At 36.8% G+C, this 59,685-nt stretch overlaps 1 protein-coding gene across 1 annotated transcript; it reads left to right on the forward strand.

Annotated features, from left to right (window-relative positions):
* Window positions 1-31,163: 31,163 nt before the first annotated feature.
* Window positions 31,164-32,388, forward strand: LOC111374276. Its single transcript, XM_022996932.1, has one exon. It carries the CDS (start codon window positions 31,395-31,397, stop codon window positions 32,349-32,351), a length of 957 nt encoding a protein of 318 aa, XP_022852700.1. The 5' UTR covers window positions 31,164-31,394; the 3' UTR covers window positions 32,352-32,388.
* Window positions 32,389-59,685: the final 27,297 nt, after the last annotated feature.

Genomic DNA, 59,685 nt, shown 5'->3' on the forward strand with positions numbered 1-59,685 from the left:
AGTTGAGAGCCGCTACTTATCAGGAGCCTTCTGACCTGCATTTCTTTTGCAAGTCTAAGGCCTACTAGAAGGGCCTCATATTCGTCAGCGTTGTTTAAGGCTTTGAAGCCGAGCCTTACTGTGCAATTTAGCTTGTGTTCTTCTGGGCTTTCCAAGACGATCCTTGCTTCGGAGCCAATTTCTCTTGAAGATCCATCCACGAATAGGTTCCATGTTGAGAGCTCGATTGGTTCCGTTGTCCCCTCCATTTTTGGGACTTTGGCAAATTCAGCCACAAAATCTGCAAGGGCTTGGTCCTTGATGGTATGCCGAAGTCGGAACAGTAGATCGAACTCACTGAGTTCGATCGCCCATTTTAGTAAGCGGCCCGAAGCTTCCGTTCTCTGTAGTACCTACTTTAATGGGAAGTTGGTGAGAACTTGAATTGAATGGGCTTGGAAGTACGGCCTCAGTTTTCTTGATGCTGTGATAAGAACGAGTGCTAGTTTTTCCATGTCTGGGTAGCGTGTTTTTGCTGGGAGTAGAGCTTTGCTGACATAGTATACTAGCAATTGGTGCTCGTTTTCTTCTCTAACTAAGACTGCGCTGACCGTCTCGTCCAAGACCACCAAGTACATCAGTCATGATTCTTGTGGTCCAAGTTTGGATAACAGAGGCGCCTCTCCTAAGTACTTCTTCAGTGCTTGGAAGGCTTCCTCGCACTCATCGGTCCATTGGAACTTCTTTTCTTGATTCAACACTTTGAAGAAGGATAGGCTCTTATCAGTGGCCCTGGAGATGAAGCGACTGAGAGCGACTATCCGACCATTGAGACTCTAAACTTCTTTCGGCTTCTGAGGTGACCTCATTTCCAGTAAGGCCCTTATCTTTACTGGATTTGCTTCAATTCTCCTTTGGTTCACAATGTATCCCAAAAACTTACTCGAAGCCACGCTGAAGGTGCATTTGAGTGGGTTCGACTTCATTTTATATTTTCTAAAAATCTGAAAGGTCTGGTCAAGGTGGCTTACGTGTTCGTTTGCCTGGAAGCTTTTAACTAGCATGTCGTTCACGTAGACTTCCATGATTTTGTCAATGAGTTCGGCAAACATCATATTGACCAGCATCTGATATGTAGCTCCAACATTTTTCAATCTGAAAAGCATGACTTTGTAACAGTACAGTCCTTTGTCTGTGATGAACGATGTGGCCTCCTCATCAGGTAGGAACCTGGGTATCTGGTTGTATCCTGAGTACGTATCCATGAAGCTCAAGAGTTCATGTCCAGTAGTGAAATCCACAAGTTGGTCTATTCTCGGCAGTGGGAAGCTATCTTTAGGGCATGCTTTGTTCAAGTTCGTGAAGTCTACGCACACCCACCATTTCCCGCTAAGCTTCTTCATAAGGACCGGGTTGGATATCCACTTCGGATAGATGGCTTCTCTGATGAAGTCATTGCGGCTAAGCTTGTTGACTTTGTCTTTAGGCCCCTCGTACCACTCTGGGTTGAGGGCTCGTCTTTTTTGTCGATGTGGGCACAGGAGGAATTGATGTTAAGGTCATGGCAAATGACCCTTAGGTCTATTCCCACCATGTCTTCGTACTTCCAAGCAAAGACATCCAAGTTCCTTTTCAGGACGCTTATCATTTCTTCTTTCGCTTCAGGGGACAATGTCTTTCCGATTCGCAGGACCTAACGAGGGTCATCTGGGTTGACGGAGAAAGTTTCAAGTTCTTCCATTGGGGTCGTATTCGGTTCTGAGTCAGTTATTCGGGGGTCTAACTCATTAAGAGGGTGCCCTTCTTCAGGGGCCTCTTCCATGTCGACGTCTTCCTCCTGTTTGGAAGTATGCCCTTGTTCAAGGACCTCGAGCATTTCCACGTCCAAGTCGGCTTTGTTCACAACCTCTGCTATGATCACATTAACAGTGCGAGGCTCTGATTTTCACAGAGAGTTTAGATAACATGCTTTGGAGCTCATCTAGTCACCTCGGACCGTAGCAATTCCATGCTTAGTTGGGAACTTCATACAAAAGTAATGGATGAAGGTGACAGCCCAAAGATCTTTCAAGGCTGGACTGCCCAATACTCGGTGATAGGCTGATCTATGGTCTACTACCAAGAATTTCATGAAATGTTAGGCAATTAGAGGAGCTGAACCCATCTCAACGGGCAAAGTAATTCATCCTCGTAGGACGATGTTGTCTTCAGTAAATCTAAATAGTGGGTCGGTAATGGGGATTAACCCATGTTCAATTTGTATTTTGTCGAAGGTAGAGCCGAACAATATATTCATCGAGCTGCCATTGTCAACGAGCATGCGCTTGAGTCCATTTCTTGCCACCGCGGCTCTTACTAGCAACGCGTCACAATGGGAGTGGTGAACTCCTTGTGCGTCTTCTTGGGAGAAGGTAATAGGGGCCATCATGTTGGCTTCTTAGGACTGGTTGACGATGTAAGTGAGCATTGGTGGATCCTTTGCTTCCCTTGTGTAGTTCCTTTGGGCATTCCTAGTGTTGCCACCAATGTGAGGTCCCCCAATGATCGTGTCGATTTTTCTGATGATTTGGCCTCCAAAAAATGGGGCGTGATCTCTCTGTCTGGATTCTCCTCTGTCCTTCGATTCTCTTCTTTGGGGTGACTGGACTCTATGCCTCCTCTCTTCCCCATTCGGGAAGGCGGATCTGCGAGGATGTTTGTTCCTCTTGGAGGGATGTGGGTTATTCCGATTCGAGCGTCGAGGAGCGTCTCTACATTTGCTAGTGTCGTGTCCATAGAGTTGGTAGAAGGTGCAGAACTTTTCTCTTTCTAAGGGCCTATTTGACCGCTTCTTCTTCTTCTTTCAATTACTGTCAGTACCCCCAGATGGTCCCACCTCGACAGGGATATTCTCATATGCCAATACCGACACTGTATTTAGCGTGGCAGAAGCTAGTGCCTGTCCGAACATAGGAGCTATTGTATACCCTGCTTAGGCCCATTGCTGGGTAACAAGGTGCGATGCTGGTCCTCGACCTACCTGCCTCTGAGCGGAGGGAGTCCTAGCACAGTACGATTTCAATGATTAATCATCTCTTCGCCGACGATTTCAACTCTCGTCATTTCTACCAGTTCGTCATAAGTGGTGGGATTCTTGCTGTGTACATCCCTCCAGAACAAAGTGTTCATGTTGAGGCTGCCTTTCAAGGCTGAAAGGGCTTTTCTGTCAGTAACCTGTTCGCAGTATGTGATTTCGTCCTTAAACCTGGCAAAGTAGCTTTTCAGCGTTTCTCCAGGGGCTTGTCTCATATCTTGTAGGCGTTGCACTGGGGCCTCTCCTTCTCTATGTGAGAGGTACTGATTCAAGAATGCCTTTTTCAGATCTGGCCAACTCCTAATGCTCAGGAGAGGCAGTCTGTTGTACCAAACTTTAGCGGCTCTGGCCAGGGTTAGGTGGAAGGCTCTGCATTTCAAAGTAGGCGAGGCTCCCCTGAGGCTCATCTGTATCATGTACTTGGTGGGATGCTTTTTCGGGTCCCCCTTTCCTTCATACTTGGAGATTTTAGGGGGCATGAAATTCATAGGCATTGAGAAGCTTTGGATCTCCCTTGAGAAAGAGAAGTTATTATCATCATCATCAATTTCATAAGATCGACACGACCCTTCGGAGCCCTCATCATCTTGCATGTCCTGGGGAGGTGGAGGTGCTCCTCCTCGACTACCCCAATCAACTAAGTTCCTTCTCTCCTTTCTATTTCTAGGCGGAAGGGGTGCTTGTTCTTGCTCCTGCTCTTGTCGAATTGATTTTTGCCCTCAGCGAACCTTATTTCTAGGGTCCTACCCTATTCGGTCAAAAACACAAACTAACCTTTGTGCTTCATATTCTGGTGGGAAGTTGTTCCCTAATTGTGATTCTACTGGTTGGCTTCCTTGCACATAGGATGTGACTTTTGTACCTAATTCTCTTTCGAGGAGGCGTTCTCTGGGCTGTCTCATATGGCCTTGGGAACGAGACACAGGGACTTCATGAGCTAGATGAGATCCTTGGGACATTTGGGAGCCCTGATGACCTCAGGCTTGCATGAAGAATTCATGCATCGCCATATTTTGAGCAGCGATATCTCTCATGCCCGCAGCTATCTGAGCCATCCCTTCAGTGAGCATGGCCGTTATTTCACCTCGACGACGCCAGTGATGGGGTCTTTGGTGAGTGACATTGTTTCGAAGCACCTCTTCTTCAGAGGCATCCATCCTAGGGTTTGCGTCTTCAGTATTGGAACTCATCGTATCTACTTCTTTTTCAAGGGTGACAAGAATTTGGATTGTAATTAGACTTTGTTCTTTTTCAAGAACGTGCCCTTTTCAGGGTAAGTCAATGGCTTTCCAGTGGCTTTTTCGGTGGAGAATGTAGAACTTTGGATGGGAAGTTTCCCACAGATGGAGCCAATCTGTTGACCTCGTGAATTGGGCCTCCCACGTAGCTAACCAATAGCTACTCCACGTGATCCTCCCTGCGCAAAATTGACTCACAGTCAGACGTACACGGTCGAAACCAATGAGGATGGTGGTTGCTGCATACACTCTGACGGTCAATTTAGTATCCGGTGATAGGAACAGTGCTCGGGTTGTGCAAGAGAGTGGGGAGGAGAACATATATTTTCTTGTTATGGAGAGCTAAGTTGTAAGAGTTTCATTACCTTTGCCTCTTGTCAAGCCTTTGGTATTTATAGGTGAGGAGAACCGTTGGATGTGGGACACGTGTATGTATCTGACGGTGTGAGGCGTCTGCTCATAGGCGTCACTCAGCTGCATCCATAGAGTGAGCGGGAAATAACTTCTCCTGAGTTGAGTTGACATAAAGTTGATACATCACATCAACTAGACCCATAGAGACGTCAAATCAATTAAGCTTTGGGGATGGAGAGGATCTTGGCACAGATCTCTTTTTGAAAATGAATACACATCTGCTGAAGGAGAACCTCGGAGTGCATTGCGCTTCGGCATCAAGGACACTTCAATTAATTCAATAGAATTGTTTTCTGTCTCGCACCGCGCGGACATTGGTTGTGGAGTCGCTTCGGAACCACTTCGGATTGGTGGTGGACATCTCATATGATGTAGTGGTAGACTTTCCGAGATGGTTCAGATAGGGGCGTAACAGATGGTTTTTTATTTGGACGATGCTAGAATAATTCTTTCTATTTAGTTGTTTGTTAGTTTAATAAATTCGGATTTAATATTATTTTTAAAAGAAATGAGGTACTTGAGAAGCAGTTATGATTAAAGTTACCCATTAGGGTATGTATAACTCGCCACTTTATTTTAGGAGGAAATTACAACCTGCCCGGTATTTCAAGATCCAATTTCATAAACCAAGGATTAAGCTTCATAATACAAAAATCAGGTTTTAATTAATATTTTATTATGCTTTAAATAAATATTTATTCATCTTGAATGCTTCTGCTTTTAACGTTAAAATTACACAGAGAAATTTTTCAAAATAGTAAACTATCTCTTAGAAACTATCTTCGAACATACCCTCTATCAATCAATAAAACCAAATTGGTTTTTACCCAAATTTCACAAATATCTCCTACTTCATTTCAATCGTCAATCGAACCTACTACCCCATTCTCTCATGGTACCTAAGCAAAATCTCTAAAGCCACACAGTTCTGTTTGTTTTTAAGAAGATCGAACACAGAGGGAAGGGTTGGTATCGGGAATCTTGTAAAATGGCCATTATGAAGAGTTGTGACCGAAAATCTCGATCCATTTCCAGCGATACATCTGGAAGTGAACCAAGAAAGAGAAGAAGCCCGAAAGTAAAAAAGAGAGTTTGTGAAAAAAACCCCCAAAACTCCGACTGACTCACGAAAATCGAAATTGAAAACTGTAAGTTGATTTTTTTGTCCTTTGAGATTATGGGTAATCCATTTTTCTAATTAATTTGGGTGAGTATGAATAGCATATTGTTAATTTGTTAGGAAATCTTTCCAGTATTATTTATGTGAACAATGCGCGAAATATGGATTGTGCCCAAGATTATAAACTATCTTCAAATTGTGAGATGTTTTCGTGTGACCACCCTGATTTGTGTGACTAATGCCTGAAATGTTTGTGACCAAGATAATGAAATATCATTATATTGTGAGATGTTCTAGTGTGCTAGATTTTGGTGTTTGCATAGGCAATCTCATTGTAAATGGTTTGATGGGGGGAGTCAGGGACTCAATGCAATAAATATATTGTAGCATAAATGAAATCATACACCACTTTTTTGTAGATATATTAAATCATACACCATTTAGGAATATGGATTGTGGCCAATATGATTCGTGTGACCAATATAGGTTGTGACCAGTATTATTTATGTGAACAATGCATGAAATGTAGATTGTGACCAAGATTATGAACTATCTTCAAATTGTGAGATGTTTTCGTGTGACCAATATGGATTGTGACCACCCTGATTTGTGTGACCCATGCGTGAAATGTGGATTAAGACGAAGATTATGAAACATCTTTATATTGTGAGATGTTTTCGTGTGACCAATATGGATTGTGACCACCCTGATTGTGGATTGTGACCAATATTAAGAACTATCTTCAGATTGTGAGATATTTTTGTAATGGTTCGTAGACTGTACAATGTTCTTGATTTCGTGCACAATGTGAATATAATGTGATCAATTTGAGAATCTGACATGTTTACCCTCTCTTTACTGTGATGCAGGAATGGAAGTATATTATCCCAAAAGATTTTTGGTTTCCGGGTAAAATTACAACCAATACGAAAAAGAATGTTTTGTCAAATTTCACATCGAAATTCACTGATGAACAACTGGTCATCATAGCAGACACATGCTTTTCATACTACATGGAATGCCACGAAATCATATTACAACCCCAATTGATGCTAGACGAGCTAGGTCGGACATTGCTACATTACTCTTTAAACATAAAGAGATCAAGAGGTCGACAACTCGGGTGAAGCCAAGGGGAGAGAGATTGTAATTGAATGATTGTAGAATTTTAGTTTAGTGGCTAGTAGATTTGCAATTTTTTTGATATTTTGAAATGCTGGGAACAGATACATGGAAATTTTGAATGTTTACGTTAATGCAATAGTGGAATTGCGTTTGATCATGTGTTTTCCAATTTTCTAATAGTTTCGCATTTCTACTATTGTTTGAATGCTCAATGCAACTTACATTCTCTAAGGGCATAGTTCTCTTAGTGTCATTTAGATGTTATATTTTCAATTGTTAATCACTTCGATGCCCAGGTCCTAGGTGTTTGATTTATATGATCAGGTCACAGATTTGTATGCTCAGGTCACAGGTTTTTCGTCACAGGTCCAAGGTTACAAGTCACGGGTCCAAGGTCACAGGTCACAGATTTGATTGCCTTTGCGTGCACAGGTCATAGGTTACATTCGCGTGTTAGTTCTTCATAGCTCACATTGGCGTGCTCAATTCACAAACTCGTGTGCACAAGTCATAGATCACCTTTGTGTGCTCAGGTTATGGGCTACAGTTGCGTGCTAAAGTCACATGTCACAGATTTGTTTGCTTTGGTCAAAGGCTCTAGTCACAAGTCATCTCTTTTTGTACACAGGTCACATTGTAACAGATTTACATGTCTAGGTCATAGATCACAGACTTGTGTGCACAGATCATAGGTCACATTTGCGTGCTAGTTCTTCACAGCTCACATTCGTGTGCACAAGTCACGATCTATACCTTTTAGAGTCATACACCAAAACATTACTATCACTATTTATTTTGACCGGAGGCAAATCAATGTTCAATAAGTAATTCATTGCGATCGTGACCTTTGCAGGATCCAAACCGAACTCTATCGTTACTGTGTCCACTAGCTTCACATAACAGCAAGGATGATCGAGCAAGACCAAGGGTGAATGTGCTCCATATAACAAGCATACGTGAACATATCACATTTCTGCAATAGTACATAAGAAAAAATTCAGTCACAAATAATATTACAAATCACAATTCATTCAGATACTGGTCACAGATTAAGAAAACATTTGAGAAACTTGAGAGTAAATGGAGGAGATAGAAATTCTGGACACACATAAATATGGTCACAGAGATAAATTTCAATTACAGAAACATTCTCATATGTTTTTCATAACTTGGCAGGTGTTTATAGACGAAAAATTATGGTCACAAATCCATAATTTTGCAATATAGATAGAAATTAATGTCACAAATAAATATTCTGGTCACGAAGATATTCTGTTATGATTTTCATAACTTGGTGGGCGTAATTACCATAAATTTAACATCACAAACTTAAAGCCTAGTCACAAATCCACTTACATTTTGCAATAAAGAAAAAAATTAACGTCACGGACATATATTCTGGTCACAACCACATTTGCAATACGCTACACAATTTTTTAAGATTCATAGATCTGTAATACGCATTTGTGACCAATATCACATAAATACGACCAAATAATGCAAATAATCATTGTTTGCTATCTATTTTCAATTGAAATAAATGTAATATTAGATACCAACTATTTTCCAGATGGCACAACTGCTTCAGATAAACACACTGATGAATGATTTTGTCCACTGGAATCCAATTAATTGTGACCTCCGTAGACAACTATTTTTCAATTGCAGTTTGAGTAAGTCGCAATCACGAAGAATTGAGCCATATTAATATTTGTGGATTTTTTTCCAGAGACGGTGATGCTGTTTTTTTGGAAAATTCTGTTGGAATGGTAATTGATTGCTTGATTTCAGGAACTATATTTACTCATACCATATATAAATATATAAAATATATTATATATTATATATCCATTTATGACCTGATTTTTGAATAATTGAAACATGTTCCTTACATTTGAAATGGTGAATTCTAACGACCTGGGTTATGTTTTGTTCCCTTATTTTAGCCCAAATCTCTGTATTTACATATCGAAACAATAAGTTTCAACGCTTTAATCATCTTTTGCATTATTTCATTGCATCACCTCAAAGTGTTTGATCCTTTGACTATGTTTGTATTGTCCAAGTAAGTGAGTTGGTGTAAAGGTGTACTTTTTGTAGCGAAACCTCGTTAACCTACAATATTTTTTCTTTACATGGCCTGTGTTGAAAAGAGTTTATGAGAAATTCAATTTTTGAATTTACAGTACCAAAAGTTACAAATTTTATGTCGATTCACATTCATACATATGTTGTCAAATGTCTATATGTAAGTGGTTCTTTGAAGAATTAGCCATTATCAGGGATGGAGTCAGAAGGACAAAAAAAACTCCTTTCAATGTGCTGATACATAAAAAAAATTCTTCATTTTCTTTTTCTTTTTTCCCTTTTTCTTTTTCTTTTTCTTTTTAACCTACGAAAAATGAAATGGGCTTGTGGCAGCCCTGGCCCCTTCCCTCCACACTGACCAAGTCTGTGTGTATCTTTCTCATTGGAACCTTAACATTAGAATTTTAAGGTTGTGTATGGTTTATCATTTTAAAGCAGGTTTCATTTTTTTTTTTGTAAAACATCCAAATTCTGTTTGGTCTAGTATTTTCGAAAAACATTTTCAAAAAATAATGTTAAACTTATAACATAGACCTCAAATTGATAAACCAAACACATTTTTAACAATTTTAAAACAAACTTTCAAAACATACAAATGAAAATGAACTCAAAATTAAAAATTAAAACACATACCGATTGATAGATTTTGATTAACTGGATTGTGTTATTATAGATAGCAATAACAAGGATAAAGTGACAATAAATTTTATTAGTAAACAAAACAAAATGCACATTTTATATAAAAATAAAACTAAAAAATGCACTAAGAAAATAAAATTCAAACATTTGATGCAACATTGCTCTTCGATAACATGCATCCAATTTACACAACTTTCAATAAAGCAAACAAAACTATCATTGCACTGTCTCATGATTTCAAATACATCTTGAAAGGATAAACAAGAAATAAATTTTTTAATATATACGGAGCTTTAATTACAATTCATTATTGTCTATAAATACGTACAAAAAAGGGGCCATAAAAATAACAACTGTTTTTAACATTTTTCCCTGATACCGCTAATTGACATTTAAACTGGCACCTGCAAGTTGATTAAACCTGGGAAAGGAAACAAGCCAGTCAAACAAAATAGGGTTACAAATAGAATAAATGCTTTGTTCTTATTCATCCTCGTAGTTACACCAGTGCAGAAATGTTGTTTTGTCAATTTCTAACATGGATGACTTCTCTATTGGTGTGGGGTAGGGGTTCACATGGTGACTTCTCTATTGTTGCTGGCGTTAACTGGTTCCTCGTGTTGCGATGATGACCTACGGTTTCTTGATCAGTTCTTTCAAGTTCAGAGGATTAATATCATTTGTCCATTGCATTTAATCTGATTTGTTTTTTACTTTTATTATTCTTTTTGGGATGGACATTTTTCAAACCTGCATGCTCGTGATTGTTGGACGTTGCTGATTATTTAAAATTTGATTTAGTTTAGTTCAACAATATTTTATTTAAAATAATATTATTTAGCTCAAAGCAGCAATTTGGGTGATACGCATTATATATTCAATTAAATAAGTCATTTGATTTTGCTTTTAAATGGATCTATCATTTAATATCATATAATTGTTAAGGTTAAATAGTATTAATAGGAAAACGGGATTTCCACAATAAATGCAAACTCCTCTTATGTGATTTGAGTGTCAGTCACATTTTATTTACTGAACTTTAATATATTTTCTAGTAGCCACTAAATTCAACCATTTAAAATTTAAAATTTTAAAGTATAAAATATCATATTCAAAGATGCACCCTTTTTTTTCGTGAATTACATTTTGACAACTCTAAAAATTATATTTTGTTAGTCTTGATTAATGTTATTAGCTCTAAATCAAGAATTTCATTGTCTATTTGAGATACAATTTTTTATTTTCTTAATCTGGGTTTAGATCTCAATCGAAATAAAGAAATAATTTCTCTATCTTATCTTCTAGCGTAAAGAAATATTATAATTTAAATTAAGATTATGTCAATTTGAAGTTAGCATTCTTCAATTCCCTTATATATAACTTTTGACGGTTAGAGTAATTATATCTTCTTAATCAATATCAATATTCTTGTATTAGACCGAGAGTCTCATTATTTAGTTGATATTTATTTTATTTTATTTTTTTGATATAGGTTGAATCTCATAGAAAATCAACTTTACTCGAAAATATTATGAAGTTCGATGACTGCTCAAAAGCGTTTTAAAGTTTGGTGAATAATTCATAACAGAAATATAAGTTCAGTGACCAATGAAACATGGTGAATTATAGAGTGCAACATACTAAAATTCAATGACCACTCGAAAGCATTTTAAAGTTTAGTGACTTATAAAATATGGCGAGTGAGTTATGAAGCGCAATGTGTTAAAGTTCAATGACTAATCAGAAGCATTTTAAAGTTCAATAAATTATAAAAAAAACGCGATTAAAATACAAGTACAATGACTAAAGAAACATTTAACGCCCATCACCCCCAAAATAAAAATGATCCATCTTAGCATCTGTTTGGGTTCCATTAAAATTATATTGTTGGAAAAAAAGTATTTTGAAATAGTGATTTTTTCTTAGAATGTATGGTTGAAAATACAAAAAAATTTGACAATACGCATAACATTATTTTATTGAAAAAAGTGTGGTTGAAAATGCGTTATGAAAAAAATGTATTATTTGAAAATGGAGCCCAGACATGGGCTTAAAATATATTTGACTCAGTTACTAAAATATTTTTTTTTCAACCAATATTACATAAACGATGAATAATGATCCGTTCTTGTTCGTCAATGCACCTTCGAGTAGTGGCGGATTTGGGAAGCACAGTCCAGCTCTAACCCCATTTTAAATTTTGATGTAAAAAATAAAAAATAAAAAAAATATGTGGATTTTTTTTATTTTTTATTCTTTAACATATTAGCTCGACTTTAAAAAAAATAATAAATAAATAAATAGTCCGATCTCAAATCTGTCCCTGCCTCAAGGTTGTGGACTACATAAAGCACTTGCTGAAAAAGCTGAAATGCATGAAGAACTCCATAACCTCAACTAACAACATGCCCAGATTTGTGTAAGCAAACTGCTGGGGCTTCCAAATCATGTTTGGAATCATTCACATGAAACTTTACAGAAAACTTGAACCATATGGATAATAAGTAGATGGAAAAAAAAAGGAGGAAAAAAAAATATATATATATACACGAGGGTGGAAATGCAGCACGCCAAGATTCATTTAACACCATTCCAAGAAATTCTGCACTCTGCAGGCGTGGCATCAATTCAAAGCCTGGCAAAACCCCACATTCTTACACTATCCCAAAGTTGCCACCAACCAAAAACTCACCATTTTCACCACCCCCAACTTCTCATCGTAAAGATTGTGAATTCAAGTTTCAATACTATTTTATATTAAAAATTATGCATGTACTAAATGTTTGAGTAAAATAAATTGATGTATCCTACACGTTGAAGTATGCTTTCTAGACAAAAATCATATGAATAAATTACTTTTCCTTGTAACTCTCAGGAACTTTAAATAAAATAACCAATACAAAAATAAACAACATTCCCAAAGAGTTAATTTGTTCATGCATTTCATACAAGATTTGGCATAAACGAGAGTTTTCAATATCACGATAAAAAACTAAGAGCATAATTTGAAATATATATATTGAATTTGCAAGACTAAACAGATTAAAAAAGGAAATGTATATGAAACTTTTTTCTAATTCATAACCTATTAATCTTATTTTTTCACCATATCAAACATTTTGTAATTTACTGGAAGAGATCTTGTCCCTAAATTTGATTGAAATAAAAAATAATGGTGTTTCATTAATTCATTCAGTGATTGTACATTTGATACAAAATGTTAACATTGTTGGATATCCCAATGCTGTCGCCTTCAAGTGAACTATGGACCATTTTCCCAATAAATTCAAAGTTTGTGGGCAGCCTTAAAATGTACTAAATAATGAAAAATTTTCATTTAACTACTAGTAGTGGAGTCACTTGTAGAGCAGTTAAAATTTTAGTGCTTTTGATGCATTTTTGCCAGCTTCGATTCTCTCTATATTCTTCTATTATTCCCACTCGTTTCATTTCAAATTTCAATGAAAGATACCACGGTGATTCTGTCACCTATAATATTCAAATAATTTTGTAGGCGATATAGTATGTTAAAAAATTATTTGCACGTTGAACGACGACAACAGCATGATGAGATAAAAAGATCATTTAGTACGTAGAAGATTTTTTATTTATTTTTTATTCACTTCAATTCTGTGTGGATAGAGATAGAGTAAGCATTTTTTCTTTATTTTTTAGTGGTTGGAGGTTAAACAAATATCTCCTCATGAGTTATATTTTAATTTTTTTTAATATCAATATAAAATTCATACTAAAATAAACAAATTTGAAAATGATGAAAGGGTAACATCCTTATCAATCTGTTGAGCTACATCCTATGAGACAAGTTGCATGACAGCTAGCTAAATAACGATGAAGAAAGAAGTTATGCAAGGTCCACATTCCACTCCCCCTCGTTCCTACATGTTGCAGCTCGAACTGGTGACTTATCACTTATAAAAGTGTGCTTCCGAAATTTGTGTTAAAATTGTGTTTCCAAATTGACACTTTTGTTAGTGGGGAGTTTTAACTGGTCTTGACAGGTGGTAACCTGGTGACCGTTTGATGGCATTCTAGAGACTTCTATACCCTTATATTCAGTCGGTGACTTTGATTGCACAGTGTGAAGTGATATTTTCTTGGTTTTAGCAGACCGTCTTTTGGCTCTCTCTCTCTCTCTCTCTCTCTCTCTCTCTCTCATTCTAGGTGAATTAGGGTTCTTATTTTGAGTGTTATACAGTGATTAAATGATGGTGAAGTATTTGTAATATTGTAAACTGTGAGAGAGAGGTGATGTTCTGTGTTGTTTGTTCGTGAATCTAAGTGATTCCACTTATGAACCGGTACGGGTTTTGGAAGATCTAAGTGATCAAGCTTGATTCCTTGGTGGAAAGTGGTCTAATTCGTGATTTTTGTAGAAGATAAGTCTTCGTGGCTCAGTCTTTGTGATTTTTCTTGAACATTTGTGTAATCTTGTTGCCAATTTTTGGCTATATAGTGCAATCAAACTAAATCAATTTGTAATGGATGCTCAATGGGGAATTAGGCGTTAGATGTGGTCGTCGAACCTTTGGGGCTACGGCCAAAAAAATCTGTGTTAATTTTTTTAATTTTTGCACTTTTACTTTACTGTTTTTGATGTATGGTTTCATATCTTGGTTAATGGTTGAATGTTTCTCGACTTTTCACTGCACATCTCTCCAAGGTGGTTGAACTATTGGACAATGTATTAGACAAATCATTCGTAGTGATTGACTACCTCTCAGAGCACATAATACCCTTAGAATAATTCTTCTGAGTTACAACATTTACGTCATAGTGGAGGTGAGATGTCCCTAAGTAGTGCATCTTCGAGGTGGTTGACCTCCCTTGTGAATGGTATCCTTTACATGCACTACTTCACTCAAAAGATATGTTATACAAAAAATACCTTACGTATTTGAAAATTTTGGTGGCTTGCAATAGATATGCTCAGTTAACTGTTCAATACTTTTCAAGTTTCCTTTATGACATAGGATCGCTGCATTTTCAGCTTGTGTCAATGGCCACAAGTCTATGATAGCTAAAAATGACATGATTTAACTAGTAGGTCATTAAGATGAGGTCACGTGTCAAACATCCAATAAATACTACTCTTGTCTCTTGGTATAAAAGCTTACACTTGTGTTTCCATATGTAAGCTCAATTCAAGCAATGCAATAATGATCTCAACACACACATTGTAAAAGTATCGGCATACTCTCTTCAAATTCGACAAATGTATTCTCATCTATAATGTCTCTCTCATACCCAAAATGCCTATGCATCTGTTTGACATGAGAGTCGAAGTGCCTAGGATCTTCCCTTTCCCGTCGGAGTGCCCAGGATCTTCGCTTTCCCGTCGAAGTTGCGATTCCTAGCAATATAGCATGATTGTCCAAGTTGACACGTAATATACATGTGAATAGGGTATGAGTTGAGATATGTTAGCCATGTGGCACCATCAAATTTCAAGGTGAATGGAATTTTATATTAACTTGTATTCCTTCACATATTAAATAGATATGGACATCTCTCAATCGTGTAGATATTGTCCTCCAAATGACATTTGGCAATTCAGAACTCAGAAGAAACACATTATACGTACAAATAATGAGGACAATGTCTCAATAATTACTTGAATGTACAACCACGCGTATTATTTCCAACAATTTCCACTGTATATTTCTTAGATATCGAAAGATGAAAGTATATTAGGAAAAAAAATTAATATCCAAAAAATTCCTTCCAAATTTTTAAAGCATCGCCGAAAGCTGAAAGCATTCAAGGAGTTAGAAGAACAAAATGCCTTAAATACAATATTACTTGAATAAATATACATCCACCAACCTCACATTTAGAGAACATTAATACTGAGTAAATTATTCGTTGTTAGTCAATACGCAAAAGGTGGCTGACAAGACACATGTTACGTATTTCTTAAGAAAGATGGGACGACAGGCGAATTCACGATTGAATTTTAAAAAAATAATAATAAAAAATTAAGGGCTGGAGATGCCCGGACCAAATTCGCCGCTGGATATTGGAGGGTACTCAACTGTATCAAAAAAGGGGGGAAATTTTTTTAAAATTTACTTATTATACTGTCCAATTTTATCTAATCTTACATATCAAACACCCCGATTCTTTCAAAGCTGATTTTGCATTTTGTAGTATTGTAATTTAGGCAAGTTACAAATTGACTTTCAATATCTTTTAAGGAGAGAAATGATTTATTAAGCATTATTGTTCAGTTTATTCTAAGCAAAAATGACATGACATATCAATTAATTGATGAATAAGTTCATGATTGATATATGCCCCCACAAAACTTTTGGATTTCCAAATAAACCAGGTCTAAGTGTAGCATTTGAAGGCACGTATGGTCAGCAATATTAAACATAATGGTGACTATGCTTTCAAAGAAGTTTGAATATTTGAATTTCTTTATTTCTGTTGACATGTAAAAAGTGCAATTTAATTCAAATAATCCAAAGAATGAAGTCCAATTAGGCGATTCAAGATAAAGGCTCAAATAGGGTTATTAATGAATACAGTGGAAGCCCACGAACGCGGTAACACTATCGCTCAAACTTACAAGACGCCCAGGATCTGAGCGAATGAAGTGTCTTGCAGTTGTCCAGAGTTATGACCCTGTTCTCACCCAAACCTTCGAATCGCCTAGAATCTTAGCAAACATGAGATATTATGGTTATCCAAAAGTACAATTATCGAAGCAGTTATTGGGTAATCTTATCACGTTCCACGATTCAAAGATATTCAGTTGAGGACGGTTGAACGAAAAAGAGTAATGACAGCAATTAGAGACGGCAGTTCCACGATAAGTTGGCCACCATGAAAAAATTGGGCAGTTATAAAGTAATTGAGCAGTTTCTAAGCGGTTAATCACAAAGAAAGCATCAAGGGAATATAAAAGGGAGAAAAAACATAGAGCAAAGGACCCCGAATCAAACACTCTCAAATAGAGAATATGTAATTTCAATTTCTTAGTTTAGACTTAAAATATTTCTTCTCAGTACCGTGTGTTTACGCCCCTTGGAGGCATTTCTGTTTAAGTTCTAATTGTAAAGTCATTGCCAATAAAACGCCCCTTTTTGGGATTTTGTCTCAAGAGGTTTGTCCCTTACACAATCGTCTGATTCCTTTTTAATTGTTAGCGACTACCCGCGCGAAACAATTTGGCACGCCCGCTAGGACCATTGGTGTTTGGTGTTGAAAATACAAAAGGTGAAATAATAAAATTCGATAAGAAAACAGCAAGCCAGGGAGGAGTCCAGTCTGTGATCGAGCGATATGAGGAGCAGCATAGCTCTCCACGAACAGATGGACAGGATCAGAGCAATCACAGTCGCTACGAACCAATGATAGAGTTGAGTCCTCGAACTATGCGTGCATTACTCGGAGAACTCACACAAGATGTCGTTGAACAGGTAAATCTACGAAGTATTCATAATATGAAATGATTTACCCAGAATGGGAATGCACATTATGACAACATAGCCAAATAACTGAATACTTTGAACGAAATAATGAATAAGTTGATAGGCCAAATTTTTCAGTCAGTTGTGCCTCTTACAAACCATTTTCAAACTAGGACAATTGTGGAACATAATCCCCCAGTCCTAAGTAGAACCACCTTTTGATCCCTCTACTTCAAACCAGGGGGGTGGTGCAATACCGAATCAGAATAGTGGCATTGGTACGTCTAACTTGGGGGGATATCCAAATGTAAGAGATAATGTCCTAAATAATGGGCAGGATACCCCACATGTTAATGAGGGAATAAATGTTCAGGCTAATAGTAATAATGGCCCAAATCATGGTAACTTTGTTCCCAATCAAGGACCAAACATCAGGCCTCAAGCAAATCAACTGGTCAGCTAACCTGTAGGGATTCCATATGACCCCAATGTCATGTTGAGGAATTAGATTATGGAAATCGTACAGGACCAGATGGCTTTCGGAGTACATCCTATCATTAGGCCGACTTACACAAAGCCATATCCTGATTGGGTAGACCAAGCATATCCGTGGCCTAAAGGGTATAAAGTGCCAGAATTCTTACTGTTTACTAGTTTAAGAGAGGTGTCTACTCTAGAACATATAGGGCGATTCACACTACAAAGTGGTGACATAACTGATTACCATAAAATGAGGTTATTCCCTAGTTCATTAACAGGAGTAGCCTTCTCCTGGTTCATCAATTTGCTAGCAAACTCTGTTCAAACATGGTAACAATTAGATCAATTGTTCCACACTCAGTTTTATAAGACTGAGTCTGAAGTTACTTTGGCCGATTTGACGAATCTACGTCAAATACCAAACGAATGGGCAGAAGGTTTCCTTCAAAGGTTCAAAACAGTAAGAAGTAAATGTTTTGTACCTTTACCCGAAAAGGAGTTTGTCAAAATCCCTCAAGGTTGTCTAAGCTTTGATTTGAAGAAGAAGTTCCAAGATAAGGAATTTCCTGATCTTTTCCAATTGAGCGCGAACGTGATTAGGTATGAATGATTAATAAGAGAGGAAGAACAAATGAAAAATTCCAGCAAAGGGACTTATTATAGAGACCCAAATTTTGATGTTCATACCATTAACGACGAATATTACGATCAAACCGAAATGTGTTTGGCCGAATTAGTTAAAAGAGACACACATACTTGTCCTATAATGGCTAAGCCTAGACCGTCACGCAAAGATGAGCCTATAAAAGATGAAAACATAAAGGCTAGAACGTTCTCGTTCGATGTAACCAAAGCTAACCTTATATTTGATAAATTATATAAGGATAAGCAGATAAAGCTGAGCGATAAGCATAAATTGCCAAACCCTGAACAAATTAAGGGTAAAAAATATTGTAAGTGGCATAATACATGGTCACCTTTGACTAACAATTGTTTGGTTTTTCGCCATGTATTACAGGATGCCATTGAAAAAGGACAAATTACGTTTGAGGATAAGAGGAAGATGGTAGTGAATGAAAATCCTTTTCCACGGCCACTTGGAGTGAACATGGTGATGTTTGGTTTCAGAAACAAGTTGCTAAAATTTAAGTTGGTTATAGATGATGGAGAAGAAGAAGTTGGACCACATCCCAATGTTTTTGAACGTATCAAAGGGAAGGAGCCCAAAAAGGACGAAAACGTCCTGTGTGCAAGGTGTAAAAAAGAAGTGAGTGCAAATACAGAAAAACTAGGGATATGACAGCATTACCATCGCCCTAGTTTTTCCCCAAACGCTCAGCCTGGTAGAGCGCAGGGTACATCGTTCTGTAGGGGACCGCCTTTTGAGATGTAGTTTAGACCAGTAAATAATGGAAGAACATTCAGACCGCAATCTCGCCAACCAAATGTATGGCATTCGTTCCAGTATAAAGCTGGAAGGGTATACCTTTCAACGAGATGACTAGAACCCAATAAAGGCGTTTTCAACGGAACTATGGGCAAATGGTGAGGCAACAACAGGGAATGCTACATCCAAAGGCACCTAGACTACTCGAGGCAGCCAATCAAAATGTTCTCAAAGACAGTGAAGAGACTGGAACAGGCGAACCTATGGAAGAATTGCCAGAGACTTCTTCTGGGAGGTCGAAGTTTGAGCGAGACAGAGGAGATGGAGAAGATCTAGATCAGCCCTTACTATCCAATTTGGTACGTTACCTCCTGTTGTGGCTAATAACTATTTACTAGCCAATGAGTTCAAGAATAAAGAGAAGGGAGAAGAAGAAAGGGAGGATAACGAAGAAGAAGCATGCATGCTAGAATATGAAGAAGGTCAAACTTTCAGAGAGGCCTACAATGGTGAAGAAGATGATGGTATGACAGACATCGAAGAAGAAATTGATCTAGAGGCAGAAAGAAGAAGAAGAAGAAGAAGAAGAAGAGGAGTATCGTACAACACTATGTTGAAGCAACTACATCGAGAGGGGGTTCGTGAAGTAAACTTATTGGGAGAACCATTTGGGCGTTCTTTCGATTTTTACGTGCTGTACGGAACTCCCAAAAGGAAGAAGAGAGTGTCTCGCTCTGAAAAGTATGGATCACCTCCAAGAATAATGTCTCCTCCCACAGGTTGGGTAACTGAAGAAGAAGCATTAGAAAACAGTAAAAGGAAACTCAAGAGACGGAGGCTTAATGCGATATGCTGCACGTTGATTTATCACAAAAGGGTAACTCCACGGAGGACAAGCAGGAAGTGGAAATAGGTGCTGCCGAAAAAGTTATTTTTAAACGACCGGCCATGAAATTGACCAAACACTTGAGGCCATTATACATTAAAGGTCTAGTTAACGGCATATCTGTGGCAAAAGTATTTGTCGATAATGGAGCAGCTATAAACACCATTCCATCTAGGATGATGAGAAAATTCGCAAAGACAGAAGGTGATATGATCCCAACGGAAGTCATCCTGACAAGTTTCAATGGAGGAGCAACTTCAGCTAAAGGGGTTATGCCATTGGACATAACTATAGGAACAACTATTAGGACCACAGTCTTCTTTGTAATAGATGGTCCCACTAGTTACAATGTATTATTAGGAAGAGATTGGATATACGGAAGTCACTGTATACCTTCATCGCTCCACCAGTGCCTAGTTTTTCGGAATGACAAGGGCGAAGCAGAGGTGGTGCAGGCCGATCATAGGCCTTTTATCACAGAAGCAAACTCAGTAGAAAGGTTCATGTACGAAGGAAATTATGGATCTGTCAGAGTAGTCCAAGATGGAGAAGAAACTCAGATTGTCGTGCAGAGTGAAGAGCCCTTTTTGGTGGATGCACTTACTGAAATGTTCAGTCAGATGAGGCCAAACATAGTGGCCTTGGAGGAGCCAGTAATTGGCAAAAGAATAATCAATGAGTTTTAAATGAGTTGTAAGCAATAAAGACAAATGGCCGATATTTAGGCCTTCAAAGCCAAATTAATGGCTTTAATAAAGAATGCAAGGACAAGACGAAAGAAGCAGCAGCCTTGAAGGCATTGAGAGACAAATTGACAGTGTTCGAGTTGGAACAAAGTATTGGTCGAGAAGTCAACAAGGTAGATTGTTTAAAAGAAGAAGTGCCTACAAACGAACTAGACGACGAAGTGATAAGGATCGCCAAGCCTGGATACGCTCAAGCACAAGGTCCCCTGATCAAAGTGAATATTGACAATGAAGGAGAAAATCGCCCAACGTTCATCAGCCAAATGCTCAATCAAGAGGTTAGTGATAAATTAATTGCTTTATTAAAGGAGTATAAAGATTGTTTTGCTTGGGAATATGAACATATGCCTGGTTTAGATAGAGATTTGGTGGAACATAGATTACCAACCAAGCCTAATTTTAAAACTCATAGGCAACCTCCTAGGCGTTTCGCTCCTAATGTACTCCCTGAAATTAAGGAAGAGATAGAGCGATTATTAAAAGTAGGCTTTATTAGAACGGCCAGATATGTTGAATGGTTGTCCAATATCGTGCCGGTATTAAAAAAGAATGGTAAACTAAGGGTGTGCATAGACTTTAGGAATCTAAACATAGCCACACCTAAAGATGAATATCCAATGCCCACGGTAGATTCTTTAGTAGACTCGAATGTCGGACATGTAATGTATTCCTTCATGGATGGGTATTCAGGATACAATCAAATTTACATAGCTGATGAAGATATACACAAAACTGCCTTTAGATGCTCTGGATCTCTAGGATGTTTTAAATGGGTAGTTATGCCTTTCGGCCTGAAAAATGCAGGAGCAACTTATCAAAGGACAATAAATTTAATCTTTCATGATATGATAGATAAGTTTATTGAAGTATATGTAGATGATATAGTGGTCAAATTCCTTAAAGAAGATGACCATTTTAAACAATTAAGATGTTCATTTGAGCGAATGAAGCAATATAAACTAAAGTTGAATCCCTTGAAATGTGCATTTGGTGTTAATGCAGGGAATTTTCTTGGTTTCTTAGTACACAAAAGGGGGATTGAACTTGATAAAAATAAAGCGAAGGCCATTTTAAAGGCCAAACCATCTAACAACAAAAAAGAGTTGCAAAGGTTTCTAGGCCAAGTAAACTTTTTAAGACGCTTTAGTTCTAACTGTGCAGGGCAAACTCAAGCTTTTTCGCCGCTTTTAAAGTTGAAAAATCAGGACGAATTCGTCTGAAAAGAAGAGCATCATAAGGCTTTTGAAAGCCTAAAGACATATTTATCAAGTCCACCAGTGTTGGTGTCACCAATCCAAGGACGGCCAATGAAAGTGTATGTATCGGCTGAAGAAGAATCAATAGCTGGAATAGTCGGGCCAGAAAGACCAATTTAGTGAAGAAAGGGCGATTTACTACTTGAGTAGACGGTTAACAAAATGTGAATGTAATTATTCTGCCATTGAAAAATTATGTCTTACATTGTATTTCACATGTACAAAATTAAGGGCTTATTTACGGCCCGTAACCGTTTATTTAATTTCTAAAGTAAATTTAGTTAAGTATATGTTCTCTCGTCCTATTTTGCACCAAAGGGTAGGCCTTTGGACATTAGCCTTATTAGAATTCGAAGTACAATACATACCCCAAAAGGCAGTCAAAAATCAGGCTTTAGCTAATTTTCTGGCCGACCATCCATGCCTTGATATGCCTAAAGAAATTGAGTTAGAAATCAATTCATTTGAATTAAAACCTTGGGTTTTATATTTCGATGGATTGAAAACCTCTAAAGGTGCACGAGTAGGGGTAGCATTGATAAATCCTTTAGGGATTTGTTACAAGTTCGCATTCACTTTGGACAGAATGTGCACCAACAATCAGGCCAAATACGAAGCCTTAATCGTGGGCCTAGAATTAATGATAGATATGGGGATAAAGAATGTGATCGTTAGAGGCGATTCTCAATTGGTAATTCACCAATTGATTGGTGATTTTAAATGTCAAAGTGATTCCATTATAAGTCAATATGAAATCGCCGAAGAGTTGTTGGAAGAATTCGACCAAATAGAGTTTCAATGTGTTAATAGGATATATAATGACATAGCAAACGAATTGGCCCAGATGGCCTTAGGGTACTCAAAGATTTTAAATTGAAAATCCACTTGTGAGTATGGAACAATATTGCCCGTGATCCAAAGAAGGACGAGAACAATTGAAATTCATTGTATACAAGATGGAGATACAATAGATTGGAGGACAGAGATTAAGGAGTTCCTTAAAGAACCTAATAAAGGAGATAGTAGAAAAATGAAGTTGCGTTTACTAAACTATGCACTGATAGATGAAGAGTTGTTTAAGAAACGCTCTGATGGTATATTGCTAAAATGTGTAAGGTTGCAAGAAGTCAGGACGATCATTGCTGAAGTGCACGAAGGAATATGTGGAGTTCATCAAGCTGGCCAAAAGATGAGATGGTTAATTATTAGGAGTGGATATTTTTGGCCAAAGATGGGAAAATCATGTGTTCAGTATGTAAAGGGTTGTCTAGCATGCCAAAAGTATGGTCCAATACAAAGAGCGTCAGCACGAGAGATGGCACCTATTATCAGACCTTGGCCGTTTAAGGGTTGGGCGATAGACCTAATAGGAAAGATTTATCCTCCATCATCCAAGCAATATACCTTTGTTATAGTTGTGACTGATTATTTCACTAAGTGGGTAGAAGCGGTACCTTTAAAAGAGATCACCCAAAAGAATGTCATAGAATTTATCCGTAATCACATCATTTATGGATTTGAAATTCCACAAACGTTGATGGTAGATCACGGAACATCGTTAAATGGAGATCAAGTGAATAAATTTTTGAGCGAGTTTGGAGTTAAATTAGTGAACTCCACACCATATTACGCTCAATCCAACGGGCAAGTAGAATTTTCTAATAAGATTCTAAAAAATATCATAAAAAAATGATAGATGAAAATGCCAAAAATTGGCACGAATGTCTAAACAAGGCCTTATGGGCTTATAGGACGTCGCCTCGGTCAAGTACAAAAATTACTCCTTTCCAACTTATGGACAAGGGGCCGTTTTACCTATAGAAATCAACGTGCAATCGATCAGAGTGTATTTGCAACATAAGTTAAGTGGTGATGAGTATACCGAATCACTAGTTCAAAATTTATTGGAGTTGGACGTTCTAGATAGATTGCAAGTTCAAAAACAAAGAATGGCTAAATTTTATAATAAAAAAGTTATAGCCAAGTCGTTCAGCCTGGGCGAATTGGTATGGAAAACAATACTCCCTTTGGATAGCAAAGATCCAAAGTATGGCAAGTGGTCACCCAATTGAGAAGGACCATATAAAGTAAATAATGTGTTGTCTAATGGAGCCTATCATTTGGAAAATTTAGACGGCACCAAGCACATGAGGTTCTTAATGGCAAATATTTAAAAAATATATGTTCCTTCCTTATGGGAAAGTGAACAAATAAAAGCGTAATCAAATCGCGTTGAACGATCGTAGATTAAAAAGGGCCAGAGCGAAAATACATTCAAATAGATTCCTTTATTATCAAACGTTCATTACAAAGCTGCAAAATACAAAATACTAAATGCTCTATAAACTACAATTAAGAGCAAACTAATCTTCCGATCGATCGCCGAGTAAGAGGGTGTGCTGGCCTTGATCGCCATCCTGATCGCACTGCTGCAAAGGCAAGCAGAGAGGCCGAGAAGCACTCTCAGCAAGCAGAAAGGAAGTTGAAGCGCCCTCACATCGCCTTCCTAAATGCATCGCTGCAATGACGGGTAAGGAGGCTGAGAAGCACTCTCAGCAAGCAAGGTGGCTTGCAGGCGTCCTCAAAAATTGTCTTCCATTATTGAACTCCTTTTAAGGAACATGGAGACGATGGGAAGAACTTTGCTAGCCAAAGAATATTTCCTATATCTCCCATACCAAAGGTGACATCAAGAAAGATGGCAAAATGGACGGATTAAATGATCCATTTCCATGGAAGACGAAGGTTTTGGATCGATTGTCAAAATGCCAAACAATGGCAGCAAATTGGTTTTGAAGAAGAAATGGAAGTGAAAATGATTAGTGTGGAATATAAGGTGAAGAGACAGAATATGAACAGCCACATTCGTGCCTAGTAACTAGAATCAAATAGCCCGAAATTTTAGTGAATGAGACAGAAATATCAAGAGAAAATGTGCGTGAATCTTAGCATAAAGCAGTTAAATGTTTGGGGGGTTGACGATTAAAGACAACGTCAATAAATACACAAGAAGACAAGTTAATCGTTCATTAATGATAATGGTTACTGGTATGTTCAGAATTCAGTACGAGGTTACAAGGGGAAAATTAATATGAAATTACAAAAGGAAAAGTTAAGGCATTATATGTCTTAATTACAAATCGCCCCAGACTGAACGAATCATTTCCCTAAGTCTCCCCCAATTCTCGCTCTGCTAAGAAGAAGTGACATTCAACTCAACCACAAAATCATCATCAACTTCCAGTTTCTTGTACTGCTCGACCAAAGACTTGGTTCGCTTAATTCCTTGGGAGGCATTGCATTTTTTGGCAGCCATTCTCTCCTTGCAATCATCCATCTTTACTTGAAACTCCCTCATCTGTGCAGCCAAATTGGTCATCAAAGAATCTTCAATCACGACTTCAGAAGAGATTTCTTTCAATTCGTCCTCAGCTTTGTTGATCTCCAGAAGCAAAGATTCTCTTTCAGATACAGCGCGAAGATATTGAGTACTTTTGGCCTTCAGTTCAACATTTTTGGCCAACAAGGAGAGAACCTCGAAATGGACAACTTTCAACGTCGCTTTAAAATTAGCAGAAAAATTGAGCGACGAAAGTGTCAGTGCTTGCTCCAATTTTGCATTCAAGTGCTCAAGCTTATCCTTATGTTTGGCAGCACTAGCCTGACCGATATCCATATCCATAAAGGACACGTACTTAAATATCGACTGCTTGAGGAGCTTCATATCTTCCTCTGAAGAAGCAGAAGGATGACTGGTTGAAGCAGGGCGACATGTCTTGACTTGCCCCCAAGAAGTGAACAAGTCCTGGATGGAACGCACAATCTTATCAGCATCCTGCAAAGAAAGTTGCCAACATTGAAGGTTTTCACTACAATGAACAAAGTGGAAGTAAAAGTGAAGCAGAGATTACCTCATCAGCAATCTTGAGAGGTGGCATATCCCCAGCTGAATCTACCACCTGTGGCTCCACCACTTGTGAAGACATCCCCTTGTCTGAGCGAGAAGACTTTGCCATGACACGCAAACCCATGGGAGCATCTGCAAAACTCAAAAGGCAACAAATCAAAAACCAATAGCACAAACAAAGGTAAAACATCAAAAAATGTATTACCTTCTGGTTCAACATTTGGGGGGTTGACGCCCTGAGAAGAAGGTGGCTCATCCATTGGTTGTGATGAAGATTCTGGGACTGAAGGTGTTTCTTTAAGCGTAGTCCCTTCATCAGCTGGTTTGGATGAAGCAGCCTCAGCAGAAGGTAATGGAGCAGGAGCTACCAACACCAAAGCCTTCAAAGGAGAGGCTGAGCTTTTCTGAGAAATCCGAACAAGCCATCAGCACATAGAAAAGTTTCAAGTATAGAAAGGTATGCTTGTGAGTAAACTAATTTAATTACCTTTCTCCTGACAATGAGAGGAGTGTCATCATCATCATCATCATCATCATCTTTCAAAATGGGAGATGCTGAGGCTGGCCGTTTGCGGCTTGGGACACTCTTAGCTGCAGCAGGCTTGGCAGAAAGAGAAGTAGATGGACGAACAGACTGTTTAGCACGAACGGAAGAGAAGGGACTCCTAATGGACACAGGGGTGACCAAAATAGGAGAAGTAGAAGAAATGTCTGGCTGATCTAGTGAATGGAAAACGTGATTGGCATCAGTTGCAAACAATTTGCGCTACACTGATGGCCAGAGTTGTTCAAAAAGAGGATGGATGGCACGGCAAGGATTGAAGGGGGCTAATGAAAAATTACTCGTCAAAAGAATATTGCAAGCATTTATAACTTCTGCCTCTGCCTTATTAATGGTGTGGAAGCGATCTATCAAATTTCTAGAATAACAAGGGGGAACAGGCCAAGTTTGGCCAAAACTAAGTTGACGAGCAAAAAATTGGGGAGCATATATTTCAACCCCAGCTTTAGCATTGGTTCCAGTCAAAATATGATGGAACAACTCCCTCCCGATCAAAAACTGAACCCAAACAAGCAGAGAGGTGTTCGCGCTGTCCAGAGTGGATGGGGGTTGCACATAATCTGGAGTTAAAAAGAGAAGAAAAGGAAAGAAAGAAGGAATTGAATTCAAAGTATAAAAGAATGAAAAATGTCCCTTCTAGACATATTTACAGGGCTCAGTGGGCCAATAGCTAGCCCATAGCAGCTAGCGAAAGGAAGGGAAAAGGATAGAGCATCAAGTGAGGGAAAATAGGCTCTCAACCACATTTGAGTGAACCAAAGAGGCCCACTGCCAGCGGGAGACGCACCATTCTTCAATTGGAATTGGAGAGAAGCGTGTCTCTATAGAGGGCAACCAAAAAGAAAGAACACAAATTCAGAGGCCTACCACGCACCAATTCGTGCGCTATAGATAAATAGCTCATAGAAGGCTTCATGCTTGGCACACACAGAACATATTTACAAAGTCAAATCTGAATAAAGGCCACACGCTCAGCATGGGAAGGCTCAGCGCTTGAGTGATTATAACAGCTTTGCAGGCTTGAATAGGACTCGGTGAGTTTTCTGTCAAATTTTGGGGCGACACCAGAAATCAAAATACCAGGAAAAATGTTATCGCCCAAAGGCGGCAAATTTACTAAGGCCCCAACATCCCTTAAAGTAATGGACATGGGACAAAGAGGGAAAACAAAAGTATTATACTCAGAGGACCAAAAACTTAATGCAATAGAGAAAAGCGCTGAATCAAAAATAGGGGGTTGAAGAGAGATTTCTAACAAATCAGAAATTCTAGCACTATCAAAAATTGCCTTGGTAGGACCATGGTCTACAAGGCGAACATGCCATCTATGGAAAATAATATCAGATTTAAGCTAAGTGCGAATACCTCTTTCGCGAAGCGGCCTCAGCGGCAAAGAGTTTAAAAACGGGGGGCCTTGGGTACAAGGGAACAGCTGGCCCACCGCCACTTGTTCGACGACCTCGGCGTTGTTGAATGAAGACCTAGATAAAACTCATTGAGTTCGGCATTGGCTGGTGTGAGGAAGTTCGGAGTTATATATGGCCGAGTGAGGAGTTTCTGGAAGCCTTTGAAACTGAAAGAGTCACTAGATTGGGATTGTGAAGCAGCCATTAGGAACGAAATAAAGCTTTGTTGAAGTTTGATCGAGAAACGTAGCAGAGAAGCAAGAAGATGAACAATAATATTGCGAGAGAGAAGCGCAAAGCAATGAGGTGTGATTTAGTAGTGCGATGAAATGACGTGTATTTGGGGGTTATAAGGGTTTGCTCACACCTTTTCAGGCTATGGAAGAAAATAATGATTGAAATTCTTGAGAATTTCAAATGTTGCTGGGAAACACAAAGTGAATATAGCAAAAATTAATAATTGGTATTAATTCTGCCCTATTGGGGGGTAATTGTTGACATGCAAAAAGTGCAGCCCAATTCAAATAGCCCAAAGAATGAAGTCCAACTAGGCGATTCAGGATAAAGGCCCAAATAGGGTTATTAATGAATGCAGTGGAAGCTCACGAACGGGGTAACACCATCGCCCAAACTTACAAGACGCCCAGGATCTGAGCAAATGAAGTGCCTTGCAGTCGCCCAGAGTTATGACTATGTTCTCACCCAAACCTTCGAATCGTCCAGGATCTTAGCAAACATGAGATGTTATAGTTATCCAAAAGTGCAATTATCGAAGCAATTATTGGGTAATCTTATCACATTCCACGATTCAAGGATGTTCAGTTGAGGACGGTTGAATGACAAAGAGTAATGGCAGCAATTAGAGACGGCAGTTCCACGATAAGTTGGTCACCATGAAGAAAGTGGGCAGTTATAAAGTAATTGAGCAGTTTCTAAGTGATTAATCACAAAGAGAGCATCAAGGGAATATAAAAGGGAGAAAAAATATAGAGCAAAGGACCCCCGAATCAAACACTTTCAAACAGATAATATGTAATTTCAATTTCTTAGTTTAGACTTAAGACATTTCTTCTCAATACTCGTGTGCTTGCGCCCCTTGGAGGCATTTCTGTTTAAGTTCCAATTGTAAAGTAATTGCCAATAAAACACCCCTTTTTAGGACTTTGTCTCAAGAGGTTTGTCCCTTACACAATCGTCTGATCCCTTTTTAATTGTTAGCGACTACCCGCACGAAACAATTTCTTTAATACTATTTAATATTATCCAACTCGTACTCCCGAACACAACACTTGTTTGATTTGTAATGCAAAATTGTGTCTTTCAAGTTAAGGGAAAATAATATTAACATGTTTGATGCTACTCTAATAAGATTGGACATGGCTAATAATAAAATCAAGTCTATATTTTAACCAAAATCACCTTTGTCCAGTTTAATTGCACCACATATTACTTTTTTGAAAGACAAGGTCTAGACGTGAGGGCTAGTGGATGGTGCGCCCGTCAAATTTCGAGGCGCCACCTCAATGGATGGCCCACACACCTCGAGGGTGTGTGGTGAGCCACCTGCCGAGGTGGTATACATCGATAGGGCGGTTGCACCGCTCTCTCAGGCATGAGACATGAGCCATAAGGTATTTTGGGAAAAAAGCTTGGCATATAAGGCATCAAAAAGATTACCAACTTATTTTGATCACCTAGTATAGGTCTAGGCACTAAAATGTGTGCTTTTTTACTATTATTATTTTATTGTTTTCTAATTTTTTTTTTAACTTTTCTAAAAGTGAATTAAAATAAATATTAAATGAAATGTCTTATTAAGTCTTGCTTGTAGGGATTGAGGCCACCTTTTAAACGTTGCATAGCATACTAGTCCAAAACAAATCATATTATGGTGATACATTCTAGAGATCACTAATGTCATTAAGGGGTTCTTCAATAAAAATTTTAGCAGACTATGACAAGTTAATAAAGATTATACACCTGATGACATACGTAATTTAAATTAATTATTGACTTTGAACTCAAATTTTTAGTAGCTTCTTACCTTATCCCCAACAAGCACTAAATTTTATTTTGACACGTATGGATCACACAAATTAAATTTCTATATCAATCAAAACATCTAGTTTAAAAATTATAAGTCTATTAAGTGTTATAACAAGTGTAAAGCGTGGCTAAGTATGGAATCGAAACTTCAAGCATTACAAACTTAAGCGAACCTAGACAAGGTTTAGGCGTAAAAAAAGCATTTTCTTATTTATAAGATTATTTTAAATTTTTAATCATTTTAAAAATCATTTAATAATTAAAATAATACATATTAAACATCTAAAATTATAAAATACAATGTTTACTTAATAACTCCTACCATTAGTCAATTATACAATTTCCAAGTTTTCGAAATGCAAATATTAAAATATTTTTCATAGATTCAATTTTGAACTAGATAAATCCTACCTAATAGATTTATTGAAGTTCCATACGTGCTTTTGGAGTTTGTAATAAGAATGAGTCTCAAGATCATAATTACATAATATGGATAACACCAAAACTTAAATCTTATATAACTATTTAGATAAAATCATTTTTAACTTTTGTACAGATAAAATCTTTTTAAAACATGAAATTAAAGTCAAATGAAAATTATTATTTTTTTATAAATAATAATAAGCTAAATTCAAATAAAAGATTTTTTTGAAAAAAAAAAAACTAATAAAGCACATCTATGAAAGACGAAAGAATGAAGGGAAAAAATCAACCATTTAGGAATTGGGGGAAAAAAAAGTGTCTAGACGCGAAGCGAGGCTTTTTGCATGAGCTCCGAACCTATATGGTGCCTTTAAAATTGATCTATAACTTCATTATTAGCTAAACGATAACAAAATCATATGGGATTACTAATCAATTAAATCATGATCATTGTCAAAAACATCATAAACACACCCAATCCAATTGTTTGAATATCATTTAACCCGTATTTTGTGGGAATTAAAATTAGATTTTTAGTAAATTTTAATAAAATTGATGAAATATGTGATTAAAAAGCAGTGAAATCCTTTGATTTAGATTAAAATATAGAGCCGTTTGATAGGAATTTTGATAATTAATTTTTTTACCATTAGAGGTAAAGTGGATCCTATCTGTGAGAGAAGAATTCAAAAATGACGATTAAAATAGTGAAATAACGGTCAAAAAAATTATTTTAATTGACTTTTAATCCGTAACAAACAAGTACGTAGAGTTAAATCCTTACAAAACATGGAATGAATTTTATTAGGATTGGTTTCTTTCCCATATTAAAGACAGGAAAGCCCATTGTTTACTCAGAAGGACATATTCGTAATCTCATACCCTCACCCTACCCCCACCCCACGCCACCCCTGCAGTCACTAACACTGATTTACGTAATCTGATACCCTCACCCTACCCGCACCCCAGCCCATTGTTCTCTTATCAATTAATACTGCTTCATGTCTTCTTTTCTGCACCATAATTTTCCACTATCTGAAACTCTTTCCTCAGCCCTTTTTTTTCTGAGTTTCAATTTAGAAACATGTTTCAGGTCTCAACCCTGGCATTTTGAAAGTTTTCATGAATGAGGGAAAGGAAGAAAGGCCCTGAAAGCTTGAAGGATCTTTCATAGCCTCGGGAAATGGCGTATGGATGGATGAAGGCACTACAATGCAAGTCAAGAGCCGCAGATGACGTCCACCACCACCGCCGCCGCCGCCACCAAAAGGATTATGACCACCACTCAAACCCTAAAAACCACCAATATCACCACCTCGTGTTATTAAACTCCGTCAACTGCAGAAACAGCGTTCAAAATCTCAGAGACAGAGTTGAAAATGAAATCACCAAACACAAAAAACCAAAGCAGCCAAAACAACCACAAACTCCGCCGTCGAAAGGACCCGTTGCTAGAAAATCCGACGCCGGTACAAAACAGTTCATCAACAAAACATCCCACGGTATCATCTCCAATTCCGGCTGGCTGTTACGTGCCACGGATTTATACTTTCCGGCAATCACTGAGCTCCAGGAAGGCCACCCTTCACGTAATGTGGTGGAGATAATCTTTCATACAAGCTGGGGACCCAAAAATTTTCCGGGTCGGATCGAAATGGTGTTCAAGGTCCAGAATTTGGCCAGGACCGTGACCCGGTTTGAAGAATACAGGGAGGTAGTGAAATGTAGGGCGAGGTCACGTAGTTCCGCCTCCGTGAACGGCAGCCCTGAAGACCACGCACGGTGCGTGGCCGATGGAAATGAGGTGATGAGGTTCCACTGCCTGCGAGGCTCAAGCACTACAACAGGAGCTTATGACGGTGGAAGCGGCGGCGCGTGTGCATTTCATGGAGAGCAAAAGAGTGCTATATGTACATTTTCCGAGACCGGTAGCGCACACGAAAGTGCAGGTGGTGGCAGGGGGGGGAAGGCCATGTTGGTTTGCCGGGTTATAGCGGGTCGGGTATGCAAGCAATTGAAGTTTGACTCGTTGCTTGAAGGCAGAGTTGAGTATGACTCGATGAGTGGAGAGAATGGCGAGTTCATAGTATTTGATTCTCGTGCATTATTGCCATGTTTCCTTGTCATCTACAAATTGTAAAACCTTACTGGAAATAAGTAAAATTTTCTTTCATTTATATATTCTTTTTTAATTTTGTTCAATTTTTTTGAGAAAGGGGAAAAAATAATTCACTTGTTTAATTTTCTTCAAAATGATTCTGTCTGTATTAACAGTTTCAGAAAAACCAAATTAATGATAGAAAATTAAAAAAACACCAAGAATTTTTCACTCAAAAACCCAAATGTTCCCCCAAAAAGGACTAATCACTACGTTGAGTATCCATCAAAGTGATTCTCTCTTTAATCAACTAGAAACCGGCAAAATCAGTACAATAATCACAACTTAAGATTCAACGGACCTAGCCCTTGGGCCCAATTTTTCTCTAAAAAATATCCTCAACAGATTACACCAAGTAACCAAAGGTTAACGCTCAACCAAGAACAGAATGACCCTTTCTACAAAGTAATCTACACTAGACTTCACCAAGAATATCTAGAAACCAAAGGTTATAAACGAAAAATCGGAAGTTCTTTCAGAGAGAAAACAAATGAGAGGAAAACCATAGAACCATCTTACGTATATGAGCAAATGAGGAGTCAAGACATAAACTACAAAGGGTCAGAATACATCCAACGACTACACCAACTCCAAGTGGCATCATCTCGGCCTTTCAAATTAATATACCAGAGTCACACTTTAGTAAAATGCGAGAATGCTCAAATGGGAAGCAGCCGATTCACATTCCATCATTGGTCTCAAGTATTGGTTTCCATCATTGCGCCCAAAGTGTTAAGCATAATGTTTATCAATCTCTAGATTGCTTGACATCTTTGGGTTTCATTGTGGATTAGAGGTTAACTCCTCATTTGATATCATTCATTCCATGTACCTGCAGAAAAGTTAGTTAGTAATAACATTTAAGAGATTTAAACAATCCCTAAATTTATGTAAAAGAAGTATTTTTGTTCTCATATCTATTAGATTACACTCAGTTGAAACCTTTTTAATTTTCATGATCTTCTTTTCTATAATATCTCTTATGAAATAAAATTTAACATCTATGTATTTAGTTCTATCATTAAAAATAGAATTTCTATTAAAATGTGCAGCAAATTGACAATCAGAATATATAACAACATTATTACCAGAAAAACCAATTTCATCCAACAAGTTTTGCAGACATATACCTTCCTTCACAGTATCTGCGGCTACAATATATTTAGTCTCTATTAATGGTAGAGCTACAATCCTTTGTAACTGAGATTTCCAACTTATGCAAGTATCATTTAAAGTAAAACATATGCATGTGGATGTAGACTTTCTTTTATCACAATTACTAGCAAAGTCTGAATTAACAAAACCTTTTAGTTTAATTCCAATCTTACCTTTATTGAACACCAGCCCTAAGTTAGATATTCCTTTTAAGTATTTTAACAACCATTTCAAGGCTTTCCATTGACACTCGCCAGGATTAGTTATGTATCGACTTAAAACACTTACAGCAAAGGCAAGGCTAGCTTTGATATAGACCATTATACACATAATTGAGTCTACAGCATTTGCATAAGGAACTTTTTCCATCCTAATCTTTACTATTTTAGTTTTAGGACATTGTTTTATAAAAAACTTAAAGTGATTGTCAAGAGGTAAAGTTACTTCTTTAGTTTTGTCCATAGAAAATCTGCATAGTATTTTTGAAATTTATGATTATTGTGTAAGAAATTGACTATTATTAGTTCTATTTTTTCTAATTTCTATTACTATAATCCTTTTTACAGATTCTAAATCTTTCATTTCAAATTCTTGTTTTAACTTTGCTTAATGTAATTCATTTCAATTACATCACACCCAACAAATAACATATCATCAACATTTAACAATAGATAATAAGAATAGAAGGCAATTTTCACATCTAATTGTTCCAATTCAAAATCAAATTGCGAAACAAGAGAAAGTAATATTCTTATACAAGTTATTTAACTTCGAGGAAGAAAAATTCATTGTATCAATTCTTTCTCTTTAGAGAAACCCTAGTAACTAATCTGGCCTTTAACCTTACATTTTCATCTTTTGAATCACCTTCTTTTATTTTATAAACCCATTTACAATCAATAACCCTTTACCCTTTTGGTTTATTGACTAAGACTCAAGTCTTCTTCTAAACTAGTGAAAGCATTTCATCTTCCATGGCTGCAAGCCAGATCTAATGGCCTTTTTATAAGAGTTAGGCTAATTGTCTAAAAAAATTCTGAGCACCAAGTGCAGTAACAAAATTAGGTTCATTGTATCTTGATGGTGATCTTATTCCACTTCTCACTCTATCCCTGATTAGATGGTAATCTTTTGAGGGATTTACAGGCAGATCAGATTCAAGTTCAATGGCAGGTTCATGTTCAGTAATAGTATCCTGTTCCTAGATAGGCTCCACCTCAATCTGATCATCATTTCTAGGATTTAAATCAGCGAAAAAAAGTTCAGATTGTATAAAAGATCTATTTTGATCAATTTCAAAGGTAACAATTCTTTTTTCTTTAGTGCAAGGGATGTCCATCTCATTAAAGATAACATTCCTACTTATTATGACTCTATAGCCTCCTTGATCTTTCAACCGGATTTTATAACCTTTGACATCTTCATCATATCCTAAGAAAATATCTTTAATAGATTTGGGCTCAAGTTTTCCTTCATTTTGGTGTGCATATGCAACATAATCAAAGACCTTTAGTTTGGAATAATCAATAGGATAACGACTTCAAACATAATTAGGTGTATCATAATTCAATGATTTTGCGGGACACTTATTTATTAGATATGAGGCAGTTTTTACAACTTCTCCTCAAAATACTTTTGGAAGACCTAAGCTTATCAACATATATCTCACCTTTTCTAACAAAGTCCTATTCATCCTTTTTTGCTAGTCCATTCTGTTGTGGAATATAGGTGACAGTCCAATGTCTAATGACCCCATTATTTTTTTTTTTTTACAGAAATTGTAAAACTCTTCATTGGAAAATTCAAAGCCATTATCAGTTCTAAAAACTTTAACATTCTTGTTTACTTAATTTTCAATAAGAGTTTTCCATGTTGTAAAATTTTAAAAGGCATCAGATTTATTTTTCAAAAGAATGACCCAACTTTTTTTTTGAAAAATCATCAATACTAAGAAGGTAATATTTGAAACCAGATTAAACTTATAGTAGCTAGTTCCCACAGATCAACATGTAAGTAATCAAGAACAAATTTTGATTTATGGGTACCAGTAGCAAAAGTCAAATTCTTCTGCTTTCCATATATACATTGTTAACAATACGGTAATTAGCACAAAAAGTTTCTACCTTTCAATGTTATTATGCATAATGTTCCTACCTTTCATTTCTTGACATTTTCACCCTACCTTTTACCTTTTATTGTGCAAAAAGTTATTTTCATCCATTTTTCAATAAAATGATAATTTTACCCCCTATTCAAATAAAGCAAAAAAAAAAAAAAATGAATTACCAACTGCAATCATAGACCTTAAGTTTTTAAAAAATTACAAAGAAATCATAAATTCCCACCTATAGATCTACATAACACCATTTTTCGACCACCATGCGCACCGGATTCTACCACCACCAATTTCGCCTCACTCTCCCCACCGTCTTTCTGCACACGAATTTGAAAGATTGGAGTACTTGGAACCTACCAATTTTGGTCAGACAACTCTCCTCGTGCATCGTGCACATAGAGAGTTTTGGACCAAAAATTGAAATATTTGAGAGGATAATTTGTTCAATTAGATTCATATTTATTGTCGTTTGGATTTGTTGATGGTTCGATTGATGCCAATTTAGAGATTTAGTGTTATAGGATGCATGAATTGAGAAAGAAGAGTTTGGCAAAATGGACATCGCCATTGTCGACTATTCTAGAATTACAACAAAATGATTTGAGGCAATTTTGATTGATGTGAGGCCATGTATAGGTTCATCGAGGCGAGAGTAAACATCGATGGTGGTGCGCAATCGTGGGTGGTGCCGAAAGTGGGGTTGCCGTGAAGGATTGTATACGACAGTTTTGTATTTTGGGCTATAAATGTGATTGTTTCGGACAGACTGATAATTAATACTGTGGAGAAGAACATTGGGTAGAGTAAGGCGAGGCTAGTGGTGGTGGAGTCCAGTGAGTGTTGTGACCGAAAGGTGGTGATATGTGGATCTATAGCTGGCGGCTTGATGGGGCTATGAAAGCGATGGTAGTCGAGAATTTATGACATATCTATAATGTTTTGAAAAGTTTAGGACTATAATTGCAATTAGTTATTTATTTTTATTTTTTTCTTTTCTTTTCTTTTCTTTTATTTGAATAGTAGAGTAAAATTATAATTTTATTGAAAAATGGATGAAAATGACCTTTTGCGCAATAAAAGGTGAAAGATAGGAGTGAAAATGTTAAAAAATGAAAGGTATAGACCTTTTGTGCTAATTTTCCTTAACAAAAAGATACTCTTTCAATCATTTCATTTTCCTAAAAGGCCTTGTTTCTTAAGAGTACGTAAATTCTTATCTTTAATATGTCCAAGTCTTTTGTGCCAAATTTCATATTTGTCAGATTAAGAAATTGCAGCAGCAATAGATTAATTTAGTAAGGGTAAAGCTTTTAAAGCATAGATCCCATTTGATTTTTCAATATGAATAATTTTTACAAAATTCTTTTGAAGTGTCAAAATGCCTTTATTTATGATTGTGTCAAAACCTTCATCATCAAGTGTACTGAAAGAGATTAAATTTCTCTTTAAGTTAGGAATATATCAAATCTTATTCAAGGTAAGTACATTCTCATTTTCTATTTTTAAGACAATCTTACCAATTCCTTTAATTTTGTGTATATATATATATATCTTGTCCTCCATTAATTTCCAAAAAATCTGTAAGTATTCCTTACATAGTGTCATATGAAAAGTCATATAGAGTTATCCAAGAGGCTACAGCTTCTTCATAAGCTATGATAGCTCCACCTTCAACTTTATTAATATTTTTCTATTTATTAATTCTCTTGATGTTTTCCATAAAACTAACATTTATTTCCTTTAATCTTATTATTATTCTTATTGAATTAGAATTTGCTCTTGTAAGAATTTTCAAAATATTCTTTTTGTTTTCTAAAATTTTTATTTAAGACATTGTTATTGTTTTTCTTAAAGGAATTATTTCCTTTAACATTGTAATCAACTCCAATAATAGAGGTTTTTTATTCACTTTTCAAGTTATTTATTTCTTAAAGAAACAATAACATCAGAAAGAGTCTCACCACTGTTGAGGAGATCTTGAAAGAGTTTATTAAATTTGTCAAGATTTGTTTCAAGATCACAATTTAGATCAAACTTGAAATTGAAAAATTGTTACCCCAAATAACATTTATTGGGAAAGATCTTAGTTTTATAAAGGGATTCAAGCTTAGTCCAAATTTCTGTAGCAATCTTAGTCTTCCCTGTTTCTCTAATAAAACCATCAAATAAATGCAAGAAAATCGTGCTCCATGCAATTTCGCTTCTGTTTGGCTCCTATGATTTGGTATTATAATTTTTGGAAAAGTATTTTTTAGAAAATGTGTGATTGAAAAATAAGAAAAGGTTTTTGGTTTATAGGTAATATTATTTTATTAAAAATTGTGTGGTTAAAAATAAGAGAAAGAAAAATTATAATGTAAAATAATAGGGTCCAAACGAGGGCTTCACCTTGTTCATGGCTTTTACTATTAGCAACCTCTTAACCCCAAGATTCATCAAGGGCTTTGACACATTTATGTGAATTAAAAGAACCTTCATTTTTTGACTCCAGATACTAAAATCTCCTTTGTTATTCCAAATTTCAATATCAACTTTTGTATGTCCCATATTTAAACTTTGAAAAACAGTGAAATTTTGACAGTTTGAAATATAATACAAAGTTTGAAGTACACAGTGCAGAATAGAATTTATCAACTGATGTAGACACACAAAATGTTAATGTAGAGATATTATTCACACAAATGTACAAAGTATGTAAGCAGAGAAACATGTAACTCCAAATAACTAAATCACAGAATACATAACTTTTGAAAATATAACTTAATGTAATCTTGAAGAAACCGTTAATCTTAGTCCCTTCAGATTTTGGGGTTCTCTCATGAAACCTAGACAAAGGTAGATCCAAGAGGGTTTCAACCAAGAGGTCTAAGAAATATCTAAAGATCGAAAGCAAATAAGAGAATAGGGTTAGAAACTCGTTGCCAAAGAATCTCATATCGACAGTGTAAAATAGTGAATATCAGAACTATTTTACTTTCTCCTTGAAGATGAAGATCAAACATTTACAGTATAGATTTGTGAAGATCTAGGATTTTGACCGTGAAGAACATCAGAAAAATAGATCCCAAGGTTTTTAACACAAATTGAAGAGCTCTAATACCACCTTTGGTGTTAACAGTTCCAAAAATAAAAAAATAATATTTAAAGAACATCAAGAAATTTTCGCCCTAAGGCCCGGATGTTTAATGAGTTTGTTTGCAATCCATACATGGATTTGACACTCATTATTATATAACTTGTTTATGATCTCTACTTGTTGGATAATATCGAAAACAAAAATGATCATCGTGCTTATTCGTTTAGAGTCACTTACAACAGGAAAGAAAATCATTGTTAACTTTCCCAACCGACTCATGGGTCAAAAATGATTCCTCGTATGTCGTATTGGATGAAAGTGTGATTTAAATTTTGCGGGTGAATCTTTTCAAAATAGAGAAGAATGGTAGAGATGGAACACTTTTTGAGCTTGATGGGTATTCCATTTTATAATTTGATGGTTTTCTATTTGGACGATGCTAGGATAATTCTTTCTATTTAGTTGTTTGTTAGTTTAATAAATTCTGATTTAATATTATTATTAAACGAAATGAGGTACTTCAAAAGCAGATATGATTAAAGTTACCCATTAGGGTCTATATAACTCGCCAGAAATGAGGTACTTCAAAAGCAGATATGATTAAAGTTACCCATTAGGGTCTATATAACTCGCCACTTTATGTATTGTTCTTTGGAGTTTTATTTTAAAAATTGAACTAAATATTGAAACTTTCTCTTTATTTTAGCCAAATCTCAGTATTTACATATCGAAACAATGAGTTTAAACGCTTTAATCATCTTTTGCATTATTTCACTGCATCACCTCAAAGCGTTTGATCCTTTAACTATGTTCGTACCCATTCAAGTAAGTAAGTTGGTGTAAATGTGTACTTTTTGTAGCGGAACCTCGCTAACCTACAATAATTTTTTCTTTACATGGCCTGTGTAAAAAAAAAAGGGTTTATGAGAAATCAATTTCTGAATTTACAGTATCAAAAGTTTCAAATTTTATGTCGATTCACATTCATACATGTGTTGTCAAATGTGTAAATGGTTCTTTGGAGAATTAGACCATTATGGGCAAATAAAATTCCCTTCATGCACTTTGAACATCCATCAAAGTGGTTATCACTCGAATTCACTAGAAACAAGTAAAATATTATCATTACAAAATTCACAACTCAAAGATTTAACGATTTAGCCCTAAAACGCAGTTTTTCTCTCAAAAATATCCTCAACAGATTACACCAAGTAACCAAAGTTTACTGGACAACCAAGAACAGAATCACACGTTTACAAAGCAATCTACACTAGATTTCACCAAGAATTTCTAAAAACCAAAGATTACTGACGAAAAATCAAAAGATTTTCAGAGAGAAAACAAAAAAAAAAATGAGAGGAAACCACTAGAACCATCTCACATATATCTGCAAATGAGGAGCCAAGACACATAATATAACAAAGGGTCAGAATGCATCCAACGATTGCACCAGCTCCAAATGGCATCATCTCTTAATATACCAAAGTCGCACTTCAGTAAATTGCGAGAATGCTCAAATGGGAGGAAGTCGGTTCACATTCCATCACTGGGCTCAAGTATTAGGTCCCATCATCAGGCCGAAAGTGCTAAGCATAATGTTTAACATATTCTTGTCTACATAAACTCTTAATCATCTTCCATCTTTTATCTTACATCTTTCGACTGGCAATTTGTCAAGCTTTCTTCAAATCAGCACCCAAAGCATTGTAGTCATCCGAACCCATTTTACATCTATGTTGGTGCTTACTATTGTCGTCGACTCTCATGCAGGGCAACCCACCTGTTACCTTACCACTTAGTCACCCCCATTATTAATTTCTAATCAACACTAAAAAAAATAATGATATTGTTAATGGTTTTTTGTCAACTTTTGTCCACATATTTGTAGAATAAATTATTACTAGAATTTTCATTTACTCAAATTTTTTCTATTTCATCAATTTTGTTCGGATTCTTCTTTTCTTTCGAAAAAATGGGAGAAAAAGAATCTTCTTCAACAAACGTCTTTCGAAAGTTGTTTCTATTTCTACATCTCTCTCTTCCTCACTTTGCACCTATTCTTCCATTTTTGAGATTTTTTATTAAAAATGAGTGAAGAAATTCTGCCTAAATAGTATGGATGGGCAAGAAATAAGAGAATATTGCTCCCAAAGCATTTCATTGGTTATTATGTTCTTCATCGTCTCTAGGTGCCTAGGTCGTAAGCATTTTCTTGTATGAACCTCGCCCTTTTAAATCTTTTTGTCATTCTAAGGTGTTGTTAAACATATAGATCTTATCAACGTCAATGAATGATGAATCATTAATTGAATCACAAAATTGGATGCTATCATATTTTTTTTTTAATAGTCTAAGTTCATTAGTTGGAGATAAACAAACTCGAACTTAGGAAATTTTTAATATACCATAATATTCTTGTTCTTGAAAATTCATACTTTTCCAAATTTATAAATTAGAAAAAGTTCTAGGATTCCTCCTTGAAACATACTTTTATGCAAACTTCTTAATGATTCACGTCCTACTTTATTCTCATGAATTGATACGCAATAGCAAACAGTTTGCCATGGGCTACATGTATTAGCTTTCCCTAAAAAGGAGGTGATTCAGTCGTACTTTCTAATACGACCACCTTGTTACAACTTCACTCAAGTCATTAATCATGCCTTTGACATCCTCTTTAACCATTGCGTTAGATAGCTCTTGGAACGAACCCGTTCACATTATTTTTCCATTCGAATATTACGGTTTTGGTTTTGATTATTGTGAGTGAACTTTATAATATTTATTAATTATTATTTTTTTTTACTTGTGCTTATGAAATAATTAGGATACCACATTTAATATGTTACTAATTGGCTACCTTGTTTGATCGCGAAATGACCACAAACCCATGTCCATCTTTAAAGTTTAAAGAGTGATGCTATGTAGTTTCTGTTTCGCGCGGGTAGTCGCTAACAATTAAAAAGGGATCAGACGATTGTGTAAGGAACAAACCTCTTGAGACAAAGTCCCAAAAAGGGGTGTTCTATTGGTGATGATTTACAATTGGAACTAAACAGAATGCCTCCAAGGGGCGCAAGCACACGAGTACTGAAAGAAATGTTTAAGTTTAAACTAAAAAATTGAAATTACATATTCTCTATTTGAGAGTGTTTGATTCGGGGTCTTTTTCTCTATGTCTTCTCTTCCTTTTATATTCCCTTGATGATTTCTTCATGACAAACCGCATGAAAACTGCTTGATTGCTCTATAACTACCCACTTTCTTTATGGTGGCTAACTTGTTGTGGAACTGTCGTCTCTAACTGTTGCCACTACTCTTTATCGTTCAACTGCCTTCAACTGGGTTCCTTGAATCGTGGAATCTGATAAGATTACTCAATAACTGCATTTCTAGATAACCATAACATTTTATGTTTGCTAAGATCCTGGGCGATTCGAAGGTATGGGCGAGAACATGGTAATCACTTTGGGCGACTGTAAGGCACTCCATTCGCTCAAATTTTGGGCGTCTTGCAAGTTAGGGCGATGATGTTACTATGTTCGTGGGCTTCCACTGCATTCATTAATAACCCTGTCTGGGCCTTTATCCAAATTCCTCAATTGGGCTTCATTCGTTAGGCTATTCGATTTGGGCTGCACTTTTAATGTGTCAATAATTACCCTCCAATATGGCAGAATTAATACTAATCATTAGTTTTTGCCATATTTATTTTGTGTTTTCCCGTGACATTTGAAATTCCCAATAATTTCAATCATTATTTCCTTCCATAGCCTGAAAAGGTGCGACGTTGCAAACCCTTATAAACCCCAAAGACACGCCATTTCATTGCACCACTAAATCACGCATCATTACTTCGCGCTTCTTTCTCGCAATATTACTGTTCATCTTCTTGCTTCCCTGCTACGTTTCTCAAGCAAACTTTAACAAAACTGTATTTCGTTCCCAATGGCGGCTCCATAAACCCAATCTGATGACTCTTTTAGCTTCGAAGATTTCCAAAAAATCCTTACTCGGCCATATGTAAATCCGAACTTCCTTACACCAGCCAATGCCGAACTCAATGAGTTCTATCTGGGTCCATCATTCAACAATGCCGAAGCCGTCGAACAAGTGGCGATGGGCCAGCTGTTCCCTTGCACTCAAGGCCCTCCGTTTTTGGACTCTTTGCCGCTGAGGCCGATTCGCGAAAAAGGTATTCGCACTTAGCCTAAATCTGATGTTATTTTTCGCAGATGGCATGCTCGCCTTGTGGGCCATGGTCCTACCAAGGCAACTTTTGATCGTGCTAGGATTTCTGATTTATTAGAAATCGCTCTTCAACCCCCAATTTTTGACCCAGTGCTTTTTCCTATTGCTTTAAGTTTTTGGTCTTCTGAATATAATACCTTTGTTTTCCCTCTTGGTCCCATATCTATTACTTTAAGGGATGTTGGGGCCCTAGAAAATCTTCCACCTTTGGGCGATACCAGTTTCCCTGGTATTTTGATTTTCGGTGTCGCCCCGAAATTTGACAAAAAACTCACTGAGTCCTACTCAAGCCTACAAACCTCTTATAATCACTCAAGCGCTGAACCTTCCCATACTGAGCGTGTGGCCTTCCTTCAAATTTGGCTTTGTAAATATATTCTTTGCGTGCCAAGTATGAAACCTTCCATGAGCTACTTACCCATAGCGCATGAATTAGCCCTTGGTAGGCCTTTGAATTTGTGTTCCTTCTTTTTGGCTGCCCTTTATAGAGGCATGGCTTCTCTTCAATTTCAATTGAAGAATGGTGCATCTTCAACTGTGGTTGAGAGCATATTTTTCACCACTTAGTGCTCCATCCATTTCTAGTCGTTCTGCTAGTTGCTATGGGCTAGCCATTGATCCACTGACCCCTGTACATATGTCCAGTAGGGACATTTTTTCATTCTTTTTTCCTTAAATTCGATTCCTTCTTTCTTTCCTTTTCTTGCTCATTTGATTCCAGATTATATGCAAACTTCATCCACCCTGGACAGTGCGAGTGCCTCTCTGCTCGTTTGGATTCAGTTTTTGACTGGGAGGGAGTTGTTCCATGACATTTTAACTGGAACCAATGCCAAAGCTGGGGTTGAAATTTATGCTCCCCAATTTTTTGCTCGCCAACTTGGTTTTGGCCAAACTTGGCCTGTTCCTCCTTGTTACTCTAAAAATTTGACAGACCGCTTTAATAGGGCAAAGGCACAAGCTATAGATGCTCGCAACCTTCTTTTGACGAGCAAGTTTTCATTAGCCCCCTTCAATTCTAGCCGTGCCATCCATCCCCTTTTTGAATAACTCTGGCCATCAGTGAAGCGCAGATTGTTTACAATTGATGCCAATCGTGCTTTTCATTCACTGGATCAACCAAACACTTCTTCCACTTCTCCTATTTTGGTCACCCTTGTGTCCACTAGGAATCCTTCCTCCCCTGCTCATGCTAAACAATCTATTCGTCCATCTACTTCTCTACCTGCTAAGGCTACTGTAGCTAAGAGTGCCTTAAGCCGCAAACGGCCAGCTTCAGCATCTCCCGTTTTGGAGGATGATGATGATGATGATGAAGCTCCTCTCATCGTTAGGAGAAAGGTAATTGAATTCTGTTTATTCACAAACATACCTTTCTATGTACTAATGGTTTACTTGAAACCTTTCTATGTGTAATGGTTTACTTGAATTTCTCAAAAAAGTTCAACCTCTCTTTTGAGAGCTTTGGTATTGGCAGCTCCTGCTCCATCATCCTCTACTGAAGTTGCTTCGTCCAAATCAGCTGATGAAGAGACTATGCTTAAAGAGAAACCTTCAGTCCTGAAACCTTCATCACAACCAATGGAAGAGCCACCTTCTTCCCAGGGCGCTGACCCCCAAACATCGAACTAGAAGGTAATACATTTTTTTTAATGTTTTACCTTTGCTTGTGCTATTGGTTTCTAATTTGTTGCTTCTTGAATTCTGCAGAGGCTCCCATGGGTCTGCCCGTTGTGGCAGAGTCTTCTCGCCCAGATAAGGGGAAGTCTCCACAGGTGGTGGAGCCAACTGGTGATATGCCACTTCCCAAGATTGTTGATGAGGTAACCTTTCGCTTTACTTTCATTTTCGCATCGTTTATTGTAGTGAAAGCCCTTAATGTTGGCATTTTTCTTTGTAGGGTGCTGATGACATTGTTCGTTCCATCCAGGACTTGTTCACTTCCTGGGGACAAGCTAAGACGTCTTGCCCTACTTCAACCGATCGTCCTTCTGCTTCTTCAGAGGAAGATATGAAGTTCCTCAAGCAGTCAATATTTGAGTATGTGTCTTTTATGGACATGGACATCGGTTAAACTAGTGCTGCTAAACATAAGGATAAGCTTGAGCTGTTAAGTGCGAAGTTGAAGCAAGCACTGAGACTTCCGTCGCTCAATATTTCTGCTGATTTTAAAGCGACGTTGAAGGTTGTCCACTCTGACATCCTCTCCTTGCTGGCCAAAAATGTTGAACTGAAGGCCAGGAGTACTCAATATCTTCGTGCTGCATCTGAAAGAGAGTCTTTGCTTCTAGAGATTAACAAAGCCGAGGACGAATTGAAAGAAATCTCTTCCGAAGTCATGGTTGAAGACTCCTTGATGACCAGTTTGGCTATAAAGATGAAGGAGCTTCAAGCAAGGATGGACGACTGTAAGGCGAGAATGGCTGTCAAAAAGCGTAATACTTCTCAAGGAATTGAGCGAACCAAGTCTTTGGTCGAGCAGTACAAAAAGCTGGAGGTTGATGACAATTTTGTAGCTGAATTAAATGTCGCTTCTTCTCAGCAGAGTGAGGATTGGGAGAGACTTAGGGAAAGAATTCGATCGGCCTGGGATGAATTGTAATTAAGACATCTAATGCCTTAAATTTTCCTTTTGTAACTTCGTACTAACTGCCATTGCTAAATTTGAATGTAACAACAGCCATTGTCATTAATGAATGACTATTTTGACTACTTGCGTACTAATTGACGTTGTCCTTAATCGTCAACCCCCAAGCATTTAACTGTCTTATACTAAGATTCATGTACATTTTCTCTTGTTATTTCTGTTTCTTTTCCCAAGACTTTGGGCCACTTGACTCCAATTACTAGGCACGAGTGTGGCCGTTCATATTCTGTCTCTTTACCTTCACGCCCCTATAAATGCACCTATATTTCGCACTTTTCATTTTCATTTCCATTTTTCTTGAAAAAACTAATTTGCTGCCATCGTTTGGCATTTCAACAATCGATCCAAAATTTTCGTCTTCCATAGAAATGAATCATTTGATCCGCCCATTTGGCTATCTGTTTTGATATCATCTTTGGTATGGGAGATATAGAAAATATTCTTTGGCCAGCGAAATTCTTCCCATCGTCTCCATGTTCTTTACAAGGAGTTCAATGATGAAAAATAATTTTTGAGGATGCCTGTCAAGCCACCTTGCTTGCTGAGAGTGCTTCTCGACCTCTCTGCCTGCCTTTGCAGCAATGCGATCAAGATGGGAATCAAGGCCAGTTCACCCTCTTACTTGGTGATCGATCGAGAGATTAGTTTGCTCTCAATTGTAGCTTATAGAGCATTTAGTATTTTATATCTCGCAATTTGTAATGACTGTTCGATAATAAAGAAATTTAATTGAACGTATTTCGTTCTGGCTCTTTTTATATACAATCGTTCAACGCGATTTGATTACGCTTTTATTTGTTCACTTTCCCATAAGGAAGGAACATATTTTTTAAAATATTTTCCATTAATGAACCTCATGTATTTGGTGTCATCTAAATCTTCCAAATGATAGGCTCCATTAGGCAATACACTATTTACTTTATATAGCCCTTCCCAATTGGGCGACCACTTGCCATATTTTGGATCCTTGCTATCTAAAGGGAGTACTGTTTTTCAAACCAATTCGTCCAGTCTAAATGACTTGGCTATAACTTTTTTATTATAGAACTTAGCCATCCTTTGTTTTTGAACTTGCAATCTATCTAGGACATCCAACTTTAATTCGTCCAACTCCAATAAGTTTTGAACTAGTGATTTGGTATACTCATCATCACTTAACTTATGTTGCAAATACACTCTGATCGATTGCACGTTGATTTTCATAGGCAAAACGGCCTCCTGTCCATAAGTAAGTTGGAAATGAGTAATTTTGGTACTTGGCCGAGGCGACGTCCTATAAGCCCATAAGCCCTTGTTTAGACATTCGTGTCAATTTCTAACATTTTCATCTATCATTTTCCTTATGATATTTTTTAGAATCTTATTTGAAGATTCTGCTTGCCCGTTGGATTGAGCGTAATACGGTGTGGAGTTTACTACTTTAACTCCAAACTCGCTCAAGAATTTATTCACTTGATCTCCATTTAAGAAGTTCCGTGATCTACCATCAAAGTTTGTGGAATCTCAAATCTATAAATAATATGATCACGGATAAATTCTATGACACTCTTTTGAGTGATTTCTTTTAAAGGTACCGCTTCTACCCATTTAGTGAAAAAATCAGTCGCAACTATAACAAAGGTATGTTGCTTGGACGATGGGGGATAAATCTTCCCTATCAAGTCTATCGCCCAACCCTTGAACGGTCAGGGTTTGATAATGGGTGTCATCTCTCTTGCTGGCGCCCTTTGTATTGGACCATGTTTTTGGCATGCTAGACAACTCTTTGCATATTGAACACATGATTCTCCTATCTTGGGCCAAAAATATCCATTCCTAATAATTAACCATCTCATCATTTGGCCAGCTTGATGAGCTCCACAGTGCACCTCAACCATGATTGTCCTGACTTCTTGCAAACTTACACATTTTAGAAATATACCATCAGAGTGTTTCTTAAACAATTCTTCATCTATCAGTATATAGTTTAGCAAACGCAACTTCATTTTTCTACTGTCTCCTTTATTAGGTTCTTTAAGGAACATTTTAATTTCTGCCCTCCAATCTATTGCATCTCCATCTTGTATGCAATGAATTTCAATCCTTCTCGTCCTTCTTTGGACTACAGACAATACTGCTCCATATTCAATTTAAAACCTTTGAATACCCTGAGACCATCTGGGCCAACTCATTTGCTACGTCATTATATATCCTATTAACATATTGAAACTCTACTTGGTCAAATTCTTCCAACAACTCTTGGGCGATTTCATATTGACTTACAATGGAATCACTTTGGCACTTAAAATCACTAATCAATTGGTGAATTACCAATTGAGAATCACCTCTAACAATCACATTCTTTACTTCCATATCTATCATTAATTCTAGACCTACGATTAAGGCTTCATATTCGGCTTGATTGTTGGTACACATCCTATCCAAAGTGAATGCGAACTTGTAACAAATCCCTAAAGAATTTATTAATGCTACTCCTACTCCTGCACCTTTAGAGGTTTTTGACCCATCGAAATACAAAATTCAAGGTTTTAATTCGAATGAATTGATTTCTAATTCAATTTCTTCAGGCATGTCAATGCATGGATGATCGGCCAGAAAGTTAGCCAAAGCCTGATTTTTTATTGCCTTTTAGGGTATGTATTGTATTTCAAATTCTGATAATGCTAAACGGTTACGGGCCGTAAATAAGCCCTTAATTTCGTACACGTGAAATACAATGCAAGACATAATTTTTCAATGGTAGAGTAATTACATTCACATTTTCTTAACCATCTACTCAAGTAGTAAATCGCCCTTTCTTCACCAAATTGGTCTTCTTGCGCGACCATTCCAAGTATTGATTCTTGTTCAGTCGATATATATACTTTCATTGGCCGTCCTTGGATTGGTGACACCAACACTGGTGGACTTGATAAATATGTCTTTAGGTTTTCAAAAGCCTTTTGATGCTCTTCTTTCCAAACGAATTCGTCCTGATTTTTCAACTTTAAAAGCGACGAAAGAGTTTTAGTTCACCCTGCACAATTAGAAATAAAGCGTCTTAAAAAGTTTGCTTGACCTAAAAACCTTTGCAATTCTTTTTTATTGCTAAGTGATTTGGCATCTAAAATGGCCTTCGCTTTATTTTTATCAAGTTCAATCCCCCTTTTGTGTACTAAGAACCAGAGGAAGTTTCCTGCATTAACGCCAAATGCACATTTCAAGGGATTCAATTTTAGTTTATATTGCCTTATTTGCTCAAATGAACATCTTAATTATTCAAAATGGTCCTCTTCTTTAATGGATTTGACCACTATATCATCCACATACACCTCAACAATCTTGCCTATCATATCATGAAAAAGCAAGTTAGTTCATTGCCCTTTGATAGGTTACTCTTTCATTTTTTAGGCCGAAGGGCATAACTACCCATTCAAAACATCCTAGAGATCCAGGGCACCTAAAGGCAGTTTTGTGTATATCTTCCTCAGCTATATAAATTTGATTGTATCCTGAATACCCATCCATGAAGGAATATATTACATGTCCGGTAGTCGAGTCTACTAAAGAATCTACCGTAGGCATTGGATATTCATCTTTGGGTGTGGCTATGTTTAAATTCCTAAAATCTATGCACACCCTTAATTTACCATTCTTTTTTTAGCACTGGCATGATATTGGACAACCATTCGACATATCTAGCTGTTCTAATAAAGCTTGCTTTTAATAATCGCTCTATTTCTTTCTTAATCTCAGGGAGTACATTAGAAGCAAAATACCTAGGAGGTTGTTTATGAGGTTTAAAATTTGGCTTGGTTGGTAATCTATGTTCCACCAAACCTCTATCTGAACCAAGCATGTGTTCATATTCTCAAGCAAAACAATCCTTATATTCCTTTAATAAAGCGAGTAATTTATCACTAACCTCTTAATCGAGCATCTAGCTGACGAATTTTGGGCAATCTTCTCCTTCATCGTCAAAATTCACTTTAATCAGAGGATCTTGTACTTGAGTGTATCCAAGCTCGGTGATCCTCATTACTTCATCGTCCAATTCCCTTATAGGCATTTCTTCTTCTAAACAATCCACCTTGTTGATTTTTCGGCCAATATTTTGTTCCAACTCGAATACTGCCAATTTGTCTCTCAATGCTTCCAAGGCTGCTTCTTCTTTCGTCTTGTCCTTACATTCTTTATCGAAAGCCATTAATTTGGCTTTGAAGGCCTGAACATCGGCCATTTGCCTTTGTTGCTTACAACTCATTTAAAACTCCTTGGTTACTCTTTTGCCAATTATTGGCTCTTCTAGGGCCACTAAGTTTGGCCTCATTTGACTGAACATTTTAGTGAGTGCATCTACCGAAAATGGCTCTTCATTTTCTCCATCTTGGACTACTCTGACAGGTCCATAATTTCCTTCGTACATGAACCTTTCCACTGAATTTGCTTCTACGACAAAAGGCCTATGATCGGCCTGCACTACTTCTGCTTCACCCTTATCATTCCAAAAAACCAGGCATTGATGGAGCAATGAGGGTATACAACGACTTCCGTATATCCAATCTCTTCCCAATAACACATTGTAACTAGTAGGACCATCTATTACAAAGAAGACTATAGTCCTAGTAGTTGTCCCTATAGTTATGTCCAATGGCATAATCCCTTTAGCTGAAGTTGCTCCTCCATTGAAACTTGTAAGGATGACTTCTATTGAAATCATATCACTTTCTGTCTTTGCAAATTTTCTCATCATCCTAGATGGAATGGTGTTTATAGCTGCTCTATTATCAACAAGTACTTTTGCCACAGGTATGCCGTCAACTAAAGCTTTAACGTACAATGGCCTCAAGTGTTTAGTTAACTTCATGGCTGGTCTTTTAAAATTAAGCTTTTCGACAGCATCTATTTTCCACTTCCTATTTGTCCTCTGTCGAGTTATCCTTTTGTGATAAGTCAACATACAGTATGTCGCACTGAACTTTCGCACTGAGCTTCTGTTTCCTGAATTTCCTTTTTACTGTTTTCTAATACTTCTTCTTCGATTACCCAACCTGTGGGAGAAGGCATTATTCTTGGAGGTGATCCATACTTTTTAGAGCGAGGAACTCTCTTTTTCCTTTTGGGCGTCCCGTACAGCACATAATAATCGAAAGAATGCCCAGACGGTTCCCCCAACAAGTCCACTTCACGAATCCCCTCTCGATGTAATTGCTTCAACAGAGTATTGTACGATACCCCTATCTTTCTTCTTTCTGCTTCCAGATCAATTTCCTCTTCGATGTCCGTCATACCACCATCCCCTTCATCATCATAGGCCCCTCTAGAAGTTTGGCCTTCTTTACATTCCAGCACACATGCTTCTTCTTTGTTATCCTCTCTTTCTTCTTCTTCTTTCTCTTTGTTCTTGAACTCATTGGCTAGTAAGTAATTATTAGCCATGACAGGAGGTAATGTACCGAACTAAATAGTAAGGAGCTGATCTGGATCTTCTCCATCTTTTCTGTCTCACTCAAATTTCGATTTCCCAGAAGAAGTTTCTGGTAATTCTTCCATTGATTCACCTGTACCAGTCTCTTCACTGTCTTTGAGAATATTTTGATTGGCTACCTCGAGCAGCTTAGGTACTTTAGGACGTGGCATTCCCTGTTGTTGCATCATCATTCGTCCATAGTTCCGTTGAAAATGTCTTTGTTGGGTTCTAGTCATCTCGTTGAAGGGTATCACCTTTCCTGCGTTATACTGAAATGAATGCCATATGTTTGGTTGGCGAGGTTGTGGCTTGAATGTCATCTCATTATTTACTGGCCTGAACTGCCTCTCAAAAGGCGGTCCTCTATAGAATGATGTACCTTGCTCTCTACCAGACTGAGCGTTTGAGAAAAAATTAGAGCGATGGTGATGCAGCCATATCCCTGGTTTCTCTGTATTTGCACTCACTTCTCTTTTGCATCTTGCACACAAGACGCCTTCATCCTTTTTGGGCTCCTTTCCTTTGATACGTTTAAAAACACTTGGATTTGACCCAAGGTCCTCTTCCCCGTCATCTATAACCAACTTGAATTTTGGCAACTTGTTTTTGAAACCAGTCGTCACCATGTTCACCCCAAGTGGCTGTGGAAAAGGGTTTTCATCCACTGCCATTTTCTTCTTATCCTTGAACGTAATTCGTCATGATTCAATGGCATCCTGTAACACATGGCGAAAAATCAAATAGTTGTTAGTCAAATGTGACCATACATTATGCCACTTACAATATTTTTTACGCTTAACTTGTTCAGGGCTTGGCAATTTATGTTTATCGCTCAGTTTTATCTGTTTATCCTTATATAGTTATCAAATATAAGGTCAACTTTAGTTACATCAAACGAGAACATTCTAACCTTTTTGTTTTCATCTTTTGTAGGCTCATCCTTGATCGACGGTCTAGGCTTAGCCATTATAGGACAAGTATACGTATCTCCTTTAATCAATTCGGCCAAACACATTTCGACTTGATCGTAATATTCGTCATTAATGGCATGAACATCAAAATTTGGGTCTCTATAATAAGTCCCCTTGCTAGAATTTTTTATTTGCTCTTCTTCTCTTATTAATCGTTCATACCTAATCACGTTTGCGCTCAATTGAAAAAGATCAGAAAATTCCTTGTCTTGGAATTTCTTTTTCAAATCAAAACTTAAACAATTTTGAGCGATTTTGACAAACTCCTTTTTGGGCAGAGGTACAAAACATTTACTTCTTGCTGTCTTGAACCTTTGAAGAAAACCTTCTATCCATTCGTTTGGCATTTGACGCAGACTCGCCAAATCAGTCAAAGTAACTTCAGACTCAGTCTTATAAAACTGAGTATGGAACAATTGCTCCAATTGTTGCCATGTTTGAACAGAGTTTGCTGGCAAATTGATGAACCAGGAGAAAGTTATTCCTGTTAATGAACTAAGGAGCAACCTCATTTTATAGTAGTCTGTTACTTCACCACTTTGCAGTGTGAATCGCCCTATGTGTTCTAGAGTAGACACCTCTCCTAAACCGGTAAATAGTGAGAATTCTGGCACTTTATACCCTCTAGGCCATGGATATGCTTGGTCTACCCAATCAGGATATGGCTTTGTGTAAGTCGGCCTAATGACAAGACATACTCCAAAAGCCATCTGATCCTGTACTATTTCCATAATTTGATTCCTCAACATGACGTTGGGGTCATATGGAATTCTAACAGGTTGGTTGATCGGTTGATTTGTTAGAGGCCTGATGTTTGGTCCTTGGTTGGCAACAAAGTTGCCTTAATTTAGGCAATTGTTACAGTTAGCCTGAATATTTATTCCATCATTAACACGTGGGGCATTCTGTCCATTATTTAGGACATTGTCTCTTACATTTAGGTTACCCCCCAAGTTAGCTATACCATTACCACTATTCTGATTTGGCATTACACCATTCCCCTGGTTTGAAAAAGAGGGATGAAAAGGTGGTTCTATCCCTTGACTTGGACTTAGGACTAGGGGATTATGTCCCATAATTGTCCTAGCTTGAAAGTGATTTGCAAGAGGCACAACTGGCTGACAAATTTGGCTTACTAACTTATTCATTACTTCATTCAAAGTATTCAGTTGTTTGGCCGTGTTATCATAATGTGCATTCTCATTCTGCGTAAATCTTTCCATATTATGAATATTTCGTAGATTTACCTATTCAACGACATCCTGTGTGAGTTTTCCAAGTAATGCACGCATGGTTCGAGGACTCAACTCTGTCATTGGTTCGTAACGACTGTGACTGCTCTGACTCCGTCCCTCTGTTCGTGGAGAGCTATGCTGCTCCTCATATCGCTCAATCATAGACTGGACTCCTCCCTAACTTGCTGCTTCCTTATCAGATTTGTGAGGCATATTGTTTCACCTTTTATATCTTCAACACCAAACACCAAGTTCCTACTGGGCGTGCCAAATTGTTTCGCGCGGGGAGTCGCTAACAATTAAAAAGGGATCAGACGATTGTGTAAATCTCTTGAGATAAAGTCCCAAAAGGGGGTGTTTTATTGACGATGATTTACAAATGGAACTAAACAGAATGCCTCCAAGGGGCGCAAGCACACGAGTACTGAAAGAAATGTTTAAGTTTAAACTAAGAAATTGAAATTACATATTCTCTGTTTGAGAGTGTTTGATTCGGGGTCTTTTTCTCTATGTCTTCTCTTCCTTTTATATTCCCTTGATGATTTCTTCATGACAAACCTCTTGGAAACTGCTTGATTGCTCTATAACTACCCACTTTCTTTATGGTGGCTAACTTGTCGTGGAACTGTCGTCTCTAACTGCTGCCACTACTCTTTATCGTTCAACCGCCTTCAACTGGATTCCTTGAATCGTGAACTGTGATAAGGTTACTCAATAACTGCTTCAATAACTGCATTTCTGGATAACCATAACATTTTATGTTTGCTAAGATCCTGGGCGATTCGAAGGTATGGGCGAGAACAGGGTCATCGCTCTGGGCGACTGTAAGGCACTCCATTCGCTCAGATTTTGGGCGTCTTGCAAGCTTGGACGATGATGTTACTATGTTCGTGGGCTTCCACTGCATTCATTAATAACCCTGTCTGGGCCTTTATCCTGAATTCCTCAATTGGGCTTCATTCCTTGGGCTATTCAATTTGGACTGCACTTTTAGTGTGTCAACAGTTTCATTGGGGTCATAACCCCAGTACAGATGGTGTAAGATGATAAGTTGAATAAAATGTGAAATTAAATAACTTATTTAATTCTACCTATCATTTAATGTCACATTAGCGCCACCTAGACTGAGATTACAACTCCAATGGGGTTAAATAGCATTGCTCAAGTTTAAATGTTGTCATCTCTCTTTAGATTACATTTATACTTCCATAATTTCATTTTATAAATCCCTGTTGCACATCCCTTTGCATTCCGATTTGTTGCCATTTTGTTTAACTTTTTCTTTTATAATTTTAAATAAATGCAACTTCTCTAACTACAATCTGTATAATATTTGGATCTCCATTCATTTTTTTAGCATTTAAGTTTTTTTTAAACCTAGAACCTACCTTCAATTCTTGTGACACTCGCCTTCTCACACATAGTTTTCGTCAAAAATACTATTATATTACACACGACTTCCACGTAGTATTGAGTTTTAGAACAAAAGTCATACACTTACTTTTTAATAAGAATGATAAAAATTTTGGTTGTTCACTTGTTCCTCTTTACTTCTAAACAATGTATAGACGACACCCAGCCCCTTGAGGCATAGTCCAGTGGTGCAAAGGATATGAGTAAGGTTATCTCACGCCTTGTTGGCAACCACAGTGTGGGGGTTCGATTCCTGAGACATGTAATTGGACTCCTTGTAGGCGCAGTGTACAGACAGCTCTTGTTCCCTGGCCTACTGGGGCATATCCTGCGATTTACCTCCCTCACAAAGCTCTAGGGGTGGGACGATGGGGGCCCTCAAAGTTGGGATTCAAGCTTTAATATATAGACAACACCCTCTTTCCCGTGTTCAATCAATCCCCGTCTTCTGTATGTGACATGTCTTGAATTCTTCGTCATCACAAAAAGTCTCTTCTGAATTGTGCCTAAGTCGTGAGACTTGCGCAGAAAGGACAATAAATTTCGCTATCCCCCTCTAATGTTTAATATAATAATGGGACGACATGAATTGAGAATATTTTTCTGAAAATAAAGAAATATCATACTTTGCTATATAAATCTAATTTATAATGAAACTTTGCTGTCCTTACTGATCTTCTAGTCTATATTGGGCTTCACTATTCGTTATTGGGTCCTGATCTTTCTCTAGCATTTATCTCTGAAAGTAGTTGATGAATTTCGACACGAAAAACTCTAGTGGAAATTACATTACACCCTACTTTAAAAATTCAACATTCTAAAATCAAGTTGAAAGTTTCACAATTCAAAAATCAGATGTTTTATTAATTAATCAATATGTATAAAAATTAAATATACAAAAATGCTAATCATTTCGGAATTCTCAATTTTCTCTCTATCTCCTCACTTCTCTCCTCTTTGTAGCACATAACCGTCGAGATACTGTCAACACGATGCCACGGCGCTGAAGACACTACCACCACAGCGGCGTCACCTTGAAGTTTTGGTCGTTTTTGGGCATCGACGAATTGAAAACGACCAGTAGATCTGGTATCCATTCTCTCCATCAGCGAGTAGTCCTAGTTATTTTCGAGCACCAGCGAATCGAAGACAACCTACAGATCTGGTGTGTAATTCTTTGGATCCGATTTTGTTTGGTGAGGTGGTGGTGGTCCTTTAATCCCTAATTTGTGTGGTGGAGACACTGGTTGCGGTGGTGACTAATGGTGATGGTGGTGGTCACTGTGGCGACGAATTGTGGTAGTGGTGGTTGCTGTGATGACTGATGGTGATGGTGGTAGTCGTTACGGCGACGATGGTGCAATTCTTTGGATCTGGTTTTGTTTGGTGGCTGTGGTGGTAAGGTGATGGTGGTGGTGTTGTTTAATCCCTAATCTGTGTGGTAGAGGTGGTGGTGACTGATGATGGTGGTGGTGGTCGCTGTGGTGACAGACTGTGGTGGTAATTGATGGTGTTGATGGTCGCTGTGGTGACTGATGGTCATGGTAGAGGTCGCTGTGGCTATGATGGTGGTGGCTCTAGTGGCAACGGTGCTCTGTTGTGGGGGTGGCAGTAATGGTAATAGTGATGGTGGTTGTGGTAGTCATAGGTGTGATAAAATGGTGTTGAATGCTTATGACCAATTATTTGGTTGATTGTGACTAATAATTGGTTAATTTGTAGTATGTAACCTAAAAATTTTGACTCTGATTCACAATTGATTAAGTTGTGATCAAAAAATTAATCGTGACTAATTAATCTACTAATTTGCAATGAATAAATGAGTTGTAACCAATAAAAGTTTTTATTCTGTAATCGATGAATAATCTTTCACCTATTAAATTTTTTATTTGTGATCGAAAAATAATTTGGGACCTATAAAATTTTTGATTTATAATCAAGAAATAAGTTGTGGCCAATAATTTGAAAAGTTGTGATTAAAAATTAATCCCTAACTAATTAATTAGATAATCGTGACCAATTTATATAGAATTGTGACTTCAATATATTTAATTAATAAAATATATGTTTATTAAATTAATTTATAGATACAATTTTAAAAATCTGCTTTTTGAAATTTGAAACTTTATTTCTTAAATTTGAAATGTGTCATACTTAATCTCTTATTTATGATTTTTTTTCCTCTATATAGACCGTATGTGGGCTTCCCAAATTTGGCTCTGGTGAGGGCCGTAGTTCATAAATCATAACACAACTTTTTGGCCCACCATGTCTCTTCCTCCCCATCAATATTAGGGCAAATCATATCTTTGATGAGTTCATGACAAGTTGAGAGACACATTCTCTCTTTTCAAAAGTAATATCACACCTACTTATTTTAAGTATACCTCTCTTGACATTTATAACAATTTCAAAGACACACTTCTAACACAAATACCACTTATTTCCAAGTTCTAAATAATGCGTGTATTTATTAACTACTTTTCTTTCATATGTTATCGTAAATAATAGTTATCTAAATAACTATTTGTTTACTAAAAAATATATAACATTCCATTTTCAAAGTACTACATTATTCTGTTCATAAACATTTATTCAAATTGTCATTAGGCTTGAAACCGATTTGGTTTGGGTCTGTTTTGACTCGAGATCGAAATCAAAATCAAATTAGTCGGTTTTGATGAATTTCAACTTAAACCAACATACTCTCTCAAGTAGTTCGATTAGTCAGTTTGGACTTTTAGTCTAATTGAATTTTTTTTTAAAAAGATTTCTGAGTTTTGGACCTACTTAAATTACAAGAAATAAAATAACCAAATAATTTTATATTATAAGAACTAGTGGCTTATAAATAAAATCAGTTTAATAGAGATGGATCAATAGAAAATTTAAAAGTTTTATTACTTTTTTATATATTATATAGTCTAACTGTTTGAGTAGGAAAAAAATGTTAAGTATAACATAAGCTTTGAAAGGAAATTCTTAGTGCTATTACTTACTAGTAAAATCATAGATTGGAGGAAATCAAAATATAGTTATAAGATTAATGCTTATCTTTTGATTTTTATTTTTCTTAAATTAAAAAAGGTAAATATGTAAGTGGGTTGGGTTGGTTCGATTAACCAAGAGTTTGAGGTTTCAAATCATAATTGAATCAATCCATTAGGATTTTGTTTAAAAGAGAACCAAACCAAATCAATTACATGTCTTGAATCGACCCGAGTCTCTTCGGTTTGATTTGTTTAGTAGGCTTTTTGGATTTTTTGCCTAAGCCTAATTGTCGTCATTATCAAAAAGAAGTGTGTGTTTCTGGATCCATATATTGTAAAGACCTCCTAGGATATTTAGTTTTTATATAAATTTTTATTTACAATTTACAGGTTGGGTGGGAAAAAGGCAAAACCTAAGAATCCTTATTTGGATAGTAATTTGTCTAAAACTTTAAACTCTAATCCTCATAAATTCAGATTGGCTCTTACTTTTTTGCCTTTCTCCTCACATCAAATTGTTACATTTCAGAGGTCAGTATATTTTAATCTTTACAATTTGAGCTTTCTATGAATCAAAAAGTTCAAATTAGGTTGTGGTGTAATTTGATAAATCAAAGCACTCAATAAATCAAAGCACTCATTCTTTGGAATTTGAGATATTTCACTTTCTTTCATTGTTTAGAAATTTAAGTGGTTTTTTTTTTTTTTTATCTTTTTTACAACGAGCGGCAATTGAGTTTAATATACTCAATAGTTTGGATAGTGGTGTAACTTTTTTATTATTTCGAGTTCGTGGTTCTAGTATAAAATATAATTTTTCGTTTTTATTCAAACAAAGCAAACTGAATATGTGAACTACAATTTTTTGATACTATATAGTTATGTATCTAATTAATATTTTTTATTTTAGTTGATTTTAAGAGTAGAAGAATTCAAGCATTTTCCATATTTAAAATATAGCCTCTAGCATACCTTATGAATATGATAAGATTTATTAAGAAAAATAACTTATGACCTGTTTGAGCCACATTATTCCAAAAAAATGCATTCTTAAATAGTGATTTGATATCATTTCAACCACACATTCTTCAATAAAATAATATTACACGCAAATCAAAAAAAAATTCTTATTTTTTAACCACACATTTCCCATCAATACACTATTCAAGAATGTATTATTATCAAAATAATGTGGCTCAAACAGCCCTTTATTCTTAAACTGTAATTTAATTTTGATATTTTGATTTTCTCATCTTTTCGTGGTTTTAGTCTTCACTATTTTGCTTCTTGAAGATTTTTAGTTGTATTTTCTCCCTTACACAAATACTGTCGATTAGTAGCTTGTAAAGTATGTATTAAAGGGCCTATGTGAAATTATTAATTAAATGTATATAAAAAATATATTGTTAGTAAAGTCGAAACCAACCCAAAACTAATTGTTCAAATTTGGGTTTGGTTCTATTAATTACAAGAACCCGAACCATTTCGTTTATAAAATACTTGAAGTATAATGGATGGTTCCAAGTATTTAAATACCCAGATTGATCCACCCGAAGCCCAAGCCTAATCCTCTCGCACTCTTTAGTCTAGTAATCTTGGACAGCTTCGATACATCTCTCAATAGAGCTGAACAAAATCCTAAACTGAACCAAATCGAATTGAGCGATTCTTTTTAAGTTAAATAGTCGAATGAGTATTTGAATCGAGAACCGATAGGTTCGGTTCAGTTCACGGTTCTTAAGAACTGAATCTCACTAATTTTCTTGATTAATTTATTTTAAATAAGTCAAATTATTTTAACTTTTTCTAAATAACTTTGTTGACTAATTAATTTAGCTCAAACATAAAAATATGATTTTTCTATTTCTAACTTTCAGTCCAAACCCGACTTAATCTAATTGGCCTAAATTTTACCCAAATATGTCATCCTAACATAGTGTTATTTCTACCGTTTTGGAGAAATAATGTCACTCTTAATTATTGTGGGCTCGCTATCTTCATCTTCCTATTATT

This window comes from Olea europaea, unplaced genomic scaffold (assembly GCF_002742605.1).
Source record: "Olea europaea var. sylvestris unplaced genomic scaffold, O_europaea_v1 scaffold1229, whole genome shotgun sequence".
In the NCBI taxonomy this organism is placed as follows: Eukaryota; Viridiplantae; Streptophyta; class Magnoliopsida; order Lamiales; family Oleaceae; genus Olea; species Olea europaea.

Coding starts and splice junctions, on each gene's coding strand:
- LOC111374276 (XM_022996932.1), top strand. CDS start 31,395: ATGGCGTATGGATGGATGAAGGCACTACAATGCAAGTCAAGAGCCGCA.